General features: G+C 43.7%; 21 protein-coding genes across 21 annotated transcripts in view; 10 read left to right on the top strand and 11 right to left on the bottom strand.

Moving 5' to 3' along the window:
* Positions 1-503, bottom strand: part of EAE97_003187 (uncharacterized protein) — a gene marked incomplete at both ends in the record, with an annotated part of 2,907 nt that extends 2,404 nt beyond the window's left edge. Inside the window, 2 exons of the mRNA XM_038873699.1 lie at positions 1-182; positions 271-503. The exon at positions 1-182 is cut by the window's left edge and continues 293 nt beyond it. Coding sequence (XP_038735562.1) covers positions 1-182; positions 271-503 — 415 coding nt within the window. The remainder of the gene's footprint in view (positions 183-270) is intronic.
* Positions 504-4,241: 3,738 nt separating this feature from the next.
* Positions 4,242-4,695, bottom strand: EAE97_003186 (uncharacterized protein; the record flags this gene model as incomplete). The annotated part of the gene is made up of 2 exons (XM_038873698.1): positions 4,242-4,602; positions 4,670-4,695. The coding sequence occupies 2 exons, from the start codon at positions 4,693-4,695 to the stop codon at positions 4,242-4,244; spliced, it is 387 nt and encodes a 128-aa protein (XP_038735561.1).
* Positions 4,696-4,949: 254 nt separating this feature from the next.
* EAE97_003185 (uncharacterized protein) lies at positions 4,950-5,293 on the bottom strand (the record flags this gene model as incomplete). Its single annotated transcript, XM_038873697.1, has 2 exons — positions 4,950-5,147; positions 5,204-5,293. The coding sequence occupies 2 exons, from the start codon at positions 5,291-5,293 to the stop codon at positions 4,950-4,952; spliced, it is 288 nt and encodes a 95-aa protein (XP_038735560.1).
* Positions 5,294-6,219: 926 nt separating this feature from the next.
* Positions 6,220-8,093, bottom strand: EAE97_003184 (uncharacterized protein; the record flags this gene model as incomplete). The annotated part of the gene is made up of 4 exons (XM_038873696.1): positions 6,220-6,620; positions 6,674-6,921; positions 7,013-7,606; positions 7,684-8,093. The coding sequence occupies 4 exons, from the start codon at positions 8,091-8,093 to the stop codon at positions 6,220-6,222; spliced, it is 1,653 nt and encodes a 550-aa protein (XP_038735559.1).
* A 1,866-nt stretch (positions 8,094-9,959) lies between these two features.
* Positions 9,960-13,560, top strand: EAE97_003183 (uncharacterized protein). The gene is made up of 3 exons (XM_038873695.1): positions 9,960-10,216; positions 10,445-12,209; positions 12,260-13,560. The coding sequence occupies exons 2-3, from the start codon at positions 11,024-11,026 to the stop codon at positions 13,222-13,224; spliced, it is 2,151 nt and encodes a 716-aa protein (XP_038735558.1). The 5' UTR covers positions 9,960-10,216; positions 10,445-11,023; the 3' UTR covers positions 13,225-13,560.
* A 194-nt stretch (positions 13,561-13,754) lies between these two features.
* Positions 13,755-15,820, bottom strand: EAE97_003182 (uncharacterized protein). The gene is made up of 3 exons (XM_038873694.1): positions 14,886-15,820; positions 14,605-14,828; positions 13,755-14,532 (listed from the first exon to the last, which is right to left on the bottom strand). The coding sequence occupies exons 1-3, from the start codon at positions 15,051-15,053 to the stop codon at positions 13,872-13,874; spliced, it is 1,053 nt and encodes a 350-aa protein (XP_038735557.1). The 5' UTR covers positions 15,054-15,820; the 3' UTR covers positions 13,755-13,871.
* A 90-nt stretch (positions 15,821-15,910) lies between these two features.
* On the bottom strand, positions 15,911-16,315 carry EAE97_003181 (uncharacterized protein; the record flags this gene model as incomplete). The annotated part of the gene is made up of 2 exons (XM_038873693.1): positions 15,911-15,965; positions 16,083-16,315. 2 exons carry the CDS (start codon positions 16,313-16,315, stop codon positions 15,911-15,913), a joined length of 288 nt encoding a protein of 95 aa, XP_038735556.1.
* Positions 16,316-18,115: 1,800 nt separating this feature from the next.
* On the top strand, positions 18,116-22,169 carry EAE97_003180 (uncharacterized protein; the record flags this gene model as incomplete). Its single annotated transcript, XM_038873692.1, has 3 exons — positions 18,116-18,280; positions 18,554-22,072; positions 22,131-22,169. The coding sequence occupies 3 exons, from the start codon at positions 18,116-18,118 to the stop codon at positions 22,167-22,169; spliced, it is 3,723 nt and encodes a 1,240-aa protein (XP_038735555.1).
* A 278-nt stretch (positions 22,170-22,447) lies between these two features.
* Positions 22,448-25,317, top strand: EAE97_003179 (uncharacterized protein; the record flags this gene model as incomplete). The annotated part of the gene is made up of 2 exons (XM_038873691.1): positions 22,448-23,924; positions 23,981-25,317. 2 exons carry the CDS (start codon positions 22,448-22,450, stop codon positions 25,315-25,317), a joined length of 2,814 nt encoding a protein of 937 aa, XP_038735554.1.
* A 1,562-nt stretch (positions 25,318-26,879) lies between these two features.
* Positions 26,880-28,469, top strand: EAE97_003178 (uncharacterized protein; the record flags this gene model as incomplete). Its single annotated transcript, XM_038873690.1, has 2 exons — positions 26,880-27,456; positions 27,505-28,469. 2 exons carry the CDS (start codon positions 26,880-26,882, stop codon positions 28,467-28,469), a joined length of 1,542 nt encoding a protein of 513 aa, XP_038735553.1.
* Positions 28,470-29,576: 1,107 nt separating this feature from the next.
* Positions 29,577-31,048, bottom strand: EAE97_003177 (uncharacterized protein; the record flags this gene model as incomplete). The annotated part of the gene is made up of 2 exons (XM_038873689.1): positions 29,577-30,650; positions 30,719-31,048. 2 exons carry the CDS (start codon positions 31,046-31,048, stop codon positions 29,577-29,579), a joined length of 1,404 nt encoding a protein of 467 aa, XP_038735552.1.
* A 3,433-nt stretch (positions 31,049-34,481) lies between these two features.
* EAE97_003176 (uncharacterized protein) lies at positions 34,482-35,348 on the top strand (the record flags this gene model as incomplete). The annotated part of the gene is made up of 1 exon (XM_038873688.1): positions 34,482-35,348. The coding sequence occupies one exon, from the start codon at positions 34,482-34,484 to the stop codon at positions 35,346-35,348; it is 867 nt and encodes a 288-aa protein (XP_038735551.1).
* A 732-nt stretch (positions 35,349-36,080) lies between these two features.
* Positions 36,081-37,364, bottom strand: EAE97_003175 (uncharacterized protein; the record flags this gene model as incomplete). Its single annotated transcript, XM_038873687.1, has 5 exons — positions 36,081-36,194; positions 36,275-36,636; positions 36,693-36,723; positions 36,833-36,898; positions 36,963-37,364. The coding sequence occupies 5 exons, from the start codon at positions 37,362-37,364 to the stop codon at positions 36,081-36,083; spliced, it is 975 nt and encodes a 324-aa protein (XP_038735550.1).
* Positions 37,365-38,161: 797 nt separating this feature from the next.
* Positions 38,162-38,395, top strand: EAE97_003174 (uncharacterized protein; the record flags this gene model as incomplete). The annotated part of the gene is made up of 1 exon (XM_038873686.1): positions 38,162-38,395. The coding sequence occupies one exon, from the start codon at positions 38,162-38,164 to the stop codon at positions 38,393-38,395; it is 234 nt and encodes a 77-aa protein (XP_038735549.1).
* A 263-nt stretch (positions 38,396-38,658) lies between these two features.
* EAE97_003173 (uncharacterized protein) lies at positions 38,659-39,927 on the bottom strand (the record flags this gene model as incomplete). Its single annotated transcript, XM_038873685.1, has 1 exon — positions 38,659-39,927. The coding sequence occupies one exon, from the start codon at positions 39,925-39,927 to the stop codon at positions 38,659-38,661; it is 1,269 nt and encodes a 422-aa protein (XP_038735548.1).
* Positions 39,928-47,393: 7,466 nt separating this feature from the next.
* EAE97_003172 (uncharacterized protein) lies at positions 47,394-48,380 on the bottom strand (the record flags this gene model as incomplete). The annotated part of the gene is made up of 1 exon (XM_038873684.1): positions 47,394-48,380. The coding sequence occupies one exon, from the start codon at positions 48,378-48,380 to the stop codon at positions 47,394-47,396; it is 987 nt and encodes a 328-aa protein (XP_038735547.1).
* A 2,775-nt stretch (positions 48,381-51,155) lies between these two features.
* EAE97_003171 (uncharacterized protein) lies at positions 51,156-52,822 on the top strand (the record flags this gene model as incomplete). Its single annotated transcript, XM_038873683.1, has 2 exons — positions 51,156-51,258; positions 51,312-52,822. 2 exons carry the CDS (start codon positions 51,156-51,158, stop codon positions 52,820-52,822), a joined length of 1,614 nt encoding a protein of 537 aa, XP_038735546.1.
* A 504-nt stretch (positions 52,823-53,326) lies between these two features.
* Positions 53,327-54,292, top strand: EAE97_003170 (uncharacterized protein; the record flags this gene model as incomplete). Its single annotated transcript, XM_038873682.1, has 2 exons — positions 53,327-54,091; positions 54,167-54,292. 2 exons carry the CDS (start codon positions 53,327-53,329, stop codon positions 54,290-54,292), a joined length of 891 nt encoding a protein of 296 aa, XP_038735545.1.
* Positions 54,293-54,877: 585 nt separating this feature from the next.
* On the top strand, positions 54,878-55,432 carry EAE97_003169 (uncharacterized protein; the record flags this gene model as incomplete). The annotated part of the gene is made up of 2 exons (XM_038873681.1): positions 54,878-55,163; positions 55,215-55,432. The coding sequence occupies 2 exons, from the start codon at positions 54,878-54,880 to the stop codon at positions 55,430-55,432; spliced, it is 504 nt and encodes a 167-aa protein (XP_038735544.1).
* Positions 55,433-59,832: 4,400 nt separating this feature from the next.
* On the bottom strand, positions 59,833-60,257 carry EAE97_003168 (uncharacterized protein; the record flags this gene model as incomplete). The annotated part of the gene is made up of 3 exons (XM_038873680.1): positions 59,833-59,920; positions 59,968-60,096; positions 60,163-60,257. 3 exons carry the CDS (start codon positions 60,255-60,257, stop codon positions 59,833-59,835), a joined length of 312 nt encoding a protein of 103 aa, XP_038735543.1.
* Positions 60,258-67,213: 6,956 nt separating this feature from the next.
* EAE97_003167 (uncharacterized protein) lies at positions 67,214-68,146 on the top strand (the record flags this gene model as incomplete). The annotated part of the gene is made up of 2 exons (XM_038873679.1): positions 67,214-67,385; positions 67,443-68,146. 2 exons carry the CDS (start codon positions 67,214-67,216, stop codon positions 68,144-68,146), a joined length of 876 nt encoding a protein of 291 aa, XP_038735542.1.
* Positions 68,147-68,445: the final 299 nt, after the last annotated feature.

Below are 68,445 nucleotides of genomic sequence, written 5' to 3'. Positions count from 1 at the left end.
GCGAAAATCCAGACGATGTCTTTGGTAGCGGCGGAAGGGGAACGTCGCTATGTCTATCGTGTGGTGTTCTCCAGTCTTCGTGGCCAGGTGTCTCCATCGATGAAGGGGCAGTAGAGGCTGCACTTAACCTTGAAGAATTATCTGTGGTCGATGCGGTGTTCGTATTTGACGCTCCACTACCACTGGAAATTTATCAGCTTATTATGCCAAGGGTGTACCCTAGTTGTAGGTCCCCTGAACCTCCCACCCAGGTGGAAATTCAGTACTAACCGATTGACAGTATTAACTTTCATGCCCTCGAAAAGATTGTCCTCCTTGTGCGAATCAGCTGTACCGCTTGCTCGAGCAAATTTTACTCCACCGTCGAAAGATGGACCGGACTTATGACCCCCAGCTTGAGGACGCTCGAAAACCTTAAAGGACGATTCGACGGGAGGTTCGGGAATATCCAATGCATTTGCTGTCGACTTGCGTCGCCCAAAACTCTTTGGAATTAAAGGCATATAGTTTGTATTTATTGCTTGGAAGACGAGATTGCCGGTCTCGAGCTTCTCAGTAGTAATGAGTGGAAAAAGGTATCCAAATAGGGGATACTAGGCTCGATGCCGTTGGTATGTTTGATCTGCAAAGGATTGAAGTGTTGGAAGGAAAAATTCACGAATCAATGTTGAAGAAGATAAGTCATGAACATTGAGCTGAATACGCAAGTTTTCGTTGGCAAAGACGTGTGCGAGAAAATGTGAGGAAACGGGTCTGTTGCAATGGCCACAGGCGAGGTTAGCAAGATCCTTTTAGAACAGATGAAAATGCAAGTCTCCAGTATTTCGATAGATCGACAGATTCATCAAAGGTCCATGCTGTTGGAGAGAGAGACCGGTGTAGTGTAGGTTGGAATGGAAGCAAGCCAATGTGGTGTTATTCGCCGAGTATATCCTCGGAAGGCAAGGATGGGTGAGAAGGTTGGTGATGGAAAGATGCTGAGCAAGTCTTTTCAAGCCACGGCCAGGCAAAGATTGGTTATGGACCAAAGGTAGTGAATGAACCTTGTCCTAGATAAACATATTTTCTTCTGGCTGCCAAATGGATTTTTTCTGCAGTTGACGTATTGTATTGTGTTTTGGGGGGGGGGTAAAAGGTATGTGGTATGTAGTAGAGCTGAAATTTTTGGGGATTGTTGATGTTTATAGGCGCAATTTAATAAATATAGAAATAGAAATTGAAACCAAAGTGATGTTTACTTACTACAATAACGAGAGAATGAGAGCCAAACTACAACGAACGATAGACCAGAGAAGAGGAAAAAGAAAGCAAAAAAAGATTGAAGATGAAACAGAAAATTCAATAGTGATTGATGGAAAGAGAGCGATGGACTTGATTAGACAAAATGCAATGTCTTTAAATTATTAGCAAGATGCAAAAGGGCAATCGATTATTGAAGAATTCAATATGGATGATATGATATGATGATGTGATGTGATGTTTTGAAATGGTAGAGAGAGAGTGGATGAGAGAGAGTGGATGAGTGGATGAGTGGATGAGTGGATGAGTGGATGAGTGGATGAGTGAGTGAGTTTAGTGAGAATAAAGTAGGTAGGTAAGTGGTAAGTGGTAAGTGGTAAGTGGTAAGTAGTAGGTAGGAAGTAGGCAGACAAGGTAGGAGGTGGTGCTAAGAGAATTCTCTTCTTCTTCCTTTCTTGTTATTGATGAATGGGAAGTTGGATCATGGAGATGGTTGTGAATGAATGAATGTTAATAGTAAGGTTAGAGAGAACAGGTACTAGGTCTCTACTAGGTAGGTATCTACTAGGCTGTAGGTAATCGACGAGTGCTATGTAGGTGGAATGTTTGGAGAGATGAGAAATTCATGGGTTGCTTGGGTGAATGGATGAATGATTGGGTGATGGTTGTGCTTTGCTTTGCTTTACTTTGCTTTACTTTGCTTTGCTTTGCTTTGCTACCAAAGGAGATGTTGAGATGCTGAGATGCTGGGGATTAATACATACTACTACTAATAATACTGCTATTAATGCTACTACTAATACTACCACTAATACTACCACTAAAGAATAAGAACTTTTTTTCTCTTCTTTCTCTTCTTTCTTTTCTTTCTTTTCTGTCTCTCCTCCCTCTTCTCCCTCTTTTCACTAGGGACCGTGGGACCCAAGGAACCTAAGTTTATTAATATTTTGCACGGAGGGCTGGGTCCCGACTCCCTAGCGACGGAAAATACTGTCGCTAGGTACCGGTAGCTATTCTGTACCTGATCTCCTGATATCTCCTGAGCTATAAATGATCATAGTATTCCCCTTCCAGGTTACCGTAACGCATCGCATCGCATCGCATCTCATCTTTCCTCTCATTCTCACGTCTTGGGATGTGCACAGAGGGTGTGATTACTTGATTGATGGACTGCTCGACTGTTTGGGTCTAAGTATCGGTCCTGAGGTCGAAGTATAATAAGGAGGAGGTTGTTCTCACACACTAGGTAAATACTAGGTAAGTGCAGGAACAGATCAATCAATCCTGTTGATTGCTGGAGGTTATATGTTTCGTGATATATCTTTAAAAGTATCCCCTACCACTACTCCTCATTATGCCTAGAGTGATGGAGTCAGGTAAACGCTGGGTTGTCATTAATTGTTAGTTCAGGCACGAGAAAACGACCTAATCATTTTATTACTTGATCGGGTAGGATTAAAGTATGACTTTGTACTTTGACATCAATGCCATCACCAAGGTTGGATGGATATTCTTAACAAAAAAGAAACTTTTATCATTACCTTCATCATCTTCATCGTCTTTATCTTAAGGTCTTCTGTCATTGACTCCCTAGTGTATATATAAGGTAATCCGAGCACATGCACATTTGAAGATATGTACAATCATTCTAACATCTACTATCTACTATCTACCATCTACCATCTACCAATCTACCATCTACCAATCTACTATCTACCATCTACCATCTATATACCATCTATATCTACCATCTACAGCCACCTTCATCCCTCCAACCCATTCCTCTATCAATCACATCACATGAATGTTTTCAACCCCATCGAGTATCCCACATCACATCTTCCCCTCTTCCCTTTTCTTCTCTTCTCTACATCCATCATTATGTATACCCTCATGTATCATTCTTCTTTTGTTCGCTACTGTGACACCAATGATAAACAAAAAAAAATGCACCATTTCTCCATCCTTGAGCATGTGTAGAGTATGCTGGACTCGATAGGTCAAGGGAAACAGAACGTCTACTCCTTTTCCATCCTCGTGCATGACGCTTTTCCCAAAGATCTCTGACCCCTGGTTCCTTTCGGCTGTTGCCCCAAGAGAATTCTTCACCAATCCCAATCCTAATCTCAATCTCAATCTCAATCCCATTTCCAATAATCGAGTACAGAACCTTGAATTCTTTATGATCAATGCCGTGCCGCCAGGAAACATTCAGCCACCCATCCAATCTCCTCGTTTTATTACCTCCAGGGCTACTCCAGCTATTCAGTATGCATTCACCTCACTCACCTCACTCACCTCACTCACCTCACTCCTCCTTCACTTCTTCGTCAAACCCTCACTCTTCTCCCAAGCCAGATTAATTTAACAACTCTACCTCGAACTACCTACTAGACATTAATATCTTTAACATCTCTAACATCTCTCAAATCTCCAATCTCAGACCTCAAACTTAAAAATAACATTTCGCTATCCACAAGACTCTAGAATGCATACTGTACCTAGGTGCTCTGTACATATTTTTAAGGGGCTCGAACTCCACCACCTCGCATTTCTGAAAATCCATCAAATCGGAACCCACAAATACGAATCTTCACCGGACCCGAAATCTTCTCGAATCCCTTTCGACATGACGTCTTTTCCGCATTCCACTAATTTTGGACCATGCGATGGCTGTAATACGAGTTGATACACTTTCTGACTTTTTATTTTGGAACCTTCAACCCACCAGACCTTCACCCAACACCAACCAAACATTAATTCCTCCATTCCAATATCAAAAACACGTGAATTGATCGGCACAGCCTCAAACAATATTTGAATGGGGTGGGATAATGTTTAACTACCTAGTACCCACAAGAAGTCCCTACCACAACCCGTACATACATGCCCATCCAAAATTTCGGGAAACGCGCAAATAAGCCAACGAAATCTCACATCACATTCGTACGATTCCGACAATAGGATCATTCAAATTTCAGACCTCCCATTGCCGTTTTTTTTCATTTTAACCATTTGCTGCTGCTACCTAGACGACCATCCCCAACCCCAGCGTCTAAACAAAACCCTTTTATCCCAAATTTGATACCCGAACCCAAAGCCATCCAGGAGCCTCCAATCTCCTTTTCATATATCTCCTCCTTCACATGTATTAACTTTTCCTGCAGCACTATTGCAACATCGCCATCATTCGCCCGATCAATGGTCCTCGATTGATTATTGTGGATGACATGGACAGCTGTGGATCGGATCAACATCCATAAATCTATTTCGAAGAAACTACCCTTCAACCTTACGACGACTGGCCGGCCCCTTCTCCTTGCACTGTATCGATCGTGGTGTCCATCAAAATTCTCCAGGACCCTGCTTGTACCTATTATTATTCCCTATCCCTACGAAGTAGATACTCACCCGCCGAAGATCCACTTACATTGGAGACTGACTCCATCGCAACATCGAAACTTCTCAACTCCAAACGTACTCTGCAATCCATCCTCGATATTTCGAAGCCAACTCGATATTTTTTGGGTTTGAGGAAACTTGAGAAATTCCTGCTTTTACTTCCAAACATCACATACATGTGTGCACATCATCCCAATTCCATGATCCAACTTGATCCATCTTCATCATCTATTATCAAATCCATGGATCATCTAATCATCCCCTCTCCTATGGTACGAGTCGAATTCGAGATAAAAACTCACCCACTGCTAAACATTAAATGAATATCCTTGATGTCCCCAAAACCACATTCGTTCACTTCCGCCGTCGTCTTCTTCAGCCCTAACCCTAAGTCCTCCACCAAGTCGATGAATAGATGGGATGGATAGATAGATAGATAGATAAATACCATGACGTCGATCCCACTCTCTCATCCTTTCATTGGTACCCAATTTCCCCATGCTACACTATATCATACCATACCATACCTTACCATACTAAACCAAACCAAACCAAGTCACACCAAACCACCACCACCACAGCCTCCTCCCCAAAGCGAATCTGCACCTCTTTCACCTCTTTCCCCTTTCCCTTCATCAAGCGCCCATCCCATCACTTGAGATTCAGATTCGATTCAGATTGAGATTGAGATTAAGATTAAGATACAGAAATATGATGTTGGGAATCCATATATATTTACATACCTAACCGGAGGGAGGCTATACGTAGGAGAAAAAACAGGCCGCAATTGACCACTTCTGAATACTTTAAATAACCCAATTCTTTTTTTTTTTTTTTTCGAATTTGATATAAAATATATATATTAATAATTATTATAATAATTAAGAGGTGAGAATTAATTTTGTCTTTTCAAATTCAAATTTTTAGTTTCTAATTGTTTTTCTGATTCATTTAATTGAGTGGCTCTAGTGAAGATTTAAATGGTCAATTGCGGCCTGTTTTTTCTCCTACGTATAGGGAGGTATATACATATACACATACTTTTGGATGTGTGTATGTTGAAGAGTAGATAGATAGGTAGGTAGGTAGGTAGGTAGATGCTATGATTCTGGATTTGATTCTGGATCTGGATCTGGATATGGGTCTGGGTCTGGTTCTACTGCTATTGCTATTGCTACTCCTATATTATTAGAATATAGAGACTATATAGATACCTACTTATCTATCTATATACATACATACATACATACCATCAAATACAAAAAGGGGGATTGGAAATCATTCGCTTGAATCGTTTCCATAGTGAATTTACAAGCTGGACTTAATGTTCAACACTTATATAATTCATTTTGGATAGGGATGATGATGATTATTGTATTATATTGTATTTGCTTTATCGAATTGAGAATGATTTGTACAAAAGAATGATCTATAATACAGGTTGCTATGCCGCAGGTAAACTCCCTGATGTCATCCAGGAATCAGAAAAGTCTATCGCATTATATCCACGGCCATCTCATGAACAATGCCGAAAGAGTAGCAACCGCCCAATGATGCTTTACTCATTTATTCATTCATTCATTGCCCCTGCTGCTGCATATGCGTTGGTAGATTCCAGCCCGCGTAATCTTGATGAACAAATGCTCTATCAACCGTGGGCACCGACTCCAACACATACTGTAGCGATTCACCCAAATCGTGACTATCACGGAGACTCATACTTTCATCTAGCACAATGTCGACTTCGACGTTGAGTTTATCGCCGGCGTGATATGCTTGCAAACCTTGGATTTGCTTGATGGTACGTGCAAAACGCATGGTGAGGTAGAGAAGAACATTGCGTTCGTCGGCAGTGGCAGCAGCACCAGTGAGATTACGTATGTGACCGGCGGATGTACCAGCCCAGTTTATGATGACGAAAAGGGAAAGGAGAAGACCTCCGAGAGCGTCGAGCCACCATAGTTTAGCGTAGAAGCCGACTAGATGCTTGTTAGATTATTAAGGAGTAGTGAAGATATATGAATAGGCTTACCGAGGGGGAAAATGATACTGAAAATGTTAAAGATAACGTCGGTCATGGCATCTTGGGCAAGTGCTTGGACACTAGAGTTTTTGATAAGACGACACCATAGCCAACAAAGGGCCTTGATGAAGACTGTTGAAGACATGATAACAATGGCTGGTAGGGTGAGCTCGATGATCACACGATCATCTGAAGAGAGTCGATTGAAACACTCTAATGCCACCTGAATGAAAGATGTAACCATGATAACACTGAAGCTATATCGCCATTAAGTTAGCATTTGATCGAAATGAAACCATATCAACTGGAGCGCAATCGAAAGCTATGGGTAGAAGAGGACTTTCTTACACAAGGACACCAATTGGCTCAAGGCGCCGACGGCCAACAGGATACGAATATTGATCTTGACGTTCGATCATTTTGGTAGTGGTAAAAACGATGGCTGTGCTGAGGAAATCCAATGCTGCATCAACAAGACTAGCAAGAACCGAAAGAGAGCTCGTCAAAACAATGACGGCGATTTTACCAGCCAGAAGAACTGTATTGGCTACTAGATTGATGTAAATCGCAATCTGCACAATCCTATCACCACTCTCCACACTGTCGTCCTCCATGCCGGGAATTTCGGGCTTTGGTCCATCGTATTCGCTGTCTTCCTCGGAGAGAAGAAGAGGCGTCTCCTCCGTGACCTTATAGATCTCTCGGGGTGTCCGCTTGATTCTCTTCGGGACAGATCCAGTGCCATTGTCATTACTGGTGGGAGTTTCTGATTCTGGGGGTGTACGCGGTTCTTCTGATATCGTCGTGGGCACTTCAAATCGTCCACTGCATGCATTGTGTTCGTATTCATTGAGGAGATCATGAGGAATTGAAGAATCGAGTAACCGATCAATGTAAATATATTGTTGAATGAGAGAATTGGTTCGTTCGTAGTACTGGCGTCTGTGAGACTTATCAGTTTTTGGTCATAAGGCATAAGGCTGGATGTTTGTGTTTAAGTAACACTTGGAGTGACGTACATCGGCTTCTTCATGCCTTTCAGTTCTTCCTCAGTTTTCCAATATCTCTCCCATTTGTATCGAGGATTGCTATTGCCAATGAGGCGTTGACTGCGCATCTGTGGCCCATTGAGCACAGCACTCAAACGTCTTTCACTGAAATCATCGCGGTCGTCGAATACACTGCGCGGGCGCTCTTCATCATCCAACGAGTCTCGACCTAAGATTGATCCAGACTGCCGGCGCATGGTTACCAACGATCCGTTCGATTGATTCTTGATAAGTTTGGTCAGGGTGCCTTGCCCATGTGTTGCCATAGGGCTTGTGCTTTCTGTACTGAGTGATAACCAGCCGGAGGGTCCTTGGTACCGTCCAATCTTGCCAATTTGTTTTGGCGCGCTCGAAGAGGATGGGGTGTTATCGTCCGTCATTATGTTGATGATAAGTATAAAGGGTCATGAGTTTATATTCATACCGAAGAGTTAAGTTTGTTTGTAAGATATGGTGATCAAACATGCTCGGATCAATGAATCGCAAAGAATCTACAAAAGAACCTACATGGCAAAGAAACTGCCAAAACTGCCAAGCGACGGGGCCATCTTCTTGATGCTGCAGAAACGCGGTTGCCGAAAGCCTCATCCCAACATTCTGAGCAAAGAAATAAGGATGTGCAGTATCTAGCTATAAAACTTGATAACTTGGCTCATGGTCTTGCATTACCTACTCTTTGAGAAAAGTGTTTTGAGGATATATATTCTTACCAAATTATCATGGTGTTTACGATTTTCATTCTACGCATACAGAGTAGAGTTAAGTCCTCGGAAATATCCACTTTTCTACTGCAAGACCAATTCTCACTAAGAGCATTTGTTGCAGAAGTGATGACACCATCAAAAGTTTCATGGTGATTCAGAAACAGAACAGAGAGTAGATGTTAGCAAGTGCGTTTTCAGATACTCTGTTCAAACAGCTCATCATGAGTCAATTGATGAAAAGAGGGTTGGTTCATGAGAAGCAAGCTGCATGTTGGTGGAGCACTTTTTTTCAGCTATATTTTGAAGAGTTGCCTGTCACTCCCGTCTAGCAGTTTGGTTTGTTCATATTTAGGTTTCTTGTTGCAGATACATATAAATACACCTGCCATAGCCTCATACCATACCTGAGCCAGACTAATCAATATTGATTATCTTCGAAAGGGCCAGTAGATTTCATTTCGACCTCGAATGACACAAAAGACGGGTTTGATTGTATCCACATTTCCATATGAGAATGATAGAATGTATTGATGTAGCTATTGATATCTTGGCAAAAAGGGATGTTGAGGTAATGGTAATGGAATGGTAATGGAAATACGAGCGAGTACGCAGTAGGAAGTTCATCAACGATATAATTACGGCCCAACAGTTGGATGTGATGGATGCTATGGATGCGGGCGTACCAATTAGATTCGACAGGTAGGTAGCAATTGTTCCTTGTACCTTACATTCATTCACGAGAGAAAAGGTACCTACCTGTTGAAGCAATCCAAACAAAAGTTACTTGTGTACAATGAATCACTATCATGCACTCATGCACTTATGCACCGACTCTTGAAGGGAGAATTCCTGCACCAACCAACAACTGAACAGATAACCAAACTATCAATACGATTCCAAACAAAATTCTGAAGCAAGTGATTTCTAGTGCTTTACTGATTATCTACATCTCCTCCTCTTCACAAGTGACATGTTTGACAAAAAGCGTGTTTCTGTACTCTGTAGAGGACTAAAGCTTTGGCCATGATGATTTGCGTCCTCTGTAACTATAAGGCAAATCACAAGCATCATCAACGAGCGGGAGGGGGGGGGAGCCGTTGGTTGGGTTTGGGATAAATGAAAATGAAAATGGAAATGGAAATGGACATGGACATGGACATGGAAATGTAAAGTATTTTCAATTTTTACTTTAAGGTTTCACTCTTTTTCAAAGAGCGAAGCTCATAGGGGATACCTTGGTAAGATGTCAGATCTTAATTTTGGATATAATCATCTGAATGTATACTCGTGGTATTTGAAATAATAATCTTATCTTACCTACTGCCACTAGGTATACCAAGCTCTATGAATGAATCCAGATACTGGCTGACCCTGTGAATGTAAAGTTACATAGCTTTCTGTTCCTTTACATCTTACTCATTCACAATTTTACACAGTGGTAAGATTTACAATAATAGAAAATGGTGTGTTGTGTCTCTTAGATGTAAGTAAGTACCTACTCAATAAGTAAAGTAGTACATATGTGAAGCAACATCAAACCAAAATCACTTCATTAATTAGTTTTGTCCTTCCAGTAGAACTGCCTACACTCGTACTGTACAGACACGGAGGTTTGCGGTAAGGCTCTAAGCGATTGTAGAACTGGACTGTCTCCCGAAACGATAAGCATTTCAATGTCATCAAATGTATGAAACAAAATCAACAACCTGCGACCCTCATACAGACACGCTCAGGGTGAATAAGGTTATCTCACCCAACTTTAGAGAGGCACGATATTTTTGATATCTTACCATTCTCATGTAAGTCGATATTATCTTTTTTTGCTTGTTGTTGGTTGGCATAGTGTCTTATTAGGTCTATCTTTGGGCCGTGAAGTCGAAATAGACTCGATCCAGCAGGCAAACTCATTTGGTTTCCAGCCATGCGCTCAACGATATTCACCAATACTTGAACCGACCATTTTTATCGCGGATTTCTAGCCTTAAATACGATTGAACAAGTTTGCTAATACATATCTGTGGTCCCAGATGAAGGAGCGCTTCACAAACGCAGATTCAATAACCCCCCACTCCATCGCGAACGACTCGACTTTAGGCGTGAAAAGATCTACTGCCTCGACCAAGTTTGGAAACAACATCCAACATCCTGTTGGCGCTTATTCTTGAATTACAATACTCGATTCGAAAGGAAATTCTACATCAGGGGCCTGCATCTTCGAAAGCATTTCTTTCGGCTTGTACCAATACTCTCAAGAGCAGTCTGCGGCACAGGTGGAAAGCGCAATCGCAATCCCATTATCGAGATTACCTCATTTCGCCTTTGATTTCGGTGGAATTTCCCCTCCAAAACTCTCAAAACAACGACCATAAGCTCGAACAAAGAACTGCATGTTCGCATAGCTCCCTTACCTACACAGGAATTCAACAAAGTTTCATAGTTATTTTGGAAGTTCAATTAATTCAGCCAATAACTGCTTGCGATCTGGTTGGATATCCGCTGCTAAGCCCCATTGACTTGCACTGCCACCGTGCCTGTAAGGCTCACTGCTATCCTCGACAACCTCGCAGCATTTTGATATTTTTAGAAGGAGCAAACAAACTTTCAACATGGATTTACAACGTGGAAGATCTCCATCTGGAGGTCACCAACATATAAGAAATCATTCTCCTTCTCCACATGCCTTCCAAGATGGTATGAACGGATTAGGCATTGCTTTGGATCCTTCGCGTATCAACAACCACCAACAGTTTCAGAATAACTTTAATCCCCAAAACACAACACTCCCTACTTATGTTGATAACAACGAATTTTTGAATCCAACTCAACAATTTAGTCAAAGTGGACTCGGTGATGCCAATTTTGCACCAAGCCAAACACAGGACTATTCTCAATTTAAACAAGAAGATCAATCATCATTTGCTCCCCCGCAGCGAAGTTTTACCCAAGAGCTTTTAAGTGCCAATTTTGACGGAGACTTCTCATTGTATCCCAATAGTGGACAAAACGAGCAATTTGACCAGTCCTATTTCATGAATGAGCTTGCGCCTCAATCCGGAAATCCATCCATAAATCCTGCAGAGTTGAACATGTCACCCCCCGCGCATACACCAACACCACCAAACTTGTTGCAACCTGATAGCCGATCACCAGCTTCCGCCCACCAATCTCCTTCTTTTAATCAAGGTCCCTTTCAACCACCACCCGGCCATTCACGAAACGCATCACTTGGCCCAGAGAGTGCAGCTTTTCCTTTAGTACATAATCCTGGTGACTGGAGTATGATGCCCCCGCAATTCACTGGCCATCGCAGAACTCCATCCGAATACTCTGATATCTCTTCCGCCGCCCACTCCCCTAATCTAGGTCACCACGATAGCTTTGAAGGAATAGATCAACAGCACTCACCGATGCAACATCCTCAAGACGCAATTTATCAGGACGTTCTTGCAATCGGCTCTTTCTCTTTGACGGATCCAAGTCCTCACGCCGGAATTAGCCCTGCTCATAGTCCTGCAATCTCACCTAGACTCGGACCTCAGCAAATACCAAACATGGATCAACAAAATGCATTCATGCTAAACGCGAACAATGGTTTTCCCTCTCAAAACATTTACACTCAAGGCCAAGAATCATTTCCACAAATGCAACATAACAGTTCTCTAGACATGGGCCAGGCGCAACAGATGGTGCCCCCCGAGATCAATGTCGAGTTCGCCCCAGCATCAAGACAGAACAGTTTCGATCCTCCCAAATCAGCTCTTGACCAAGACGCATTAACTCCACCTGACCGAGGTAAGTTGCATATGTATACTATCTAACGTGATTATAGCTAATTCTTTCAGGTCGTCGTAGGAGAGCTGTCTCGGACCCATATAATAGCCCGCGTCCTCATAGCCCTTCAAACGCCTCTCCTTTGATGAGAAATTCTCTGTCTCCCTTAGGTCATGACTCATCAGCATCGCGCTCATTATCGCCAAATGATCGATCGGGGGCAACTTCGCCTGGTCGGCGTCGACAGTCTACGTCGTCATTACCAAACCGAGATTATATTCTTGGTCTTGCAGATCCTGATTACCAAGCAGTATCATCCGACAATGGCAGTGCAAAGCGAGTGCAAAAACACCCGGCAACATTCCAATGTACCCTTTGTCCAAAGCGTTTTACAAGAGCCTACAATCTCCGCTCCCATTTGCGTACACATACTGACGAGCGACCTTTCGTTTGCACGGTTTGTGGCAAAGCTTTTGCGCGTCAACATGACCGGAAACGTCACGAGGGTCTTCACTCTGGAGAGAAAAAATTCGTTTGTAAAGGCGAGCTGAAGCAACACGGCCAATGGGGATGTGGTCGCCGCTTTGCTAGAGCTGATGCGTTGGGCCGGCATTTCAGATCCGAGGCTGGCAGAATCTGTATAAAACCTCTGTTGGATGAAGAGGCTCTGGAGAGACAAAGATTGTGGCAAGAGCAACGGATGCAAAACATGCATATGCAACAACAGCCTATGGGTCAAGATGCTAATGGTTTTGCCGTTGATTCGAGTGGAAATTACGGCTTACCTGCTGCGCTTCTCGCACAATACCCTGCGCTTGCAAACTTAAGCTGGTCAGAGATTCCTCATGGTGACAATAATATCGATGATGATCATAGTGGTAGAAGCAGTTTCGATGCCAGCGGCTCTGAGTATTATGACGAGGGTGACGATGGAGGATACCTTTCTAGTGGCCCCGGTCCACAACATGGTTACCCTCAACCTCAAATGGCGGACGCATATAATACTGGCTATTCGAGTGATATGAGTGGTCGATAGTCTGTTTGTAATGGTAGTCAGCGCCATGCATACATGCATTGACTTTCTTTTGTTTCTTCACGGCTGTCAAATTCTAGAGGGGACGGGGACTTTTAGGTATTGATGAGAAATTTTCTTTTGGCGCTTTAGATACCACGAATTCTGTTTCTGTTGGGTTTCATGTCATGGCTTCTGCGGTGAGCGGCAGTCGCTTCGTAAGTTACCTTGGTGGAGTTTTCTTTTGATTTTTGAGGTGATTCAAATAGTTGATGCGATCCTGTGAACGTTCCAGGGGACGAATCTAGAAATGATACACTGTTGACATTATTATGCATGATGATTAAGGCGTGTTATATGAGTTTGTGTAATGCATTTGACAGGAATGAAAATGAAAGTGTTGTAGGGATTCCCATGACGAAACAGCATCGATTGGGCGAATACGAGGCAAAAGAGCCGTTTTTAAGTCATGATAATACTCTTATATAGTTGCACAGCCCCATGTGAAGGGATTGAGTCAATAGAGGGAAAATTCGTACTAAAGGATAAGGTGTTCATTAAGCATATCCAACATTCTATAATATAAATATGCTCAGCTTTCTATAAGCGAGCAAACAACTATACTACTCCATTCTTTTATTTACAGTGTTGTACATCCGGATTCGCTGATTTTACAAAGTATAGACCAACTTCTCACCACTAACCTTACCCTCCTTCATAGCTTGCATTCCGCTCAAGATACCCTCGAAGCCCTCTCCAAACTTGTTCAGGGTGACCTTGTGAACCTTGATCTTTCCATCGGCCAAGAGACCGCGGGACATCTCCCAGAAAGTCTTTGCGAACTCGAAGTCCTCGGGCTTGGCGGGGATTTCGTTGGCGCCAAAGGTGAATCTCTCGCCCAGGCAGGTGTAGCCGAGGGTGGATTTGTTCTCGACCTTGGGGTTGTACTTGTGGACTTCTTCGGTGGCGACGGGGAGGAGAGTGCTGTAGACGCCGCCGGCGGAGGACATGGCGGAGACGGTGATCTGGGTGCTGGATCCTTCGGACATGCAGTCGAAGGCGTGCTTGATGTTGTCGTTGGTGAAGTCTTTGATGTCTTGGGAGCAGGTGGGGGAGTTGTAGTCGAAGACTTTGTCGGCACCGAGGCTTTCGAGGTACGCGAAGTTGCGAGGGGAGGCGGTGGTGACGACGGTGAGGCCGGAGAGCTTAGCGTATTGGATAGCGAGGGCGCCGGTGGCGGTGGAGCCGCCGTAGATGAGGACGGGGAATTTGCTCGAGGCGGGGGAGGTGGGGAGGGGGAGTTGGAGGGATTGGTAGAGACCTTGGCCGACGCTGGGAAGGAGTATGTTAGATGGATGGATGGAGGGGTGAATTGGGAAGATTTGAATTGTCTGGAAAACTTACGTTGTGATTCCGACACCGAGGGTAGCGGCTTCTTCGAAGCTGAGGTTGTCTGGGATCTTGATTTGGTTATCACCCTTTGCAGTGATGATGTTTGCGAAAGCTCCGTCATCGTGATTGACCTCGTTTCCTCCGTGGCAGAAACCGCATACGCGATCGCCCTTCTTGAAGTCCTTGGTAACTGCACTTCCGACCTCCTCGACGACACCTGCGTAGTCACATCCGACCTGTAGAGAGAGTCATTAGCATGGTTTGGTAAAGATACAAGAGGTGCATAGACTTACTCTAGCTCCGTTGCTGGTAAGCCACTCAACGTGTTTCCAGTCAGTTGGGTTTAAAGCAACAGCCTTGGTCTTGATCAAGATGTAATCATCTCTAAGTTTTGGGATTGAGGCCTCAACTGCCTTGGCCTCTCCAGGCTTCTGAACGACGATTGCGGTGTTTGATGGCATTTTGGATATGGTATGTTGATGGAAAATACGGTTTTATACTGTAAACGGGGTATATTTGATGTGGAAATGTTCAATTGATATTGTTAAAAGGAATTGAGCGGGGATCAGGACTTCTTTTGAAGTATCCACGACCGGTAGTCTTCAAAGCATGATTGATAATAATCATAATCTAGGAACGGAGCTTGAGCTCATCGAGTGGAGACCGAAAACTTAATTCGATCCTTATTATGGACAAGTTGAGGATGGGAATCGGTGCGGGGGGAAGTTTGTTTGGCTGGAAATTTTTACTCTGATATCACTATGCCCCTCTCTAGCATGGGTTGTCTACGACGTACATGACTACGTAGTCAATGAACAGGTAAAAGGTTAGTAAACAACGTGGTTACCGTCGTTGAACCTCGGCAATGGGGAGTATCTAGCAATTTTACTTTGCGTAAAAATCGTATTTGCAAGGCCTGAGGTGAAACGCATTAGAGACATCTAGCATCTTCTGCGGATAAAAACATCCTCCGCAATGCCTGGTCTTGAAGGACTTGAAATTATCAATCACTGGACTTGAAGTCCGAAAGACTCCACTCTTGTACGGCGATATGATTTCTGTAGATTTGTGTGGTAGTTCTCTGTAGTTTTTGAAAAAAAAAAGAATGTCAAAGTGCTTCTAGAAGGTCGGAGGGATTGTTGACCCGAAAATCTGTGGACTGTTTTAAACTTTGGTTCATTATCAAGCAAAAGAGAAAGGAAAAGTACTCGAATAGTATAAAATAGTATGAACTTTCCATTTACAAAAACATGAAATATACGAAGATAAACGCGGTATATATCAAAATAAAAGTTGAACACGATGACTTCATGTTACTTCAGGCTGAAAATAAAAACCATGAAATTGGGACGAATGGTTGCGAGCTAAGCGACCTAAAGTAGACTTACTTAAGTGATGGTGTGGATGGTGATTTATCTCATTACTTACCTACCTACCTATCTACCTGGGTAGATTCATCATGTGTTCAAGAGAACTTTTGAACATCATACCCTCGATACCCGATACCCAATTTCTTGTGGGTGCGACTGACACGGTGACGGCTCTCAATATGGCCGGATGGATATGAGGACTCGTGAACTCTGCGTTGAATTTGGGGTTGCCTTGATTGCCTCGTTTGTCTCTTTCTGCTTCTCTCCCCATATATCTCGAGTTCAAACTTGACTCGGGAATGGACCTTTCTCAATGCATTGGGTGGAATCGTTTGCAGTTTTGTGGTTTGCATGATAAACATAAATGAATCAAAAGATTTTGGCCCTTCTGATTACTAGATACTGGTAGATGTCCTCTCTATACACAAATCCAGCCTCGATAGCGTACCGATTTCTGATGACTCGGACCAAAGAAGAAAAAGCAGATATTAAAGATACGTCGGTACCCGCGGTTTGTTATACTTTGCACATCCCTCAAACGAATCAGAGTGTTGTTTTCCCACGATACATCACATTTCTAGTTGCCACCTCGTCCCAATTTCGAAAATATGCAGTGTCACCAGCCAACCAAACCCATGGCTAGGAAAGCAAAATACCTAGTAACATCCTCTTATGCATGAAGCCAATTGTAGAATGTAATTTGATGGAAATATTCATATCCTTTCTACTTTCAACCAGCGCTTCCTTTGTGTGGCTTTTCATCTATGCTTTCTTCTCTTCACCCTCCCTCAGCCTCTCGATGCGAAGGAGGACGGACTGCGCAGGAAAGATACCGCGTATGTGCCCTTGTGTGGTCGCACTTCCATTCATTCTCTTGATCCCAGTTCTTCATACTTGATGTCAAGAAGCGGTGTAGCCAAGTACGCCTACTTACTGTAGGTATTATTCGTAAATACGTCGAAGAGTCTCAAACAGTGGAGAAGAATGAGATGGCGATGGCGAAAAGGTGTCCAGGGCCAGAACTAATGAAGAGCGAGCCTGGCCTGAGATGATGGTACGACAGACCAAACTGACAATTGACAATTGACAATTGACAACAACGATCGATACATACACAATTGACCCTCGACCACGCTCACTGGACAGTACGTGATTATGTGTACATTTTATTGTATTTTTATTATATTTTATGTAAATATGATCATTCGTTAAAACCAACGACAAGAGTCAATGCTGGCTGTACAACCAACTACTACTTACTACCTTTACCTCACAGATGAATTATCCCAAGTCATACCAATCATTATCCATTACCCACACCACAGCACGCTTGCCACAGATCTACCTGCCCTACCGATTTAACTTGGGCCTATTAGTTACCTGTCCGCTCCTGCTTGTACCCGCAACCTCTACGAAGCACAAGTAAAAAGTGGAAACTTTACCAGTCATCGTGTGTTCTTCTTGTCCCATTCGACAACTGCAGGTGTGTGAAGGCGTACTTGCACAATGCATAACCATAACTGTACATGGCTCTATTAGTGTCATCCAATGCGAGAATCTTGTTCCCTGAAGTATCGTTGGTCAATGTAAACATCCCTTTTGTCGGTCTAAATCCATCTTTTGGTCTATTCTTTGGAAACTCTTTCACCTCGAGAATGATTTACTTTTTCAGATGAACATATATATATATATATAAACGTCGAATGTTTTACATCTAGGTACATTGAAGTGGCACGGATAGGGGTCTTGATAAGGCTTTCTTTGGGGAGGGGATCATCACTCTCAGCGCAGATACCTGATTGAATGTCTCAGAATTAACGCAGGATACAAACGACCAGGGCAATATTCAACGTGTGACCACGTCCGAAGTTCTCCTCGTACCCTACATACCATACCATATCATACCCTCTTTGAACTGATCTACTAACTACATATTAACTCTCACCTGGCAATACTGTTGAATTGTACTTGTATCCTCTCAGCCTTATTCAATTTGCTTTTCTTTCCTTCCGAAATCTCTCTTGCCCTTCTGCCACGCATTCGAAGCGGATCCCACTTTGCCAGCCCCCCTTCAGATTGCGCTCACGCCGAGTACCACACAGTTTCGATGAATTTGACCTCTTCTTGCCATAACCAAATTTTGAACGCCCACAATGGCAGCGGTTGAGGTTTTGTTGTACGGAAGCGATTGTGGATTGAATACGACCTTTCCTTGGACGATTGGATGGGATGAGGGGGATATTCGCATAAGGCTGAGATTCATTGCAAAGGCTTGGGAGGCTTCGCAGACACAGACAGATATATGGCATTCGGGATTGGTATGCATACAAATAATTTCTATATGGTTTCAATTCTACGTCTGCGCCCAAATCAGGCTGGCGCAGTGCAACTGGTGAATTTATGCAATGGTCGCGAGCACCATGGACGAGATTAGAAATGACCCAAGCCCACTGCATATATTGAAGTTCAAGCAGCCCATGTGGGAACTATTTGATTTCCATTTATTTGCAAGACATCAAGTCGCAAAGTAGCGACTTTTGTGCTTGGGTTGTTTTAGTATTTTCGACATAGATTTCTAATATCGTTTGTAGGACGAGAACCTCCATCCGATACAAGCCAGTTCCCGCAGGCGAAGAAACGAAAGATTGAGAATCGCAACCTTGCTACCAAGGTGGCATTGTCATGGATCTGCACAAGGCGACGAAGAGAATACAGTAGACCTACATGGTACTACTTCACTCGCCAAATCACAGTCGCAAGACTATATCAAACACCCCGCTACCCCTATAACCTCGCGAGAAAGAATTCTTGAACCATTGCCATTCGACGATCCTAGATTAAACCCCTCTGTCGATTTCAACTTCCAAGATGGATTTAAGGTGGCTGCGAAGGGTAATAAGAAGAAGAATGCAAAGAACAATGCGCCAGTATACAAATCCAAGGACGACGATGGAGATGATGGTATGAAGAAGAATGATAATGATGGTAATAATGGCGATGCTGGAGCTAATGGGAGTGGTTCTGGCAATGGGAGAGATGACAGAAAGGAGGAGGAGAGAAGAGAAGAGGAAAGGCGAGAGGAAGAGAGAAAAGAGGAGGAACGAAAAGAGGAAGAGAGGAAAGAAGAGGAGAGGTTAGAGGCAGAGAGGATAGAAGAGGAGAAAAGAGAAGAAGAAGAGAGGAGAGAGCAGGAGAGAGAGGAAGCAAAGAAGGTTGCTGAGCGGGCCACCAAAAACATACCGGACAGCTACACTATAACGGCTAAGAAAGAGAAGAAGAAGAAAAAGGGAAGAAATGCCGAGCCGGAACCAGACCCTCTTCCACCTCCGCCCCCTCCCGCTCCCGAGATAAAGATTGCTGAAACGTTTGACGACATCAGATTGGATGATAAACCAAAGCCCGACCTGAATGTAGACTCTGGTGGAAGTACTGTAAGCCCAAAATTACCCGGCGTTCTAGGTGGCTGGGGCAGTAGTTGGATTACTGGTGTGTCTAAATGGGGTATTGGAAGCGCAACAAGCGCAAGGACACCATCTCCAGTGAACAAGGCCACCGCGGATGCCAACAATCCTTGGAGTAATGAACGTGGTAAGCCCGAAAATCAAGGCCTGGGATTTACATTCGGTGCCCTTGGCCAGGAGGAAACTAAACGCAGCTTAACAGATTCCCGAAAAATCGAAAAGAAGCCCGAGCCAAAGCCTGAACTAAAGCCAGACCCTATTCCAGAAGAAGATCTTGGGTTTAACATCGGTCTTTCCAAGAAAGAAGAGAAGAAGAAGAAAAGTAGAGGCACCGTAGCTTCTGCGATAAATAGGTTTGAAGTGGCCCCCAAAGAAGAACCCAAAGTGGAGCCCCCAAAACCCATCAATATTCCTGCCTCGGACGACGCTGCTTGGGATGCTTGGGGTGCTACAAGCAAAAAGATGAAAGGTAAAGCAGCCAATGAACCCCCAAAAATGGAAGCCGTAGTCGAGCCTGTTGTGAAGCCTCTCGTAGAACCTATTGTAGAGGAGAAATCACCTACTCCCCCTCCTGAGCCTGCCCTTGTGGAAGAAGCCTCAAAGTCTGGAACAATATCCAAGAAGACCAAAAAGATAAAGGAAAAACTTGCTGAAACATCAAAACCAGAAGACTCGCCTCCACCGGATCCTATACCCGAGCACGAAAAAGACCTAGAGCCTGATCCTGTTCGTGAATGGGCGGAAGAGGAAGAATCCATCTCTGCTTGGGGCAATACCAAATCGGGTAAGAAAAAAAAGGGGAAGAATGCAATTATTGACGAACTGCCAAAAGTAGAAGAACCACCGCCAGTCATTGAACCACCGGAGCCCGAACCTGTAATTGAGGACAACAAAGAAGAAGAAGAAGAAAAAGAAGAAGAGGGTGGCTGGGGATGGGGACTTAGTAAAAAGGAAAAGAAGAAGAAGAAGAAAACTACGGAAGAGTCGCTTCCTCCCTCAGAGCCCGCAAGAGAACCCACACCAGAACCCGAACCCGAACCTGTACCGGAACCGGTAATCGAACCACCACAACCCGAACCGAATTGGGGAGCCAAGGTGTCCAAGAAAGAAAAGAAGAGGAAAGGTAAGAACGCTGTTGTGGAACCTGAAGTTGTGAGGGCACCGACACCGCCGCCGCCTGAACCTGAACCAGAGTTAGAACAAGATGAACCTGCAGAGGAAACTCAAGCATGGGACTCATGGGGACCTGGTAGTTCTACAAAGGACAAGAAAAAGAAATCCAAGGAGGAGAATTTGCCAACTGCTCCAGCGAATGGTGGCTTTGATTGGGGGTTTGATAACAAAGAAAAAGATGAGGAGCCACTTGAAGAAGAATTCCAAGATCCAGAACCCGAACCGGCCCCGAAATCTGTTGAATCTGTAGGTATTTGGGGTGCTCTTACCTCGAGCAAAAAGAAAGATAAAACCTCGAGCAAAGAGAAGGACAGGATCTCTAGCAAGGACAAAGACAGGAAGAAGAGCAAGAAGAGCTCTGAGGAACCCAGAATCATTGATGACTATGACGAGCCTATACCCGCACCGGCTCCTGACCCACCTCCAGCTGTTATGGATGATTTCAGCTGGGGATTTGCTTCTACTTCCAAGAGAGACAAAAAGAAGGGGAGCAAAAATAAAGAGCCTTCGCCTGAGCCTGAGAATAAGCCGATATATGAAGCCATAGAACCTGCAAACCATGATGATGACTGGATGAATTGGGGACAAAATACCAAGAGTAAAGAAGAATCTCTACTCCCTGTCGACGAGTTTGATGAGCCCATGTCACCTCCACCGGTACCAGACGCCCCACCTGCTGTTGATGATTTCATGGGATGGGGCTCTTCTTCGAAAGACAAGAAGAAGAAAAAGAACCTTATTGAAGAACCTCCCAAAGCTGAATCATTCAAGGACTCTAAATTCGATGACTTTTTTAGTCCGGTTTCATCTAAACCAGCAGTTAAACTCACCAAAAAAGAACAGAAGGATGCGGATAAAGCTAGAAGGAAAGCTGAAAAAGAGGAAGCTGAACGAAAATTGATAGAAGAGAAAGAGGAAGCAGCTAGATTGAAAGCTGAGGAACAAGAGAGACTTGAAGCCGAGGAGCAAGAGAGACTTGAGCAAGAAAGACTCGAGGCCGAAGAGCGAGAAAGGGTCGAAGCGGAAGAGAAAGCGAAGGCCGAAAAATCCGAATCCGAATCCGAACCAGAGCCTCCCAAAAACGATTGGAGTTCAATATGGGGTCTTGCCTCAGGTAGTAAACCAGACAAAAAGAGTGAGAAGAAGAGCAAGAAAAAGAATATCCTTGAGATTGAAGCTCCTCCTCCAGCCCCAACACCCCCAGCAGAACCCGAAACAGATAACCTGTGGGGCTTTGGATCTTCATCAAAGAAATCCAAATCCAAGGAGAAAGAATCCCCACCTGTCAAACTCAGCAAGAAGGAACAGAAAGAAGCTGACAAGGCAGCCGAGAAAGCCAGAAAAAAGGCTGAAAAGGAAGAGGCTGAAAGGAAATTGAAAGAAGAGCAGGAAGAGGCAGATAGGTTGAAAGCTGAAGAGCAAGAGAGACTCGAAGCCGAGGAGCAAGAACGAATCGAAGCTGAAGAGCAAGCGAGAGTCGAGGCTGAGGCTTTGGAAGCCGAAGAGCAAGCTAGGATTGAAGCTATAAGATTAGCAGAAGAGGCTGAAGCAGCCAAACCGAAAGTCAAATTGACAAAGAGACAACAGAGAGAAGCCGATCGATCAGCAAAGCTGGAAGCTGAAAAAGAACAAGCCGCAAAAGAGGCCGAGGAAGATGCCGCTCGAGAAGCCGAGGAAGATGCCGCTCGAGAAGCCGAGGAAGATGCCGCTCGAGAAGCCGAGGAGGAAAGAGCAAGAGAGGAGGAAGAAAGAGCAAGAGAAGAGGAAGAAAGAGCAAGAGAGGAGGAAGAAAGAGCAAGAGAGGAGGAAGAACTAATCATCAAAGAGGAAGAGGAAGCCGCTAGAAAAGAAATGGAGCGTGTCAATAGAGAGGCGGAGAAGAAAGCTCTCAGAGAAGAGGCCGAAGCTTCTAGACGGCTTAGAAAAGAATCAAAATTAAGTAAGGGTAAGAAGTCTAAAAACAGCAAAGAACCAGTACCTCTTCCTCCAACACCACCGCCACCGCCATCGCCGCCAATCCCAACGAAAGCTCCAACACCAGAGCCAGATGAAGATCTAGAACCAACCCAGGAAGAAGTAGATGAAATTCTAGCATTAGGTAACCGCACAACAACCGCAAAGCCAGCATCTCAAGCTTTTAGTTTTTGGGGAGCTCCTAAAAAATCGCCAGTGATAGAGAAGCCATCACCGAGCAAGGATGATAGGGAATTTGGTAAAACTAATCTTGCCGAGGCATCCACTAAGAACCTTATGGCTTGGGGCACGGGATCAGACGAGATTGCGATTGCTGACAAAGCGATGCGCCCAGAAACCTCTTCTAAGAGCAAGGACACGACAACCAAATGGCCACCACCATCAATAAAATCAAGCTTATTGAAGAAACCAGTTGGAGGCACTATCGCTGATAGGTTAAGAGCATTTGAAGCAAATAAACCCCTTGAGGAGCCTCATGAATCTGAAGAAGAAATAGATGAATATTTCCCAGCACCTTCTCCACCCCCACCTGCTGCGCCGCCCGTGCCGACCAAGGAAGAAAGGAGAAAACTTAAATCTTCCAGAAGAGACAAGGAAAGGTTGGAAGATTCGGAAATTCTTCCTGGTGCATTCCCGGATTCTGCAAACGGTGACGAAATTATCGATATTGTCGAGATGCCAATTCAAAAGAAAAATAGGAGCAAATCTAGTAAGAGCAAGGAATTTTCTAGAGCACTTCCTGTACCCATTGAACCACCGACACCACCTCCTGAAGTAGATCTGGAACGAGAACAAGACTCGGATCATAAATATAAGAAAGAACGTCCTCGAGTTGTTCGCGATGGATCTTCTTGGGGAGCGTGGGGGGCAGAGCCTCGCAAGGAAGAAAGGGAGAAAAAGCCATCCAGGGACCGTGAGCGTAGATCCGATGAGCCTCAAATCACTAGAGAGGAGAGAAGGTCTACCAGGGAATCCGACCCTCGGCATTCTAAATCTAGAAGATCATCTACTAGAGAGGAGAAGACTTCTTCATCAAAAGACTCATCTTCGGACAAAGCAGACAAAGCCTCCAAGGGAGATAACAGGCCACCAGTTTCTAGGGGAATTTCAAATATGTTTGGACCCGCTACTCCACTATCGAGGTCTAATTCAAAATCTGAAAAGCGACCAAGTATGAGTAGGACAAGCTCGCGCCGACAATCTGTCAACATGGATAGCTCAAACTACGCAACTCCAATACCCGATGATTCTCGTGAGCCCCCTCCAATGTCCGCAAAGGCTGCAAAAATGTTTGGTATCGGTGTCCCTGGCAAGCTTTCAAGAAGCAAGTCCGAAAAGACCAGGCCATCACGTGGTACGTAGACCCGTCAGTGTATCATAACTATTACTTATGCTAACTTAATTATGAAGATGATGACGTGGTAGGTGATGACGTGGCAGATCCTATTCGTCAGAGATCTAGTCGCGATAGAAAAGGAAAATCAAAGGTAACTGATGACTCAATGTTTGATGGGCAAGCGCTACCACCTGTACCTATGCCTCCGCCACCCATGGATATACCAATTCGAAGGAAGACCAGGCCTACCACAGACTGGACTGCTAGCGCTAGAGCGTATCAACAAAGAAGACAAGACGACGTCGACATGGAGGAGCAAGGAGGTCCATCTGAAATCCCAGGTACACCGGGACTTAAACGAACTGATTCGAGTGCTCGCAAATCTGGATTGGGTGGCATGTTTGGCGTCTTTGGAAAAAAAGATAAAGAAAAGGATAGACCAGACCTTAAACGTCGTAGTACGGCCCCAGCTGAAGATGAGAACCGTGCATACAGAAGGGATGAACGAAAGACTAGACGATCTTCTAGAGATGTAGATCCCGAGGTCACCATGACAGGTGCCATTTCCGAGGAAGAGAAGGCGGCAGCAGAAGCAGCTCGTCGCGACAGGAAGGATAAGAGGAAGGCTGCTGCTGCTGAGCGCGACGCAAATCAAAGAGGTACGAAGGATGTACAAACGGCAAAGGAAGAGCCAAGGAAAGAGCGCCACAGAAGGGAAGAGAAAGATGAACGTCACCGTGAGGCACGACACACTGCTAAACGAGACAGGCGACCTGCTGCTGAAGCTGACGAACCTCGAGTCGAAGAGGAGCGAGAGGCCGAACGAAGAGCCAGGAAACGGAGAAAGGCTGCCCAAGTAGATGGCGAGCAACGAGGTGAAGATCCATATCGGTCCAAACATCGACGCAGTCACAAAGATCCCGACGATGATGAAGCACATCGGAGACCGCGGACAGAACGGGTAAAATCATCGGATCCTCGAAAATCGAGTCGCAAGTCTGCACCTGCTCCAGAGCCGGAATTTCTTCCTGCAGATGGCCAAGTCCACAGTCGTTCAAAGCCCAGGTCTCCAGCTTGGCCTCATAGTGGTACAGGTTCTTGGGTGAAAGAAAATGCAGATGCACCCCCTCCACCCAACTCCCCCACGCGTGAAGCATCCCCTGTTGATGAAACATATGCCGGAGAGGCTGTCAGAAGAGAATTGAGAAGAACAAGGCTAGGGGGAACTGAACGACGAAGGAAAGATGAAAGATACGAAAAGGAGAAGGAGAAAGAGAGGCCTACAAGAAGCCCAGAAGGCAGTCAAGAAGATCCTCCACGAGAAAGTCAAAGGGACTCCGGTTTCGAGACGTCCCGCGCGCCGAGTGCTTCTGCTGGCTTCTTTGGTCTCCGGAGGAAATTTGGGTTTTAATGAAATGAAATGGAATGAATTTATAACGAAATGAGATATGAATATACGATCTACTGTGTTATTCTGGTTATGGGAACTGGGTAGTATGAGCGTATGTATTTTAATGTTGTTCTCATTTTTTGTTTTCTTGTTATTGTAGCAAGTGAGCGAAGAGGCTTTGGAAAGATTTGAATATCAGGGGGCTTATCAGGTGTTGGACTACAAAACACTGATGGTTGCAGAGATAGTCTCGTCGTTCTCTTATATTGTATACCCTTACTATGTTTTTTTAATATGCTATACTGTACGCAGCAAAGTGTTGTACACGTCAAGTTCAAGAAATCACCACCAATAAGATACCTTTAAGTGCTCTACCAATCCGAGGCATTACCCCTTTCAAAGCTTTCTATTCAATACTCACAGAACAAGAGCTAATAGTCAACCTCCAAATTACAAACCTCCAACACCGATGTATACTAGTTCGAGCATCATGATTTTGATTGAAGGGTAGAAAGTATGTCTCGTTCTGATTATCATTGTATCTGAAGTCTCTGCTGTCATGTCAATACATCACCTGATGTGATGCGATTGATAGGTACGATTGATACGATACGGGACTTCTTCCTTTTGTATCCCGAGTACTGTACTTCGTACAAGCAAAGCACCTTCCAAAATCAAGTTAAAAGGGAACAATTCGCTGAATATAGTAATCGGGAATCCATGGTGGGGCCAATTCGCACGGGGTGTCGGAGTTGCCAATGTAAGCTTAACCTAGCTAGGCTATTTTATCCTGTTAAACTGCTGGAATACAGAGTTTCTGAGTGGTTATGGACGATTAATGTCGGTTACTCGTGGCTGTTGTATGGATAAATGTAGAGCCAGTAGATAAGGAGTCTTATCGTTTGAGGGGGTCACTGGGACATTTCCTTGAGCCATATCATAGTCGGGTGCTTGGGTATCAGATACCATGATATGACGTTTCCTTGTATAGTACGTCTGTACGTAGTTCGTGTATTGTATTGAGGGGAACAGAAGTGAGTGGAGAAAGCTGCACACTACTTCTTCTTTTTATCTCGTCCACTTGGATCGAGGATTATAATCTGATCTTGATGCTTCCTTCATCTATCACGATTTCCTTTCCCTAATCGAGATGGCTCTGTCCATGGTCGAAGCTTATATGTTTTGGGGGTATCAAAGGTATTTCAAGAAAATAGTTGTGTTTATATTTGACGCAGATTCTCACCCTCAGCGCTCGGTGTAGCTTTGATATTAGATTTCAAAGTATACTTCTTTCCAGAGTCACTATCTCGTTTTCTGTTCATAGAAAGCTTTCTTGCGATATGATATAGCCTGATTTTATCGCATTTATTATCCGTTTACAGCTGCATACCTGATGTGTCGACAACCTATCTATCAAGTATCCTCTTATACCATCTCCATCCTACTCAAATACTAAGTTTCTACACTTGTATCCATCACATATTCCAAACACATAACGAGATTCATCGACGTTGTTCCCCTCATAGAATATCACACAAAAGTAAGGAAAGCTTAGCACTGATCGATGGTGCGCAAGTGACACGATGATCGCGATCGATACCACTCTAATATACAGCCAATGGCCCCTTGGCCTTGGTGTAATAGGTTTGTTACTCACAGTAACTATACTTATGTATACCCAAAATTGTCACAAGTCTCTATTCAACAAACTTCATATTAAACATCGACGTGCGTCTACGTCGGCGACACCTCCTCGTTCGTTGTCTCCAAGCAAAAAGGTTACCGACAGATCGTTGAACTCCACCAGCAAAGCTCCAAATTACTACGATGCATTGCCCCCTTCCAGACGTTCCACGCTCCCAGATGTTGCGAATTATATTCCTCCACGATTCGGCACCATCTTGACCTCGAATAACCCATCAGTTGAACACATGGCAGAGAACAAACTACCTATGACTCAATCTTATACGCTCGGCTTCGAAACTCCAAAATACACACCCATGGGATTCTCTACCCAAGAGATTAATGCTATGGGCGATTTCCCACCTTATGATATCATAACCGGAGTCCCGTTGCCGCAACCCTACGAAGGGTTCAACCCTGAGAAAGCGCTCCCTAGACCATACAGACCTATACGATGGCAATATCATCAGACTATGTGTAATTATAACCCTGGATTTCACTCAACATATACTAATAATGATGTAGCTTTTCAAAAAATGGAACCTGACTGGTGGCTCGAGATCGAAAATACATATTGCTCCCGTATCGCCGAACGTCAAGGACTATTCAAACAATACGGCAAAATGGTTCTTGATTACCTCCCAGGAAGCGAACTTGTCACTAAGGAACTTGTGGAAATGTGTCTGCAATTCTATTGCGCACGCTACCCGGCATATTTCTCCCTTTCGGACGATAAAAGAACATTCCACAACGCTCTCCTCAAAACTACAACTGAGATTAAATCCATGCATCCTCTCCACGTCCTACTTAACAATGTCCCTGAAGATTTCGCAATTGTGATGAGAAACGATGAAGATGGAATGTACTATTTCCGGGCCGGCGTCATCTGCAGTTCGCTGGGCTGGAATGTTTCCACTAAGATTGGATTGAAGCTCGATGCCATTCATAAGCCCATCCCAGATTACAAAGAGAAAATGTCATTTAGCATGGATCGCTTCTTTACAAAAATGGCCTCCGATGCTCCGATTCAACGTGGTAGCTGGGGTCTGGAAATTGATTCTCCTTTGTTTATGCCACCCGGTCACCCGCATGAGAAATTGAGAGAGATCCAGAAGGAAGATTTGACTATCGAGGAATGTCATTTGAGAGTGGATTGGCAGACTTTAAGACGATTGCCACTGAGCGGAGGCGTGGTGTTTAATTTCAAGGCGCTCTTCACGCCAGTGACGGAATTCAGGGATGAACCATATGTTCCAGCATTGCTGTGCAAGATTCTGAAAGAGGGAAAGAAGAGTTTGATGGAGTATAAGGGGACTTGGCATTTAGAGCATGTGGTCATACCGGCGATTGAGATGTGGGCAAAGGAACAGGTGGAGAAGGGATTGGTGGTGCCGCAGGAGGGAGAGGAAGTCTGGAAAGAGGAGACGTTGGCTGAGAGTCCGTATTTTCCGGGATGGGAGGAAAAGTGGCATAGACAGCAAGGGTTTTAGTTGGGGTGTGTACGCGGGTTCAAGGAGCTAGCTTTTATGAAGAGAGGGTGCGGATTTTGAAGAACACGGAACTGGAAGTTTTTTGTGAGTCTCTATTATTAGCTATGCATTCAAGCTTTACTATCTACTCTACTGTCATTTCTTTTTCAAAAACAACTTTTGCGCGTGAGCTTATGACTATCACAATGAATGAGAGAGGTTCTACACCTCCCCACGAGAGAAACCCATACAGATGAATACCTCCACCACAGAAGTTGCCATGACCACTTATCAGTAAATTGCGGGATATATAGCTAGAATACCTCTGCGATTGGCGTGAGATTTTTCCCAGCATCAAAGATATAACATAGAGTCCACAATCACAAGCGAAGCCAGTAGTGACGGGTCTCGATGTCGTCGTTATATTGAGAACCTATCCCTCCCCCAATCTTAGTCAGGCGGACAGAGTGAGAGCCAAATTCGAAATCCAATCTTGGTTTCTGGTAATTCATGATCTATTAATGAGTAACTAAAATTCAATTCAAAAGTACATGAGAGTTTTCATCTGTGAGAACTGAGAAGTGGTGGTGTTGGGTAGTTTTGGATAGGTAGTGCCGAGATGGAAAAGATCTTACTTATTCTACTTTCAGCATATCTGTGCATTTATTAGAGACTGAAAAGTTGAATGTGAACATGATGTGAAAATTGATGGGCCTTTGGGAGAATTGATGCGTCGCTGGTATGTAGAGGGATGAAGGAATGTAGATAGATATCTTGGAGCGCAGTACAAAACGAACATGTGGGTTGAGAGGGCGTTTGTGGATTGCGCTTTTTGTGAGCGATGAATCGCTAAGAAAAGAATTGTGAGGATGTTACTTCTAGATGCTGCGTATTTGAATGTAAAGTGCTGAGGGGCTTGAATCTCTCCAGGGTGGTGAGAGATTGGTGAACTTTATAGCTTTGAGATTTAGGAATCTGTGCTGTCTAAATATCTTCTAGCAGATTATTCTAAACTTATACTTGCTCGTTCCTGGTAGTATAACATATCCGTCATGACTCACACGTGATATGAAAGACGTGTGGTTAACAATGACATGTGCGAAAAACTCTGTCGTTTCCCGCGCACCTTCATATACGTAGAAATTCCCCAATGCAGCTCGCGATCTCCTCTCCCCTCGTGATTGGGAATTCATGACCCGCACACTCGATGACTTTCCAGGTAATTTTCTCATCAAAAATATCACTCCCATCATCTCTCATTCCGAATCTTTCCATCACCGCTGTCTTTAAGTCTGCTTTTAACTCTTCCGCTAAAATAACATCGTCATGTTCTCCTACTATGATCAAAATCTTCTCTCGCTTGTTATGTTCGCTCTTCTCCTCGCCAGCGCTGCTAGCCCGGGGACCCCAGAGTCCCTTGTATGTTTCCATGCGTCCGGAAACTGACGCATACATGATTGAACTCGCAAATGCATTTGCATATCCCCGATGCTGCTGTGTTTGCCACCGCATCACTTGTCCTACAGTTATATATGGTAGCAGGGATGATATAGGTGTATCATCAAATGACAACCTAGTATCTGTGTTCGTTGCAGCAGAAGAAGCGGGAACAGCAGTTGTGAGTTCCGAGTCTACTTGTCCTTGGCTCTCATATTGTTTATCATCAGCTTGCGGATCGGAGATTTGGAGAGGAGTAGGAGGAGAAGATGAAGGACTTGGCTCGGTATCGTAGGACCCGCTAACTCTTCTCCTAAGAATCCACCCCCATAGCCCATCAGGAAACCACCACTTCCTCATCATCTTCCCTTTCCAACCAAAATGTTCCTCTCTAATCAAACCCGCTGGCGCCAACAAAATCACATCTTTCACCATTTTTGGAAACGCGACTGCGAAATCCGCCGCAATACCCCCACCCATTGAAAATCCAATAATGTGAAACCCATCCCCAACCCAACATAGCGAGGAAGAAGTAAGCACAAGCAAAACCTGCGTCGTATAAAGTCTCTCATCATGCGGCAAATCGCTCACACCATCCGAGTATCCTCTCCCAAAAAGATCGAAAAGGAGGACTCTGCATCCGTGCGTGGTAGCGAGAGTAGTAGCGAGAGAGTGGAGAGCAATACACGGAGTGGAAATCCCATGGACGAGGAGCACCTTGGGGCCGGTCACGGGACCAAATTCATATGCTCGTGTGCTGCCATACTGTTCTACTCGTTAGACTGTGTGATGCTATAGGGGAGGGAAAATTTTCAGATTGGGAGTTCACGAACGGGACTGGGAACGTCACGGGCGCCGGGAAATATATCCGGCGGGTAAGGTAGCGTGGATTTTTCTTCGTGGGACAATGTAGGAATTTGAGTCTTCATAGGACTGGAAATTATGTGAGAATTCGTTTTTGCGTCTAATTGTGATTCTGACGAAGAAATCCTGGTGATGTGTGTAGGTGTACAAGTATCGCGAAGTGTCAAGAAAATCAACGAAGTGGCTGCCAAGCCGGCAAAGAGAGATATAGGAATGCCGAGGGATTGGTTTGGTACTATGCTTGCGAAGGTGTTGTGTATGGATTTGAGACACTGGGGAATGGTACCCGTGGAAAGCATCGTTTTACAGACAGACACAAGAATGGATAATCTTGGGAATTGGTGTCAATATCAATTTTCATACTTGGACGCTTGCCTTTTCATCGGGGGTTATGGGTCGGATGGCTGGATTGCCGAAGCAGTTCCGAGGGGTGGACATATCACGTGGGAACGATTGGTGATTCTGTTGGAGACTGGTCGTCTCTTGGTATGGTATGTTCAATAGTAGAGAGAGATGGAAAAGGGACAATTTGAACTTTGACACAAGGGGTTGACGTTTGGGAAAGTTGATGGTTAGAATGCGTAGTAATGGCTGCAAGGAAACAGAAAAATTGGCTCGGAATACTGCATCCTGCTAGTTCTAGGACAGTATCCATCTACTTCAAGGAACATAGCTAGATGCATCTTTGAAATCAGAACGTTGACTAGGACAGCGAGGATTCGCTCATATTTAGGTTACATAGGACTCCCGATTTACTCACCGGTTATTCACATCTTGGGTAGGTTATTATTAGTTTCCCATTATCTGATGTTTTCCCAATTTGTTGGATGTGTTATTATCTCACGCCCGATGTTGATCTAGTGATATATAACAGACGTGGCTAGCAAAATCATGTGACGATGGTCAAACCGTTCTAGACTTGCCCCTTGGTGTTTGCTATGTAACACCAACTTTTCAATCGTCTCATCAGAAGCGCGCAAGAAGTTTCTTGTAAAAAATGAACACAGCAAATCGGATTCAGATACAAAAAACAAGGGAATCCGTTCAGGATCTCATTCTCAAATACCGTGCAAGATTTGAAATATGCCGGTACTTCTATTGAACATCTTGTCTAGCCAATGGATATACGTGCGTAAACAACTGATCTTCATGATATGCATGAATACTTCTATACCCGTCCCATGATCTGATTCCCTGGGGCCTAGGTATAGATAATTGTACCTAGGTTCTCATCTCTTGCGGCAACGGACCGCAAATGCAACATGTACGTGATGCTAGACATTGTCTCTTTTGGCTACCTGATTTGATAAAAAAGAAATCATTCATGAGAAGGATGGAGGCTAAGAATGGGGTCACGCAGGCTGCGGCAGGATAGGTGGATATGCAGAGCGAGACGCTACTGCGAAATTGGAAGCGGGCGGCAGGATCTGGAAATGGAGAGAAGGAAGGATACATGTGACAAGGGAGGATAATGTTTTTAAGGTGGATTAGATATGGTATCAGATAGGATGAGATAGGATGGGATAGGCGTGAAATTTGAAGATTAGATTCTAGTGAAATCATGAAGATGTGAGGAAGAAGTCAGCAGATTCAACTCGAGTGTGAGGCGAGGAATAAAGTACAAGACATCTGATTGTATCGTTGAATGGATAAGACATCAAGACATGTATCGGAGAGATCGGACTAAGCTGACTCATACGCGTAAAAGGTAACGCGAAACCGTGTCTACACGCGTCTTATCTTCCTTGTGTGCCCCTCTATTTGGGAAATTATAAGACTTTAGGATGACAGCGGATATGAAAACGATACTTCAAATTCACGATTTTTCAGGGATTCCAAAAAGTCTGTGGAATCGATTATGTTGAAAACCGTTTTACATACGAGGATGCTTGAGGTTGTGTGCAGGAGCTACATACAGAGTAGATAAGAAGGAACTTTGTAAGGAGGGGCTTTACTTCAATTATACCCTCACAACGGTAATGATATTTGATAAATGTTTTCTTCAAAAGAGAAATCGGTTAAGAATGATGAGCTGTAGCAAGAAAGATTTGACAGGCATAATGTAGCCATACTATTTACTAACTGGCAAGTGGCATTGAGTAGACGGAAACCCCTCAATTGACAGCAGAGGAGAGGCTAACGCTGCAGGAAGGGTACAAACTATTTCCCTTAGCATACAATGTGTTCGTACGATGCCTCAATTGACTAAAGGGAGACTAGCAAAAGAGGTATTTCAAAAGCCATCTGGATTTCAGATGCACAGAATGGGATACGATGAAGTGAATTGTAAAGGGCGAAGGGCGTGTCTAGGTAATCATAACCTAACTATCTAACCGAATAAAACTTCAATTCTTAGCAAGACACTGGACGTTACCACAAACGACTCTTGGAGCAAAGGGGGGAAAAGAGGGGGAGAAGCTTCTTCCCGAAGTTTGGTGGACGGCTTGATAAAATATAGATTAAATAGAAACGAGAAAGGAGTTGGTCGATTCAATTCCCGTGTTAGCTGAGTTTGCATGAGTTGTAGGAAGTTTGCGCTCCAAGCTTTTCAGTTCCATCCAGTAAGAGCAATAACGAGATATGCTGGAAAGGTTGTGGAACGGTGTGGTGTTTATACGGTACAGTGGTACAGTGGTACAACGTGCAAGAGTAGTTGGAGTCTTGAGTCTCAAGCCGACTCGGGATGAATGGCAAGGGGTGTGGTATAGAGGAAAAGAGGGTAGTATCTAATGGTGATGGTGAGTACTATGAAAGGGAGGAGGCATTGAGAGATTAGTTAACAGAGGGGGAAAGATAGGATCTAGTCATCCCTTCTACCGGAGGACTAGATTGAGGGATCTTTCGAAATGGGAGAGAAATTGATATCTATAGAAGTACTAGTAGTAGGTAGGTAGGTAGTAACAGTACTTTTGCTAGTTTTCGTCATGCTCTAGTAGTCTTCTTTTCTATTCTTCCCTTTCTTCCCTTATTCTTTCACTTCACTTCATTTCACTTCCCTTCCCTTCACTTAATTCCTACCTTGGTTGTTTCCATGCTTCTCTCCATCCACCCAATCTCCGCCAAAGCAGAAAGACAAACTTCCAACTTATTGTTCATTATCAAGAACCTGGAACTGGAACTGGAACTGGAAACTGGAAGGGATTGAGTTTCGCCATTTTATTTTATCCCTGTCTCATTTATTAATTTATTTAGCGTCTCCATACTCTCCGTAATCCATAATCCACAACCCGTAAATGTCTAATGCAGCACTGATCACACCTTCACAACTTCACACATCCCTGTCATAATTGTGCAGTTCGTGATCATTAGGGATTAACATAACCAAACATAACCCAGCTATCCGCCCCGTTTGTTCACTTTGGCCCTCTTGTTCGTCCTTTCTCGTCAAATAGCAACGGAAACGATCTTTCAAAACGCTCAGAAAAGAACAACCTAATTGGACATATCACAACACCTTCTTTGTCGCATATCAATCTTGAAGCTTTCAACGATAGAAGAAAACTGTGCAAATCTTTTGATATTATTTTCAAGGGAGAAAGAAAAGATTACAAGGCTTCGACGCTTTCCGGCGCATTATTGTTAGGCGTCGGTCGCAACCCATCACTTTTGCTTTTTTGATCTGGAAAATAAACAAATAGCACTCATTGTTGCCTACAACATTCAACTCTCAAAATAACATCAACATCTCAAGAAGGTTCAAGCTTATATTGTGAAATCGCAATATAGTAAAAGATGTTATTACCGTCCGCATTCGCCTGTGGCGATTCATCCCAAACACTCTCTCAACCATCTCGAAATCACAATCTTCTATTCGCATCACCACCTCTTTCTCCTACTCTCTCACTATCTCCCACACCTACTATCAGCAATTTATTTCAATCATGTCGGGCTCTGCAATCTATGCTCACCACCCCGACACAATTACCTTCACCACCCACACTTCATGCAGAAATTCCTTCATCACCTCCCACTAGGACTTCCCATCCGAGACTTAGATTGCGCATACCATCTCCTGCAAAGAGAGTCGTGCCAGAAACTGGCGACAGGAAACGCATCTCGAAACGAACACCAAGAGAAGTCTCAAGAGGAATCAACAAGAGGAGGAGAGACGCGGATGATGATATGATTCATGAGAGGATGGATGATGTCTCGGAACAAGAGCGCGGAGACTCAACACTTCTAGCTCCTAGAACACCGAAACGCAGACGGAGAATTGCACCAGAAATTTTACCGTTAGGGCTAGAAAGAAGCGATTTCCATACGCTACGCTTAGCCGAGATGGAGAATACTGCTACTGATGATGGCGCATTCGTCTTCAGCGCTGGAGGTGACTCACAGAGTCGTAACAGGGAAGCACAAAGAAACGAGGAGGAGGAAGAAGATGGTGAGAATTGGTCAAGGGAGGAAGATAGAATGTTAGTGGAGTTAGTGTTGAAAAAGCTCAAGTTGAGTAAAAGTGATTGGCAAGATTGCGCGAGGAGTTTAGGGAAGGATAGGGGGAATTTGGGAAGGAGGTGGAAGACTCTCATAGGTGCTGGGGAAGTGGGTTTGAAGGGAAGGAGAAAGACCAGGACAAAGTTAAACTCTACTTGGAGTTAGCTTCGTTCTGGCTGTGGGATATTTGGGGTAATGCGGGGCCGGAAATGGTCTACTTACTCACTCGCAGCATGCATTCGAACTGTTTTGGAGAACATAATTCATATCATAATACAGGTGTATTGGGATCCTGGAAGGATATTAGCGAATTGGGATCACATGTATATCTACCAGCTCTCGATTCTTTGGTCGGAAAGGGCGGAGGTACCTTGAAAATTGGCGTTCAAGCACAGTATTAGGACTTCGAATAGGAGTTACCCTAGGGAGGAATTGCATTGGAGTTAGGGTTATATGGTCTGCTGGTCTACTGATTATTAGCTAAAGTGCATAGCACTTTGTATAATATGTACCACCTTCCTGAGAGTTTTGAGCATGACAAGATCCACGTTAGATCATATTGATAATGTGAGATGTCATACTGTCTTATGCCCTCTTCATATTTGATGATGTAAGATGAGATATTCCAAAGTTCAAATGTAAGCTGATGCATACAAAAATTACATCTGACCCAATTCTTCGTTAATCACTGACGTATTATAAATTGGGACGTCAGATATATGTTAGTTTATCTACTCCAGTAATTATCGAATCTTGTGTTTCTTCTATATTTTCACATTCATTTATGCCATCCTCTATTTCTATCCACTTGACTTCTAATCCCCTACCACAAATGGAAAGGTAGTATGTCGCATTACCAGTACAACTGATAGCAACAACTAGACACCTAATTGAGAGTTAAGTTTGCAAAGCCTTCTTGACAAGAATGATCGTAGTGCTACTTCCAGTCCTCATACTTTCATTCTCGCCCATCGCTTTTCTCAATTCTTCCATATGCATTCTCAAAACATCCTTCAGAGGGAGAAATTAGCATGATAGCCTCAATCATAGAAAGGCGAGGTGTATATCTCATCAAAACGTAATCAACTAACCTTCTCCGTTCCCACAGCTTCCGGATGTGCTTCCCTCCATCTCGTAACCATACTAGCCGTCTCCAACGACTTCTCCGCCTGCTTCAGCGTGACTTCTCTCCCGCCAAAAAAGAAATCGTCGGATTCCGGATTCGACAGGATCCCATCGCGGTCGTAGTCGAGTTTCAGAAATTGAGATGGAGGTAAGATGGAAGAGGGAATGGGATGTGGAATATCCCACGGCAGAGGAAGATTGTCGTACATATCACGAGAGAGCCGGTTCGGGAGTAGCTCGTAGGGAGCTAGGATGTGGCGCTCGAAATTTAGGAAGATTCGGAGGAGTTCGGAGCGGTTGGGGACAGAGGGATGCGGGTAGTAGGATGCTTGGATGAGGTTAGTGGGTGGATTCTCGAGGGAGTGAGGGGGCGGGGGAAAGAACATAGTGTACTACCGCGTGTCCATAATGCGACCTGTGTTTTGTGTTAGCAACCCTCTCGTCTCGGTTTATGGTATGAATTTCTAAAGTAAAACGTGATTTCACTAGCAGTGCAGGAGCAAAGGAGCAAAGGAGAAACTCACCGTTCCTCCAGGCTTCAACGCCTTCGCAACCTGCGCCCAAAACTTATCCATATCAAACCAATGTACCTGACCCCCCCTAAAATCAATCAAAGCCCCCAACAATATGAATCACAGGACCAGCAACACATACCGCCATAGCAACAGTAATCAAATCCACCGTCCCCTCTTTCACCTCCTCCAACCCCAAAAACTCCTCTCCACTCCCAACCACCAAAACAATATCCTTCCCGCTCTTCGTCTTCCCCCCCAACTTCCTAGCCGCCCCTATCATCGCCTCCCCCGCATCACATCCTATCGCTTCTTCAAAATATGCCGCGATATCTCGCGTTGCGTTTCCAGGTCCGCACCCCAGATCAAGCACGAGATTGAATTGTCCTCCCGTTTTCTCATGGTGCTGTATCACCGTCTCATATAACTGCGCAGGATAAGAGAGACGGTGCGCCGCATACTTCGCGGCTTGCTGGCTGGTGTAGTTGCGAAATGTGGGGTCGGAGTTGGGGGGGTCGGTGGGGTCGAGATTAGCAGCCGACATATTGAGGGATTGAGCGATGGTCTTGTCTAGTTGGTTGGGGAAAAGCTTGTTTGTCTATCTTAACGTCTGTGTAACCAGCGTACACGCAAGGAAAGGGGAATTTAGGGATAATGATGGAATTCCACTCGAGCGATAGATTCAACGTATTTGTATTTTTTAGTATGCTGACTAAACAACCCGTGGGTTTACATGTAGGCTTGACACCGTTTTCCGAACGGGAACGGGATCACGCCTAGAAACCGCGTCTTCTAGGGATTGAAAGTAGCGATTCTTGAGCTTGTGGAGTTTAGAAGCTGATGCGGTAGCTGGATTTTGTGCATTGCGTGGAATCCGCACCTCCCTTTTTTGTAACCTCATGCATGTCGAGGAGTTGGCGATCCACTCTTTTCGTTAGCTGCTTCCATTCTTGTCTGTTATGACTCAGAATGGGAATTTTTGCTCGAGGAGAATATCTTTCGACTACACAAGCTATTCACGATCCGGAAATCTATCTAGTTTTCTAATGTTTGATCTCTTTGCTTCGTCTCTTTCAATAATCTTCACAGCTAGTTGATTAAGGATTGAGGGAAAACTTTGAGAGTAAGTGAGTCATTGGAAGGGAATGCTTGATGAATGGGTTATGAGGAAGTTCTGTCAAAGCCGGAATGGTGGAAAACCAAGATACGATTGTACACAAAGATCTTTTGCTCAGATTCCAGCTATTTCTACAGGTATCTATTACAACAGTCACATAAAAGGCAGATCTAAATTTTGTCAAATGACTTTTGTATTTTCTGAAAATTATCTAAAGAGAATCTATGGAGAGACTATGCTCATTGAGCAGCACTAGTAGTACTCAGGCACTACGTATCCTATCCTCTGGCCTCATTAAAACCACGATCCTCCCAGTTGTATTTATGCTGCAACTATCTTTGATGATGTACAGTGCCCTTGAGGGCGACGCTGGTGGTCATATCCAGGTCAAAACAGAGCAGAATAGGAAACGTGAAGGGTATTTTGAAGAACGAGGAAAACAAAGGAGAAAATTATGATTCGTCGTTTCTGCCACGCTACGTGAGCTTTCTTGGAAAAAGATAGCATGAATTGGGTGAACGGAAAGACTAAATCGGAGACAGGTCGGCAGTGTAGGACAGCTCAAGAGGCTGATGGGGTTGTAGCAGCCTTTCGGTTGCAGAAACTTCTTGAGTGACTGAGATCTGCTAATGTGAAGAGAAACCAATTAATCCTGGTCATTTTCGAAGGAGCGGACCGGAAAAGCTAGTCGGAAGGTAAGGAAATGTGTCTAAAATCAAGCTCAGTTGTCGTCAGGCTCATAGTCGTCCTCCTCGGCATCATTAGCTTCAACTCGGATACAATCTTCGTTGTCGAAGTCATCATGACTGGGTGTTACGCCACGCTCATCTTCATCAGATCGCTCGCTTATATCCTGACGGTTCTCTCTGGTAACTGGAACGGCCTGAGATAGGCTATCAAGATTGTTGCGTGGTGGTTGGGTGCGGGGAGTTTCGACATCACTAGTGGGGGCGGCTGTGGTGGTGGATTTGCCGTTGCGACGGCGAGTTGCAACCTTACGACGCTTTGGTACATTCGGGAGTGGAGTTCGGGTTTTTTGAGGTGGATCAATCTCAGCTTCGTCAGTGCCAGGATCCTCCATTGTCTCGAGAGTTGGTTTCCTCAAAAGATTGCGCTGAGCGGCTTCCTTTCTCTCCTTACGCTGTTCCTCAATGGGAAGCTTCTGGATCCAATCCCAGTCCAACTCATAGTGAGTATCACCTTCCTCTTCAGCGTAACCGGGAGGAAGTTGACGCTTCTTGGTCTTCTTTCCAGCAGCCTTGGTTGTCTTGGCTCGCGATGGACGTAAGGGGGTCGGGGTGTTAACAACCATGTTGCTGAATTTGCCTGAAGCGATAGCCCTCGAGATAGCCAGTCTCTCTGAGGCTGTCATGGGTCTGACTGGCTTTGGCTCAGATCGTGGCTTGTGAAACATGTGATCACGGAAACCATTTGCGCCCCGAGTTGTGGCATTAACCTTTGTCTTTGCCTCCCATTCCAACTCTGCAAGGACAGGAAAGTGTATCTTATCGTCGGACACCCTAAGCACACAATCCTGGCAAAATTGAATGTTGCAACAACGGCATCGTTGCATAACTTTACCGTCTCCTTCTTTGTCATGTGCTTCTACCTTTTGATTGCAGATATCGCACTTTGTGGTGCGAACAACGACCTGTTTAAATTCAGTATGGCTGCTAGGAGCAGGAGAGATCCAAACGCCGGTGTTTGGGAGACTGTCAAAGTCAGGGATATATCGACGTTGTGATACAATGGAGCGTTTGAACTTGGTAGTGGCGGTGGTATCTGATTTGGAGTGCACTTCCGACGAAGAAGAGGAGCCTGAGAAGCTTTCTCCGTCATCATCATCATCGCCAGAATGATTGCTCTCATCAAAACTCTCCTCGCCGACACTGTCCTCCCGAGTTGGAAGACTAGTACGACGATGGTTGACCGGAGTCTTCTGAGCCTTTGGCTCGAGTTTTTTATCTCCTTTGGGCTTGGCGGGCGGCATATTGGCAATGTTTGATAGTCTGTTAAGTCTGATAACGGTTGAGATAAGACGTGTGAGATGTTATAGATCGAAGTGTAAAGCTCTGGAAGAAAATGGAGATAATACTCGCTGGATAGTGGTAGGTGGTGGTAGGCGTTGATTGACTTGGGTCTGAAGAATATCCCGATTCGGACGGTACACCCGAGATGGAAGACCGCAAAGGTATCAACCTTCGATGGATAATATGGTGCCTAATTTGAGATAGTAGTATGCAGAGGATAACTGCAGAAGTATATCGCCGCTAGTCTACCAGCGAATAGTACAGGATAGCCGACGACAACTATCAAGTTGATGAGGGTGTTAAATTTTTGAGTAGTGTCTAATCGATGGTAGGTAGTCAATAAGGTGGGGAATCTGGCAACAAATGGTGTGTTAGTTTCTTACTTCAAGTAAAATGTGGTGGTAACGAAGATGAGGAAGAGTCAAGGAAAGATATGAGGTTATAGTTTGGTGCTAACTGCGAATTATGTGATGCAGTGGAAGGGTTGCTTACTTACTTCAAACTTAGATTTGATGGCAGAGTGACGCGAGTATGATCCCTTGGTTCTACAAAGCTGCTTGAGGTATTAGATTGGTAATAAGAACAGACCGATCTTGATTCAAATGGAATGAACAGGAGAAGACTGGTTGTGCCATGTTCCAAAGCCGTGCTATGATGGAAAGTTGAGGCTGCTACTTACAAGTGATCTGACGTTGATGGCAGAGCAAGAACCGTGCAATACTTGAGTTCTAGACGGCGCCTTCGGTGATTAGACAATTGGTATTGAAAGGTAATTGAAGAGATGGAAGAAGAGAAGGAATGAAGAGTGAAGTTCTATGGACTAAAAGGGTGTGCTGTAAACGTGGTGAGGATGAATACTTACAAGAAATTCGACTCTGCTGACAGAGCAACAACTTGCTATCTTCTAGATCTGAACCACCTTATGGATTGTTAGCTTTCTATTAGTAAGAAGAGGTAGTCGGTAAGCTTGGGGTTGAATGGGCAGCGATGGGACCACTACTGTTGACCAAGGTGACTCGAGGAGAAAGGAGGATTGTAATACTTACAAGGAACTAATTCTCCTAGCAGTAACGCGATGGTATTGTCGGATGTAGGACTAAGCTTTCTAGGAACGATCTCGATCCCTGAAAGAAATCTTTGTTCTTTAGAAGGTCGATGCAAGCTGCAGGGTGCTCAGTTCGAGAAAAAAGATCTGCTTGTAACTCCACGCAAGTTCAAAGGATATCGCAACTTCCTGCTAACCACAACTTCAAAATAGAAGAGTGCTTGATCGCTGAGTTGTTATGAGTCTTTTGTATTGAGCTTAGTATAGGTAGAAGAAAGATGAAGTTATGTTGAATGGAAGAAGGGAGAAGAGAGGTTGAGGTTGTGTTGGATAAGAGTAGGAGGGCTTTGGAGAAAAGTCTTCGTCCCTTTTGAAGAAGACAGGAGAACAAAAGCGGCTTAGCTTCAAGCGCGGGATATTCCAATACCTTGTTGTATCTTTTCGATGTGAAATCCTGTCAGTACGGGTGACTAGGCGGGTAAAGCCGTTGAAAAAAAGTGGTACCGTCCTGTCTCCGAGGAATATTCTGTTGCTGTAGCGTACTGCAGCCTTGTTATGTGGAAGTTGGCGAAAACTTTTGTTTAGTTAACGCGGGACCAAGACGCTTTTTGATTGGAGAACGAGGAGGAAATTTGTAGATGGAAGGGTATGGAAGGAAGAAGTGGTCAGATGCGAGCCGTGAAATTGCCTTTATATCAAGCTAAGTGCAAGGACTACAGTAAAATTTCGCGCATATGGGGCGGTGCTTGGTCATTCACAGCTCATAGTATTCATTTAAAGTCATTGACTAGTTCATCCCAGCTTCTGTTGACGTTTCGAATCGTACGATTCGCACGATACTGCTAAGATTACTACCTAAAGCGGCTTGGGGGGGGGTTAGATGAGCCGTCAATAGTGAGCCGAGTGCGAATGATATTGTCTGGAGATGGCGAACAATAATATGAATTCACCACTTGTAATACTCACAAGATCCCTATTCCATTCTACTTGAGAGGTGTTAGAAGATTCATGAAAACCGGGCGGACTACCGGCGATAACATCAGAACATGGCGGATACTAATGCAGATTAACCATCTCCATACACTGTATTATGTCTCCACTTACTAGATATCACCGCTCAATAAGAATAGAAGCTTGACTGGGCATGGTTGAGTGTAGTTGTCATTAAAATATACCCAACCTTGGCTCATATTTACATTCAAGACAGATTAGACGCGCGTATGTCACTTCAATAATGTGATAGGATCAAGGGTTCAATGATGTAATGCCTTGATCATAATAGATAGTGTAATTCAAACTAAGTAGCCGTTTAGTTTTTGTAGATCTCCCGATATAGTTGAGCTATAAACGCTGAAGTGTCGTTGCTGCCAATAGTTCCGGTACTATGGGACGGGGAACGCAATACCGGGCTGCTGAAGTAAACTCAATGAGAATCGTGGGCACATAACCTATAAGAATTCTAACCTCTTCATTTAATTTTCCAATTAAGCCACTCATGAGCTGCAAAGAAACTTATGTTCTATCGCCGCACTACCCTTCCCCCCCCCTCCATTCGTTGTCAATCGCAAAGTTGTAAGGCCTCGACGCCTTCTGTTATTGAATTTCGGTGCTAATAATAGCTAGCAGTATTGGAACTAGGGAGTTGAAGATCTCTTTTATACTCGCAGCATTGTAAAAGGTCTGTATCAAGAGTTGAACGGGTGTGGGAGGTAGGGTTCGAAGCTCCTTCAGGACTCGGTAGAGTCGATCACTTCACCGCTATCAATTTATCAGCCATAATAGGTATTATTTGTCGACATGGATGAAGGGGGTACTCACATAACTAACTCTGATACATCTGTTCCCGTGTTTCGCAGAGAATCTCCGACTGATCGATCATCGCACAGCCGTTGATAGAAGTGCCAATCTGTGTGAGCACGCTGAAATTGCCATATTCACACCAAACTACCCCCATTAAAGCAATTAGTTGGGACTGTGACTATAGACGACCGATACGCATACCCTTGCGCACTTTCTAAGCACAGAGGAGTTTGAGGGTGTTCCGTCGGTTAAGAACGTGCTGGTGGTTCAATGGATAGTTTCAACGTTGTGACATGCCGGCAGGCTTTAGGCGACCGGACGGATTCGAATGTAAGAATTGACCTAGTATATTCGCTGCTTCTAACCTTGCTTGTAAAGCTGCTAGAGCCTTTACCCCTCAAGAGGGCGTTGATCTCTAACCAACATGTTTACTTCTAGCTTGATATCTTCTTCTGCATTGATCCTACCAGTAACAGCCGTCTCTTAGCTCCCGAATCTTATACAATACTTGCTTCGTTGAAGTTGAAAGGTATTAGAAAGCAGCTACTCAATAGTATACACAGTTAGTCTCTTAATATATTGTACCCCTGACTCGTTAGCATGGTATGATCGCATCGTGTTTCCACCCTACTTCCGAAAGAGCCTACCGAACTTGCCAATTTTTCGTAATCCTCGAGTCCTTGCTACCCTAGTTGTGAATTTTATGTAAAGAAAGAGCTGCTTCCCATATTACTTCTCCTTTTCACCCTGTATAATCTCAACCGGAATAGATTTGACACCAATAGTCCAAGGGAGGGCAGTGCCATGCTCTAAGCCTACGTAACCCACTCTGCGCTGGTCTAGCTGCATGATGAATCCATAGGCAGTGTGCGGCTAGTGAGAGTAGGTTTGTCTAATGCGAGAATCGGGACATAGGAGAGGAAGGCCTCGTAAGTGGCCAATAGTTGATAGAAGCTTCGGGTAAAGCTGACGCTGATAAAGGTATTGCTGAAAGATTATAGAGTGTCCGGAAAACCTCATAGCCACTTCGCAGATCTATGATAGCATTCAAGTTGCACCGAGACCTAAATGATCTTCCTACCATGTTTCTGAAGATATTGAGTTCCATTGTGACATTGTTCCCAAATAATACCGTATCTGCGTTCTAGGCAAGTCGGCTTGGAAGTTTGAATTGTAGGCAAATTAGTAATTGTGCGTTGATTCGTATGTAACCTTGGAGTAAATGGCATATCGAAAGTTCGAGGTACTGTTGGAGGAGAGTGTTTGCAAAGTCAATTTTTTGAATTGTTGAAGTGGAAAAGCTGGAGAAAGTATGCCACAGAAGGAAAATGAAAGTGCGCGGCTATTTTCTATACAAGTAATGGGAGGGATTTCGCCTTCGTTGGAAATAGTCGTTGCAGAGACAACACCCGAAACGCATATCTATCCCGAATACCCAAAGCCCTATCAAAACATAATGGGGTCTGGATAGAGTTTATGGAAAGGTTCTTCGTTGCAAGTTGGGATCATGATGTCTTCGTTCTGTATTGACAAAAATCATTTAAGTTCATCAATGATGCATTTTCCCTTGGCAATCTACAAGGTATCAAGCTTCTGATTTACTTCTAAGCTCATAATGTAGATTTACATTCAAATGCTGCAAGTTTTAACCACAGTATTCAAGAGCATACAAAATTCTTAGAGAGAAGACTGAAACCTCACTCTGGCTTATTATGATTACGATTGTCCTGCTCAGCATCTTTTCTCACATTTAAGATACTGATAATACGAGTCGCAGGCTTACATTTATATAGCGGAGCGCAGTCATAGGGCATTGGAGACATCGTGAGCGTCACTTTCTTGTTAGAAGCCTCGCCTATTTTATTACAGCCGATCGAAGCCCACCAATCTGGATAATTAGCACATATTTATATCACCTTAAGTGAAGTTTCCAAGCATTCCCAAGACAGAAAGATGAAGGAGTTAGTGACTTCATTTTGTTACCTACGTACTACGACTACCGAGTCTCGACCTGTATTTAACACCTTGTAGATGTTCAGAAACAGTTTCCCAAGCTCTGTGATTGGAAATAAATCTTTGAATATATATGAGAAAGGGGAAAATCCTATTAATCTCCATTCCGTGCAGTGTAGCTCTCCAAAGCTATCCATCTAAGCACAAACTTCAATACGTTCCTTGTTATCTCCGAAAGATTTCTTAGAGCAGTTATGCTAATAGAGATTCCCTTCTCTCTTCCAACTTTTGTTCTATTTGATCTTCCAGGACTTGCAAGTAGGAAAGTAGACCAAGACTAGCTAGCTTTGTTGTTGGCATTTTGTAATATCAGCTCACATGATGCATATGCGAGGGTTCCATAATGTTCTGCTTCATAATAATTTTACCTTCATAGATCTACGTCTGAATTCATTCATGGCCATTCTTTAGCGGAACGTGTCTGTGAAAGGGGTCAACTTCGGGTTTCATTTGTTACTCTATTCTCCATGGTGAATGATACTTATTAACATGTGTGGAACCAGAAAATTTAACTGACTACAATATATTACCCACCATTTTATGCAAACTGTCAAATCTTTCTTCCCGTTTCAATGACAAAGCATCCAAAGTTGGCATTATTTCAAAATACGTCTGTTTTTCACTTACCCAATCTCAGCCCTCATATTTGTTGATGCTGAGAGATCGCATGCAACAGAGAATACAGCTTCCAAAGTTGTGTCAGTGCTGCAAGCAGCGTGCAATACCCAGAAATTATATATACCCATCCACATATCAACAATATCATGTTCAAGCCCTTGCGAATTTTCGGTTCGCAACATGGCATCCAAAAAACCAGCGGACTTTGCGGTGCTAATAACTAAGAAAGAAATGGAACTCTTCTAAAAAACGACCCTGACATTGGAGAAAGCTCAAGCTACTCCGAGGAGCCTAGGACTCGCGAGGAAAGGATAAAAGAGTACTGGCGTGTACCCATGACTTCGCAGAACTACTCAGAAATAGTTTTATCAAAGGCAGACCAGCAGATACAGTCAATGAACTCAATTTACAGGTGCAAGGCGAACAGTTTGAACTATTCTACACAAACAGGTATGTAATAAATCCTAAAAGGGTATCATCATGACACAGCTGAACCGGATACAGGAAGACACATCCCAACTTAGTCTGCAAGATTTGCTGTACACAGTCTAGAAAGGGACTTCAATATACACAACGAATCGATCAAACTTTCAAGACAAACACTCGTATTTCGTGAATCCTCAGCTCCAAATACACTTTCTACTTCGGATTATTTAGTTCATACAAAGGGGCATTCAGCCGAAGTGCTCGACTTATTCGACCTCTCCCTCCAAGCGGGAAAAAAAACTTCAACTTATATACAATCGAATCTACAAGTGTCAGAAGAGCCTTCTACAACAGGTCTGAGAATTGAAAGAAGTCAACTTACTCGTGCATCCAAGACAACTATCGCTTGAAAGGAGCTGTTACTGATGTTCCAACCCAGCAGCTCCACATGCAGATCTCCTTTCCCAGGAGCAGCGATATAGAATTGTCTGTACTAGCAGTCCTCCAGTTCAATGAACAAATTGAGAGATAAGGAGTAGCAAGAGGAACAAGGAGATTGAGTTGGCTTAGACAGGCATACACTTGAAGTTGTTGAGCAATTTACTTTCTTATCTATTTAAATTTCATCACTCAAAGAAATATTGATGAACAATGAAGTTATTTCCTTTCCAGTGTACTGGGGATTTTAATTCATTCATTAGCTTACTTATTGTTCGGTCCTAAACAACTCTTTTTTGACTTCTACACGATGCAAGGTCATTATTTTTGCGAACATCTCTTTCTGCACCAGATAATTATCATAATCATCTTCATCGAATCCACGAAATAACTCCCTGCATATTCGAATCAGAAACAGAGAATTTTCAGAGGCTAAGGATGTTATATGACTATAGGAGGTTAAATATCGGGCCGGTGGTATCAGATGGATATTCAAGACGGTTTTTCATGGGGAAGTAAGAAGCCAAGATCAAAAGAGGAATACGAAAGGGAAACTGCAGAAAAATTGCGAGGCAAGGCTGGATCTAGTTGTGTTGTATATGCTCGCGGATATTGAGGTGAGATGAATATCTGTTTCACTTCCTACATTGTTTGGGCGTTCAATTCACAAATTGATGCCATCCGCTAACTTTGACTGTGAAAAATGAAATCAGTAGTGATGGAGATTTAGAATATACTTCCACTTCTCCTATCTTAAGGGACTGATATGGATGTCACAGTTTTGGAGTAGTGTAACATCGTTTATGGGGAGAGACAGGACTTTCGGACCCAGGTAATTGCTACTCATCTGTACACTTGATTTACAATGACATAATATTTTTGAACTGAATGAGTAAAACTACCGTTTTATGTTATTTGAGGGCAATTTAGTGTGTTTCTTAAATGTTGATAAGATTAATTAGATATCTGAATAGATAGAATGTATGTACGTAGAAGTGCTTGAAGACGCAAAGTATTCTGTAATGACTGTCTGCAAGTATTATCAAGAGTCAGCGGTTCATTTGATAATATAAGTTGCACAATTCTTCAATATTCATCATCATCTTCATTTTCATCGTCGTCGTCGTCTCCATCGTCTTCATCATCGTCGTCGTCGTCATCATCATCATCACCATCATCGCACTCGTCATCGCCACCATAGCCTCCGTCCCCTCCATGTCCACCGTTGTTTCCTCCACCTCCGTGCCCCCCATGTCCCCCATTGTTCACCCCTCCCCCTCCTCCGCCATGGCCCCCATTGCCACCACCTCCATTGCCCCCTCCGCCACCACCGCCACCACCTCCGGTCCCATTACCAAGATTCAAAGTGTTTACTTCGGAGGAGAACGAAGACCATAAGCTTGACCACTCCGTGTACCCAGGTTGTGTAGTTATGAGCATCCCTGCTAGGTTCGCAGACGCAAGCTGATTCACGAGAGCAGTTTGTTCCGTTATAGTTCCGGTGAAATCATGAATTGCATATGTTGACTTAGCTAGTAAGGAATTATCCAAACTACTCAATGAAGTTTTGTTGAAGTTCGCATGAGACTCTTCGAATATGTTGATGCTATCAGCCAGTGTATAGAAGGATGCATCGACCGCAACACCGGGATTAAGATATATGTAATCTTTGCCAGCTCCTAATGATGTTTTCGCGTATGTGGTAAGTGTACTCATATACGGGAATGTTGAGTTGTTCGATGGCGTCTCATCGAAGAAAATCCCGCCTATTGGAAGCTCGGTTGGTAAGTTCCATGCGACATATTTATCGATTTCTGCTTCGATTTCCAAAACATCTCGGTTTCCGTAAGAGGTATAGACATAGCCAAGAGTCAGGACATTTGCATAGCTACTTAGATTTGTAACGCTTGCAACATAGTTGATATCTGGGTCCGTAAACGCTAAATTGGGGGCAACAATTACATGAAACTTGAGTTCTGGATTGGCGACGACTGAGGTGGTAAGTGTACTCCATGAAGTCGAGTTGTATGGGTACATATAAAGTGGAAGAAATACGAAAGCTGGCAGAACCATGATGACGACGGTGATGTATCCGTTACACGGATTTCTCGAAACCAAATGAGCGAAAACGAACGAAAACCAGTAACACCAAAGTTGCAAACTATAGAACGTGCATCATAGCAGAGAAATATAGAAACGTTACGAGAGGAGACTTCTCCTTCACCAAAATTCGCTTTCCCCATCTGGCCATACAGTCGAAAAATACAATACTTGGCAATTGTACCATTGAAGAGCTAGCTCGCATGTACATGGTATACATTACTGAATTTCTCAGGCTGAATTTCTTCATTGCAATATATATGCAAGCCTATTATGATACCTTCCAAATGTGTATGAATTGGCTTCGATTACGCGGCTGGACTGAGCGAACAGAGGTGGGAAGCTTAACATGGTCAATATCTTAGGTAGGAGTGTGCAATGTTGAGGAAATGAGATGGATGTAGTGGCTGGATAAAATTGAGGTTAAAGGGGAAAAAGAAGTTTCCTTAGCCCTTCGCTTGCAGTGGTTGAAAATCCATAGCCCTATACCCCTACATTTCCCCCATTCCTCTTCGGCCTCGACGGGAAGATATTGTATTGTTCCTTCCGACTCGTCTGCTAGTGATTCCTTCTTTCATCTAAATGTCGGCCAAGATTCTAATGCAGAAATTCTTACGACCTGAATTATTGCTTCCTTTTCTGTCCCCGTCCCGGAGACAAATTTGTTCCCCGCGACGCTCATCTCGATTCCGGGCTCAGAAATGAGTTCCTTCATATTTTCTGCTCGGGGAATCACAATTGCGACGTCTCATTGTTGTCGCAATATTGTTACAGTAGGCAAAGATTGCAAGATTGAATTCTCCGAGACTACCATGTTAGAAAATTCCACGACGTTACACCCCGAGTCTGCCATTACCTCTGCAGCAATTATTTGTTGCGAGACTCTATCACCCCAGCAAATATGGCTTATTTTTGGCATTTTTGAGCATTTTTGGCAGTCAAAACCGTTTTGGTGTTATGACAGCGTCACAGCACGGCGAAAGAGCTCCTTATGAGGCTGCTTCTCTGTCAACAGGATCAGCTAGGTAATATTCTGACATAAAAATATTGGTTGCTACTAACCATCAGACTACTTGGGATACCAGACTAGTTATATCCAGATCTTGGCATGGCGTGATGACTTTCGTCTTAGTTTAGGGTACGATGCACCAAGTATCGCGTTTACAGCCCAGGAAAGCTGATCTGCTGGAAATACTCAACCGCTGAGATTTCTTAATACCCTTGCCGATTTTCAACCTATTTTCGTTCAAATTTTCATTCCTCAATTTTTTCCTTTGCTCCTCCCTCTTTCCTGACAAGCAACCGTTGTTTTCTCATTTTTGCTGCACCAAACTGGCTAAATTTTAGTGGCCGTTCGTGTAAAGCTGTCATCCACCTCTGTCCTTCAAGCAAGATCCTTTTATTGACGCCACTCTCATTTGTTGTCTAGATTTTGGTATCTTAATTCTAATGTTCTGTACTTGCCGTCATCTTTATGTTTTCGAAATTTGCAACAGCTCCTACGCTCTGATCAGATTTTCGAACTTACTACACCAAGGGGCATATTTCTGTGTTGTGCTGATCACCCCGACAACAACAAGTTAAGTTACATGTGTCTTCGTGACTGTCATTGGGATAGGAAGTTTCCCACGGCTCACCATCTGGGTATTCGCTACCTTCCTCAAAGCTACTACTGATTACCCGGTAATCATTTCATATTCCATTCCAAGCTCTACACTTTCAATGATCTCTGCTATGAACTGGAAGCCTTCAAGCGTGAACAAAAACTGTCTATGAAAAGAACAACTTTGAACGGCATAATGGATGGTCCTATTCGTAATACTCATCACTAAACTATTGAGATAATGCTTCTCTGGACTGAAGGAAAGATGGTCATCGATGTATCACATCTATCAAGGGAGTATCACCTTTTCATCTGCATACAGTTTGAGTTACTTAGTCGATGCTCTTCTGTTTTCTTGTTCTGAGTGGAGATGCACTAATACTCAAGGTAGATTGGTGCAATCGGCTCAATCAGACACAAGATTTCTTGTGATTCAACTCAACTTCGCCACTGGAATTCACGAAGTATAAAAGTTTTGACTTCTCCTGTCCATAGGAATAGCCAGATACTCACACGCAGTTCTCTTCGATGGTGACTTGAATGATTTTGAGAGTCGATAATTTCACTCAATCAAATGTGCAACTCACAGGTGCGAAATATTGCAACCAAAAAGATTGATTGTCCCATGCTTGCGGCATTTTGATAATTTTGGTTTGTTCCTGCATTTTGACAATAGTTGGGAGGCATGAATTCTCTTGCTACATACTAGGATCAGTTTTTGATCACACCAAAGAATGGTTGACATAGATACTTGAATTTTATCTTACTGCAGGTGCAGAGCAACGTTCCAATTGTCTATTTATGCCCACATAAACCATCATCCCACTCATGTGCGCATCGTTGTTCACATTGGGACCTAAAAAAAGTTTTAAACATACAATTGCGGGGAAGCTGAAGATTCCGGATAATCTCTCGGACCTGCAGTGCTACAACGAGTCCCGTAAAACCACTTGCTGATTCGCTCAATCCGTTGTTGTTTGCATGTTGTATTCTTATCGTGAGCTCCCGACCTTTCGAAATAGGCATACAAGATGTCGATCAATACCTGACTATATCTATTTGAACAACATAACCTGAAAGAAAGCTCGGCCACAAATACTCAAAGCCATTTTTATTTCGAAATTGAGCATTCTCGATCTTAGGCAATGTCAATGTTTACCTCAACTTTGAAACACCTACTCCTCGCTGGAGTGGCGTTATATGATGTCTCTGTCATTGCTTCAGTACTTCAGCCTACTCCTCCAATGGGTATGCAAATTCCTAATGCAGCATTTCTTACGGTAATAGCTAACTGGCTTAAGGCTTCAATAATTGGTCAGCATTTATGTGTGGGCTTAACGAATCGCTATTCGTTGAGACAGCCCAGGCAATGGTAGAGAAAGGCCTACTTGCAGCAGGTTACAATCGACTTAATCTAGATGACTGTTGGAGTCAAGGCAGTCGGGAAACAAACGGTAGTCTCTTATGGAACACCGAGAAGTTTCCACGCGGCCTTCCATGGTTGACCGGCTATTTGAAAAGCCTGGGGTTCAATTCTGGAATCTACACCGATGCTGGAATCAATTCTTGTGGTGGATTTCCAGGTTCGTATGGGTATGAGGAAATTGATGCTCGAGCTTTTGCCTCATGGGGTTTTGATTACCTCAAGGTTGACGGCTGCAACATGCCTTCAGCAACCGAGCAAGAGTATGAGCGTGTTTACGGACATTGGCATGGCGTCTTAAGTGCATTGAAGAGCCCTCTCATCTTTTCAGAGTCTGCTCCGGCATACTTTGCAGCGCAGGACAATCTAACTGATTGGTATACTGTGATGGACTGGGTCCCAAAATACGGGCAGCTTGCTCGTCACTCGCGTGATACACTCGTCTGGAACTCAACTTCATACTGGCCCGACATCACTGGATGGGACTCTATCTTATTCAACTATGGACAGGAAGTAAGATTGGCGAGATACCAGAAGCCTGGGTACTTTAACGATCCAGATTTCTTGATTGTTGATCACTTCGATCTATCGCTCAACGAAAAGAGGTCACATTTCGCTATTTGGGCCTCACTATCAGCTCCTCTTATTATCAGTGCTTATATTCCGGCATTCAGCGCAGATGAGGTGGCTTATCTCACGAATAAAGATCTTATTACTGTAAACCAAGATCCATTGGCATTACAGGCTACACTTGTCAGCCAAGATGGTACATGGGATGTTTTGACTAAAGATCTAGCAAATGGGGACCGACTTCTCACTGTTATCAATCGAGGCAATTCCACGGCTAGCTACAAGGTATCATTCCAAAGAATTGGTATCTCTGCATCAGCAGTCAAGGTTAAAGACCTCTGGACCGGAAAAGTCTCATCCTCATCCAAGGTAGTCACGGCTGTCAATGTTCCTTCGCACGGTACTGCGGTATATCGTATTTCTGCTGGATATGGAAATCTGAACGTTACACCGACTGGTATGATCTTCAATACAGCATCGCTGAATGTTCTTACCTCTTCTCGTCAAGGCCTAGCGTGGGCAGCCTCTCTCGGATCGGACGAGCAAGTATGGCAAACTGACGAGGATGGTACTATCAAGGGAATTTTCGATACTTCTAAGTGTCTAACGGATCTTGGAGTAGGAAAGGTATCACTGATGGCATGTTCTGGCAAAAAGAATCAGAGATGGGAGTACTATGTTACTGGGAATCTTGTAAGCCTCAGTACTGGGTCGTGTTTGGCTGAAGCTAGTGGAGACGTTGTGACGGCGAAATGTCAATTTGAAGCCAACGGGCAAGTCTTTGGATTGCCTAGTGGAATTGATGTTATCGGGCAATAAAGGCATTGGCACTGCTTGGGGAAAGTTTTATCCCCTAAGATCATTGATGTATTCTAGTTTACTAAGAGCATGTCCATATGACCCGTATTGGGGAAAACAACACTTGATACATATATAGCTATAATATCTTATGCAAGTAAGCTGCCAAAATAGCTTCTCTTATCTTTTCTGATTGCACGATTATTTTCTCTGCATTTATCAATCATAAAATAACACATTCGGCTTCTTTTCAGCTCGAGAAATACGAGAATGTGCATGCGCAAAATTAGCAACTTGTATTCGTACTTCTGCTACGTTACAACACGATACCCCGCCAGGAACAGCCCCGCATCAAAATGTTAGACCGACGGATGTTCAACTCCGATATTATCCCGTCATATCCCAACTTTCAGTATCATCACCTGATATGGCATATTCATCACTTAAAACATGGCACTTGATCATATAACACTTTGCTTGTCCCTGAACTTACGTACCTCTTTCTGAACAATAATATCAAGCAAAATGCCGGAACAAAAGTCAAAACTCCTTGAATCTCTCGAACAAGATGGCTTCGTGCTCATCCCCTCTCTTCTGAGTCAAGCAGAGATTGATTCTCTCCGTATCGAAGCGAAAAACACTGTCGACCTTGCTCGGTCTGGCTCGTGGCCATATGTTCGAACGCTTCCCAAGCAATTTCCACCTTGGAACATAGGAGAAGGGGAGTCACCTGCAAAAGATGGTATTTGGGGTGTTCAATCACTCATGAATCCCAAACTTGCAACTTCATCTTCGTTTATCAAGATCTACTTCTCGGACAAGATGTTGGGTGTAGTGAAAGAGCTTCTGCAATGTGAGGACGAAGATTTGGTCATGGAACTATTTAATTTGTTGATTCGTCCTGATCGCGACTTCGAGCTTCGTTGGCACCGAGATGACATCCCATCTTCTGCTACGGCTGAAGAGGAACTTGCAAGACTAGCAGAGCCTGCATGGCATGCGCAATGGAATATGGCATTGTATGATGATTCTTCTTTGATTGTGGTTCCCAAGTCTCATAAGAGGGCGAGGACAGCTGCAGAGAGAGAGATGGGTGAATATGAGACGGGAGTACAGGGCGAGATCAGGGTAGAGATGAAAGCGGGTGATGTTGTGTTTTATGACAACAATATCTTGCATAGAGGAAAGTATGAAAGTGGTAAGGAAAGGGCAACACTACACGGGAGCGTAGGTCATCGGAATGGCAAGGGAGTGAGAGCCAGGAACGTACTGCAGCATGGATTGAGGGAGGTGAGTTGAAAATATTCTACCCTTTGGAGTGAATAGCTACTAAGCGATAACGCTGACATTGTTGATGAATTCCAGTGGGTTAGTGATATTGATCTTACTGTACTGAACGAAGAAGAGAAAAAGAGAGCGGAAGGAATGAGGAAGAGATTATTGGGTATGGCTGAAGAGAGTGGTGAAGTGGGCTATTCATTGGATGGATGAGATTGAACAATGAATTAGGAATTATGACAGGCAATAGGCATTATGTAAATATGCATTGGAAGCATAGCTAACTTGGAAAAGTGTAATCTCAACTACTGGGGGAATTCTCATGCTCTCAGAGCTTTGGTGAATTTTTTATTGGCAGTTTTCCTTCACCATGAAATACGGTTGAATTACAGAAGTTGGTAGTGAAATATAGCTATAGAAACTTGCAAGAAATCACATTACCAATATTCTGTCGTTAGCAGCTTCGTAAAGTAACCAGTCTCTTGTTTTTAGCATATCAACATCTTAACATCGATCCCTTTCTCCGTAAAAAGCATCCGTGTCCATCAATATTTACAAGTTGCCAGATTTCAACAAAATAATTCTCCACATTCAAACACTTTGCGAGATTGGAGAAGGAATAGATTGCGACCTCAGTCTTCTTTCATACAAATCATAAAACAGGAATCGAACCGAAGTTCACAAAAGCGGTAAGCTATCATCTGCATCACTTGGTAAAAGTTATCACCGTTGACAAAAAACAGTAAATTGCATGAAGTTTACCATTCGTTCCTATCTCGTATATTCGCTACGGAAATCATGGATCGGCAAGTAAGAATCAATAAAGCCAAGCAGGAAATCGAGGCCATGTTCGAAGGCTTAAATGACAGCGATGCAGCTGACATAGTTGTGATCTGCCAGAATGCAATCGAAACTATCGAGATGAGACGTGCAAAGAAACTCAGAGTCTTCAAAGAATTCTACAAGCCTCTCCCTGTCAGCGATACCGATGAAAACAGCTCTGCTGAAACCACACAGAAAATCACCAACAAGTATTTTCACCTCTACCAGGCACTCCCCGTGTTGGAGGAATTGCGAGATTTGGGTAAGAATTCTTCGTCACTCTGTTCAAAAACGTCTTACTAACATGGAGCAGATCAGAGAAGAAAAAACACAAAGAACGAGTTGAACTTTCAAGTATTGATTGCTGAACAAAAGGAACATATCGAAGACTTGAAGAACGAAAAGCAGATACAATATACCGACTTATTTGGAGCAGAATTGGGAATTGTCGACAAGTATATTGGGGTCTGTTTTTCTCGACAGGTTGATGGGGACTGCACTGGCTCTGGAAATGTTGTGAACAAGAAATAGGAGATCTGGTATAGGATATATGGTCATGGTTAGATGTTGTCAAGGTGATGGCCTAGGCACAAGGAGGAACACTGATCAGGCATTATACTCAAATAAGGCATTGATTGTTCTCAATAGGCGTCGGAATAAGGATAAATCAGAGGGCTAGTTCTGAATAAGAACAAGGAAAGATTTCTTACCACCAACATCTCACATCGCTATGCGTATAACGCTGAATTTGATTAAAGTGAAGTGAAGTGAAGTGAAGTGATCCCATGAACGCTGTAGATGATTTGGGCTGATGATCAAAGAGCACTTCAAGGGTAAGGTACCATTACCTATTCATGATCTGCGTTGTTATATTATGAATCCTGTAAACACCAAAATTTGCCTTGATCGTCCTAAAGGAATGTGCCTGGCTTTGGTAACATAGCAATGTCAATTCTGCGAAGGCTACCTAGTTAAACAAGAAATGATGAGTATCTCCCAAATAGTCAAGATGTGGTAGAAACAGCAGAAGTAGCCCACTATGGAGTTCACTTATTCACGTTCACTGAGAAAACAGGTTACTTTGCTCTTCTCATTGAAATGTACCTACTTTAAGATACTACTTTTAGAGTCTCAATCCAGATCTAGTATCATCAATTCATGCACGAGGAGGGCTGATCTATATCAGGTAAGGAAGATTCACGATACAGAACATGATTGACTCTGAATTTTATTTTCTATTTCTGGAGGGACAGGTTTGTCCTAGAGACATTGGTAAAGCGACAGAGGTGTTGACACCTGAGATGAGAAGTTCTTCATCCTATTTTCCGTGTGAGCAGTCAAGTGTCTGGCTAGAGCCCATAACATGGCATTGTTGATCAGTATGAGCAACTTGGGGTTCGATAGAGGTAGAGACTCTGTCCATTGTTTCTAGACTTTCACTTAAGATTTCCAGAACATCGATGCAGAGTGAAGATGCTAACTGGATATATTGCCAATACTCTAGAGCCAAGACTGTTCGCCTTCTCATTACAAAAGAGTCAAGACAAGAGAGAAGAGTGTTGAAAGGCCCTCTGCATTACATTAAACACAAAACAACGAATGTCTATCTCACTTCAGGAAACAACTTCGACCATTTGGTGCACATGATTGTTTGCAAGTCACAAGTCGTCTCATTACTGTTGCAACATCAGGAAAGGGGGAACTGAAAGCCTTTGAAAATGAAAGAAGCGGAGAACAACATCGGCTAATGCTAGGCGGAGGGGCATTGCATCAATGAGGAAAAGAAGAGCAATTCTGCTGTCTAGCGGGTTCTAGTTTCGTACATGATCCATATCAATCTCAAGAGACAACTTTTTTATTTCTCCACTGTACAAGCAGGAACTGGAAGCGCAGAAGAACTATTTTCCTTATCTTTTGTGCTCAGCATACCATTCCGAAAGGAGAAACACTTCGTTGTCCAGATCTTCATCACTCTTATCTTCTCTACCATTTCAGGCAATGATATAACCATTAAAGGGACTGACTGAGCCTTATGACAAAAAAGCACACCGCAGATATTTAATATCCGTTAAAGCTAGTTTTCAAAGGAGCCTCTTGATCCGCAGAGGGGAAAAAGAATCTTCCAGACGCCAAATCCGTGGTCGATGATACCTTCCTATCCTATGATTTTTAGCTCGTTTTCTATTCTCAACTCAGGACATCGTTCCTCCTATTTTGATTCCCTGTCTAGCTATATTGCTGTGCCTCTGACCTGGCTCAATATCCAACCAAAATAAGCCAAAAGTGAAGGATGAAAGTTGCTGACTCGAGTTTACAGATCCTGTAATTTCCCATGGGGGCCAGTGCCTTCGTATGTTGTAGCCAGAAATTGTCTACATTATGGAATCGGCACCGAACAAAGCAGTTGCTTTTAAAGATACGGACCAAATCTCTAGAAGAGTACACCGAGTTAGCCCGAAATCGGTTCCGAGATCCCACTTTACTTGCACCGGTACCTTTATCAAACTGTCAAAATTGTGACATATCGGCAGTTCAAACACAGTCAGCTTAATTCGGGACTTTCATGGTCGATGCCGGATATGCAGAATAATCTATCCGCATGTACTAATACTCATGTAAAAGACAACAGTTGGAATCTGTAGATTTGACATCTATAGATCCTGATAACAGTTGGTGGTCTGCGATCATTAATCGAAGGTTGACGCGTCAAAAAGAAATGCATAATTCAGGGAGTAACGAAGATCTCTGCATCAACATATCAATTGAGCCTCAGACGTTAAATACATGTAAGATAAATCATTTACTACACACCTATAACTATACCAAGTACGGCGAATGCCATGGCAGGCTACGTGTGAATTACGCACCCTCATCACAGCACAGCACACCACACCACACCAATATCTTAAACATTTTGCCGCTTAGAGAAGCAGAGCCTCATTTGCGAAGTTGAATGATTTGGAATGCGACAAGGAACGAATCCCAACCAAATACTTAGCTGCTATACCGTGGAATGCACATGCAACCTAAGCTGGCTCGAGGCTGGACACCCCGCACGCCCGCGATTGCAAATTGAGCAAGCAAGCAAGTATGGAAATTATGGGAACTCAATACTTCGCATGCACGATGAATCACTACTCAGGCCGAGAAGCACGGAGCCGTCTGTCAAAATCTTTTGGGTCCGCCAGTATGAAGATCTTTACTTCAATGGTGTCTCGTTAAAAGACACCAAATGTCTGCACGTATGCACTGCGCCCTTCCAATCCAAACCATGCCTTGACTTACCTGAATGCTGGGTAGATTTCAATCATTTGACCAACGGGGCATATGAACATGCCATACGTATGTGCCTCAAATCGGATACGGAAAAAGCTCCTTAAAGCCGGGGAAAGGAGAAAAGGTATAGTATTAAACCGAGCCCCGACCGATCGCGAGCTAGATGTGTGATGTTATCTCTCTCATTTGATTGGCACCTAGAAGGCGCATTTGGCGAGTTTGAAGATTGATGGGAGCCTAGTATGATTCACAAACAAGGTGTTTCACTCGTACGAATAATTATCCACTAGCCTTTTACATATATACATCCACATGGCAATTTTGGGCTTGCCGAAACATCGGGTCGAATTGATCATTGGTAGAATTGTCTCAATAAAACTTTTCCCACTCGGATATAGATTAACTTGCTTGTTCATGGGAAATAAATTGACAATCCAAGTTTGTGAAGAGAAATGTCATTTGATGTGCTTTAGATATTGGTAGGCTTGGTAAAATGGGTAAATATGCTGCAGGGATTAAACATTGGTGCTTGGCATTGGTGGAGATATCCAGGAAAGGAGATATCTCGAATCTCGATGTCAATGGATATCTGGATGATTTGCCGCGGAAACTTATACTATTTTCTAATTGTCTTGACTCGAGCTTGTGCTTCGGATCCGAGTTTTAATCGGGAACCCGCAAAGAGATAAAGGTAGAAATGGAGGGGAGCTCGGCTACAACCTGAGCTCCCTGAGTCCCTTCATTCCAATGTGGTTTTTCGTGCGTCTAAATCAGACGAAAACCCATTAAAGAGAGAGTATCCATTACACCTATTTTAACTGCTTTTCCCACTTCCCTCTATTTCACATGTACGTGAAAGGTCACAGACTCACAGGTAGCGAATGCGCAGCCGTTTTGCTATGGTGTATGGTCCAGAATCTAATTGACTTCATAGTGTGTAAAAGAGACCCTTCCCCTCGTTTATTAAAGCCTCATTTGCAAAATACGACTTACCGAATTGGGAGCGTATTGAAGCTATCTATCCATCTATCCATCCATTCCAGCTATCTATCTATGCTATGCAGGGCTCTGGCAAGGATGTTGGGAATCTGGCCCCAAGTGAAATTCTGCAACCACATGGCTTGCCTGTCTTTCACATGGTATTTCTAGCGATGGAGATAAGATGTTATGTACGTCGGAACCCTCGTAGTTGACGGAGAAATACCCTCAGTATTCAGCCTACGGAGTTTGAAGCATACCGTAAGTAGGCTGTCGGGGGGGAATAAATGCGAAATTCGGTGAAGAAGAATTGAATAATTGGAGAACCAGTTCCTCAATCGTTGATTTCGAACGAGCGACCAAGACGGGCCATTCAATGTCCCGTCGATATCATTCATGCCGCAAGACCCCTCCGCACAAGGAAAAGGGAACTCCGTTGCTTAAATTCCCGTACATGTTCAAAAGGAATAAACACTAATACATCCGTCAGTTCCATAATCCACAATATGGACGGATCGACCGTAAATTGTCAATTCCTTCGTCTGTTTCATTGCGGCGCATAAAGTCGCTATGTAACCTACATGTGTAAACCATCACGAGTTAATATCGCAATATCATGTGGAAACAGAGGAAGGACTCTGAATCGGTGATTAATAAGTTCCGTTCGAGCCCTGGAACTAGCCAAATGATCCACCCTCCCCACTGTGACTCCTATCATTGTCTGCTGCCGCAACGGATATTCCCCTGATGATATGAAGACTCGAACTGACAATGAATGAATCTCGGAATACATAGGGTCCTATAGTACGTACTTTGGACTATGAAGTGGAGTTTTACCGAATTTTATCGTAGGTGGAATTCCATGCCTAACTTCCCCGGCTGGTAGCAGTGGATCGTTCACAGAGGGTCTCCATAGGTGAGCGCTTGTAAGTAGGTTTTGACTTTCATCGATCGAAGATCAGTATGTGTTCAAATGCCTAAAAATAAATGTAGAGTAAAGCACTTACCTACTGTGATCGCTAGTAGTCGGATGCAGTTCGTTAGACAATGATCGCGATGACGACCCGCGAAAACTATTGCGGAGACACAACTTCCTGGACATCAAGTTTGGAAGTATTCGAGTATCGATGAAGAAAGGAATCAGAACCCATATTCAAGGAGTAGATCTTCTCCTCGTTACAATAAGTATATCGCTTTTCATTGGCCCCATATACGATGTTCTCCATTGTGATCTTTTCAAGGATTCAATTTCGGAAATCTTGCTGAAATGCAACCAAATAGAGTATATGATTTTTTAACCACGACGTATCTGGGCAATCAGAACGAAAATGGGCCCCTGTTGCTTTCAAAACCAGCCCCCAAAAATGTGGCACGGGTGTCCTCTTCTACCTACGCCTTGTGGGATTTATAATAAATTTCTTCTCCATTGTATCATCTTTCCACTAATCCGCTAGTAACCAGGAATAGAACACTACCACAAGTAAATACCTCGAGATTCAGTTTTTGATTGGCAGATACTTGTTGGGTATAACAGGAGAAAAAGAAACAACAGGCAGGCTGTGACCCAGCCCTAGGCTTGAGTCCTGATCTGTATGGAACATTCGATCTAATGTCTGCTAAATGCCTCAAACAGGAAGGTGGGCAGTGCACCTAGTATTTTTCGACGTGAAAACCTCATTTTGAGCAGAGCCCTGGACGCTTTTACAGTGAAATCGAAGATACATGATCGACGGGCGGTGAACTGAAAGTATGGGGGTTTGAAATATTGCATGAAAGGTAGTAGATGTGTGGGTGGTAACAGAGGGTTGATATCAAATGATCAAACGAGTATACCAATCTCGTCAGGGCATTCTACTCGGTGTCTGTGTAGGGGATCTAAAGGTGGCTTCACAAACAAATGCCAAATTTTGTTCAGCCTTACGCGGCGAGCATTACTTTAGCTGCCAGGAATCGGTCGGTGCTTCTTTGCTGCGGAGGCTCCGTCAAATAGTACGATGCGGAATACGCAACCAACAATGTACTGGGTGCAACAAGCCTCAGGGACCAGAAGGCTTGAATCTATGTACGTAGGTTGGCATGTTTGTTAACGTTACTTTCTCATCCATGATCAATCGGGTTTGAACAATGCTGGTGATGCCATCCATCCATGCATCTATCTGGCTCAGAGAACAAATGAATATACGTATAATCTAATTCACGGCGGTGAGTCAGTATGCATACTATTACGACTTCTATTTCCGCACCCTCGTCATGGATGTTTCTCCCGAACTCGGTGGAACAAGTGTGGCATGTTAATCTTGATATTGATTATAGTATGAGCCGACTATACTACATCGATTTGAAGCCTTCATTTCTAGCCAGGATACTATTTCAAAGATTCACATGAATAATTTAATGACAAAGCAATGAGGGCGACACGATTAGATCCACTACCTAATATGACCCCTTCATTGTCGTCGTTGTCATCTACAGCATTAATCTAGATCTACCATCGATATCAATATATCAGCCTATAACCCCTCGTTCCCAGCCCAATCAAAACCCTTCATTTCTTCACAAGTTAATCGGAGCATGCGAAAATGGGTAGCGCGTCATAACCCCATATTTGGCATCTAATCCCCACTGCCCATTCTTAACGTTAAACGACATTTGGTGTACGTTGTGAGGCTATATTAGTGGAGAAAGGGAAAGGATAGGAAAACAAAGCTAACAACACAAGTAAAATAAAGGAAAGCGAAGGAGTCGAAAATTAAATTGAAGTCACGACATAACAGCTCCGTAATCAAGAACGTTCTTTTTCTCAGTAACAAATGGCATTGCTTTACTCGGATTTACCCAAGCCGCACCAGCAAGAGAATAGAATCCTGACGGACGAAAGCTCGAACGTAAAGTCTCAAACTAGCCTTAAGATTCCCGAATCGTGAAATGAAGGATTATCCTAGACGTTAAAATAGCCTTAATTGGACGCTCCCAATGCGACTTCATGTCATTGTGCCTTACTCCTGCCTACGCGAATATCAAATGACAATATTAGCATTTCGGATCTTCATATTAACAATCACCTTACCGCACAATCACGTTAATTTTGACGTACAGCAGTTGTACAATAGAATTTGGTGATTTCTAATTGCTCCGAGATCTTCTTCTCAAATTTCTTGATACTCCGCAAGGTTTGGGATGCTTTTAGGTATGGGGTGACCATGCAAAAGATCCGGATTGAACGGATTAGAGTGGTCAAAGACCCTAATCTCTGAAGCCCGTGTACATATCCCGTACATTTTCATGATTATATTATAAAATTATATAATATGAGATGATGTATTTTGTGCATAAACTTTGACGTCTGCGTGCAAGGTCCAAGGCACATTTAATGATGCGGTGGAGTCCCCCGGGTTCTTCAGCCTTCAATGGTGTGGAGTTGTCTCAATTGCTCGGACCAAGATCAAGGGCTCAACTTGATTCAACGGTCTCGTAAAAGTGTATGTTAGATTCTATCCTAGACCGTCTGTCAAGTTTAGTAAAGCTTGAATAAAAGTCAAATCGGCGACCTGCCCTTTGGACAATTCTCATCTGCCGCAATATAGATGTCAAAAGCACGATACAGATTATGAACTAAAATTCATACTTTTCCAAAATCGTCAGTAACATGCAGTGTGTCTACACGTATCTACACCCAATTACCAGAGGAACCAATGTTCACCATACCACACACAGCCGATGCAATCTAGTTGCCAAGCCACAGCACAATTAGCAGTTGCTCAGCCCTTTTAAATCCCGGCACTTTGTCACTGGGAATTCCCGCAGCATATCCATTCCAATGAAGCACAGCGGGGCATCATGTCAGCACCTTAAAAGATGATTACAGACCAGTGGTTGAGGACAAGATACTCGATAAGACTTGGTATTGCTTGGCTTGCTTGTGCTTACCCATAATCATATCAAGCATGCCACGCATGGAAGCGTGCTCGAATCATCTTCAGCGGTGACAAAGTCATTGTGTGGGTTCAAGATATCACATAAGACTTCAGAAAAAGAAGTTGACTGGATGTTGGAGCTCCGGGTACTGGCTTTACTCTAGAACAATGAGATGATGAAAGGAATGACATGAGATGTTTCGCATGTATCATGTAATCCGCAAAGATATCCCAGAACCCACGCGGGAAACGGAATAAGATACCCATGAACCATTATCACGGGGGTGGAGACTTGGGAGAATGGCATTTTCCCACTTTGTAAGAGGAGCCAAAAGTCTGGATCTCGGCGTGGCTGGGGTGGACTAATACTCTTTGCTCTCTTACAAGATTGAGGTCATCGAAAACCCACATTTGAAGACACTCAACGAATGATCATCATCCACAAACAATATCTGGGGTACAAAATCATCAGGTTTGATAACATTGAATGCAAGACTTTCTCTGGGAGTATGCATCTCGGACGAATGATCCCACTTCTGGAAGCTTGAGATGGTAGATTGGAGAGACAAGCCCAGTAGTACTATTGATTCAGGAAGCGTAATTCCCAGCCTCTACGATGAAACTAGTGAACCTCTAATCGTGTCTATGCGATAATCTCAGCTAAGCTCCTTGAACCTCTATTGAAGGTACAGTATGTGGCAGTCGACTAATTCTCCGAAGTGGCTTTTGGGTACCAAGCACGAGCAAGCTTTCGTCAGCTTTGATACGCTGATTGATCCAGGAACAGTCATCACTAGATTCGTAGTCTGGTATGGGTATCTCGCTCTCTCAGTCTACTCTCTTGGTACTAAAATGCAGTGGTTCAAAATACGAAGAAGCAAGTACTCTGCCGACGACTAGTGTGGTAATGGAATCAGACTAGAACAATGAGGGAATTAGAAATAGAAGCATATGTGAAAACTCCTCGTGAGAGTCACTCGGCATTAAGAAAGGAGAGTGTTAAGGAGAAAACGCGGCAGGTAGGGCTCGTAATTGTCAATTTTGATAACGGGTTTATCAGGTCGATAAATCCGGATCCAAGACTCGAATATTGCTCATGAGGGGGGTATTAATTTTGCCATGAAATCTGGAACATTTCGGTCGTAAATCCGATAATCCGTATGGTCTTCATTGTCGATCGTTCATGGCAAAGAACGAAATGGTCTTCACCGCAAAGCATTGTGTAACAGTCTCCTAAATCCGGTCTCGATCGCCCCCATTCTTCAGATACCCGGTTTGAAACCAACTCGTATAGTAGATCTCGACGCCTTTAAATGCCTAAGATAGTCATTTTATCGTTGTGCTGGAGGTCTAATGATTGCAGAAATCAATACCATTCGTCCTTGTTACGGTACATGATGTTGAAAGCCAACACAACATTATACTTTCGGGTTTTTTGGCATCTGTAAAGATGAGAGGGGAGATGGCGACCGGGTAGGGCTGAGCGGTCAATGGTGTCATGCGCAACAAGGCCACCTGGGCATCTAATGCGTTCTTCGGTGGTACCGGAATGAACGATGCGAGAATTTGTCCCTTTCGTGACTTGAGCATAAAATTGCGGTACTCCGCTACTGTTTGTCTTTCTCACCGTCGTTGAATTACGACTTCGCTCGCTTAAGCAGGAATCTGCAATGGCTATTGGTCAAAAGGTGTATGACAGGGTTTTATATGCTCCATGCAACCAATTTTCCTGCGGTGTGGACTTTAATTGATGGCGGAGAGGTTGGGGTGTCTGTGTGTTCAAGGGTTTGATGTGATAGTGGTGTGGAGTGGTTCCCAAGGAAAATTATGGTAACATTTGTATTTTACCTTGTTCATCATCGTTTTATCACCCAATCAATAAAGTATCTCGTCCCAGGCATCATAGTCATCGGCGGTCGAAATAAATAAACATATGACAAAGCACGTGTACTTCCAGGGCTAGACGTAACACGACATGGGTATGAGGGTTTTAGATGGGATCAAATCGCATTCAATTGCCTATTGATCAATTATGATAGACGGCGATGACAATTTCAAGATGCTGAAGATATTTCTTGGCTTGATTGGCTTGATGTTGACTTGTTTGTAGCGAATAAATCACCACTAGTTGAGACGGAGTAATGGAAGGAATTATGTTGAATAATAAAGGCCAGTTAGAATATTTAAAGAATATCGCGACATCCGCAATCATTATCCCGTGGAAATTGGCTAAGTGTTTTCCAAGATAAAAGATGCTTTATACTGCATGGCGATAGTGATTAAAGCCATCAAAGATACTCCAAAGATCAGGCCCATATGGGATCTTGCCCCCATTAGTTAACCTAAATTTACGTACAGATTGATCTAAAGCCCCCTTAAACTTGACTTCGTAAATAGTATTCGTTAACTATAGTAAATGCTCAGTATCATATACTATTAGTGCCATAATTAGATATTTCAGCCATGCTAATAATTCGGCGACCTCGAAGAATCTTGTGATTGTTCTTGGGGCAGACAAATGGTAAAAGGGGAGGGGAAGCAAGACAAGAGCGGGCTCCGAGCCTACTAGCTAGCTGTTAGGTGTGTGATAAAAATGTTTACTCATGGCTTCCGATGTACCAAAATGGAGCCTCCCAGTCCCAGAACAGAAAACTATGCTTCCATTAATACAGACCAAGACTGTTCTCGAGATTGTCAGAAAATGCTTCCGTAATTCGTAACTAATCCAGTGAATAGTGTCCATCGCATTCGGTTATCGTCTATCTGGCTCTAGGTCTTTACCTTGTACTGGGGTGCAATTTCCATTAAGTCTTCAGGCAACCATCATGAATATGCAACAAAGATACAATCTGGTAACTATCTCCAACCTGGTCATAACGTGCAAATACTTCCCCGAACCCCCAAAAACGCCAATTTACCATGATTAGATAGATGGGTCCGATTAGATTACCTTCGCCGTTGCTACTTACTAACCATTCGACCTTGCCCTGTTAGTAGACTGAATCATTTACAAATCAATCACAGTAGTACTCACTGCATCGTACTTTACTTCTATGAGATGGAGATGGATATTGTACCCAGTGTACAAGTGATTAGTTCTCCGTCTATTATTAACATTTACATCATGAGGGAAGGCAGGAGCGAAAAGCATACCTCAAGAGGAAAAGTGGAAAATCGTAAATGCAATTGGCTAGGAGCAGTTAGTAGACTGTGTGTTTCGTGCGTTCATTCAACGGCATGGTTCATGGTTTGATAAAGGCTTCAAAATAGGTTTTGGGTTTGTGCTTCATCAACGCCTAATGTGCACTCATAGGGCTGGCGAGTTGTTAATAGAGTTTGCTTTTTTCTTCTTCTGACTGCTTCATCTCTAGGTACATAATGGCTGATTCTATCTCTGGAATTAGTCAAAATTAATAAATTGTGAATTGTTTCTAAATTTACCTACATTTTTCATCACACACACACATACAACTCTCTGGATGAATTTCTCCGGTTGGTGGTTGGTGGGTTGTGGTTGGATGCTGCTTTACGAGACAGACAGTGACCATACTCATCGATATGGCGGAAATCTATTAATGGCCCCCTAATTAATCCACATTTCCAATTTAGGAAATCTTGACTACGAGATTGGATCTTTAGTACGCCTCATACATGCATGTGGATGAATGTACCCTTTTTAGGTTTGGACTCGGTGTCCATGGAAGGATGGTGTGTGTGTTTATGTGTTCTGTGGCAGAATCGACTGCCCCAGCTGCACGGCGCACCTCCCGGCCGTTTTTAACAGGGTGCGCAAAGTGACTTACAAGGGGGGCATGCTGTGCAGGGTATCCAAAGTAATTGCAGGGGATTTCCTCTTCTAGGGTCTTTCAACAGGGTTTTGGTCGTTTGTGTTGTAGAGTAGCTGAGCAAGAAGTGCGCCAGGATTCGGGGCCAAGTGGTTTGGAAATTCCGTATAGCTGCGTCAGTTTGGTTATCCCACATTCACATATATATGGAGGAAGCCTCCCCAGTGTAAGGCATCTCAAGACCTTGTTGTAACAGAACTTCAGATCCTCCAAGGCTCCTCAGACCAGATTATATCTTCAACTTTTCTGCTTTTGATACTGAATCGGTACACTTTCATCTTTTTAAACAAATTATCAGCATGTCTCGACACAGTTACACATACTCCACGGCTACTACCGCCAGACATATGACAACCCACGGCACCAGCAGTGCTTTCAGCAGCTCTGCCAATCCAGATGAGGATTGGACAAAGATCTCTGATCTTGCTGAGCGCAGAAGAATTCAGAATCGTATTGCTCAAAGAAACTACCGTAAGTTATCCACGCAAAGTTTCGGATCATAAACAGCCACTGATTCCTTTCCTCTAGGCAAGAAGCTCAAGAGACGTCTCGAAGACCTCGAGCGCAGAGCCGGTTCCTCTTCAGCATCTCCACCTCAGGCGCATGCGGAGCTTCATCAACAGCCAGAACGCATCAACGAGAATCAACAATACAGAAGAAGCCCAGAACATGTGCAACGACAAGTTTCCCCAAGACTTTTGCCTAGCCAGTACACACCTCCAATGCACAGCGATGACGAGATCATATTTTCTCAAAACTTCGATCGTGATGGATCTAGAACGCCACCTCTATTTACATATCATACATACCCTGCGCCAGAGGATATTTCCTACCCACCATACCCACATTCGCAGCCATACCGCGCAGTTTCCGATAGTGAACGATCAGAGGCATACCAGCATTACATGGCACCAGTACCAGTTACCTTACCTTCCATGATGCATTTCAACGATGCAATCAAGCGAGAACCTGAAGACACTATGAGCCCATACAATATGAGCTACCAAGGCTTGCCAGCGATCGATATTCATTCTCATCACGGTTATGATAATCCTCATGTAAGGCACCCTCAAGCTGCAAAGCCACTTGGACTGGGTCCTAACAGATATATGCAGACGCCACCTTTATCACACTCTTACGAGCACTCTACCACATGCTCCGAGTCCGGATATCAATATCCTACTACTCCTCTTTCTATGCCTCCCTCGCCCCGCATGATGTCGCATATATGAGAGAGGATATCAAAATAACAATTCGGGATATTTGGTTCTTTTGCTTGGGATATGTGAAACAGAGTTCGAAGTGCTCGACACTCGCTTTAGATGGATTGGGCATTGCTTGGAAACGATGGAAGATTTGAAGGAACAATCAATGGGAGTCAGGAGCGTACGGAGTTTGATTTACTGCCGGTAGAAATGAAGGAACGATCCTAATGTAAATACCCAGTACGATTAGTGTTTTTTCCCTTTCATTCTTTTGTATAGCAAAATTTGAAACGACTTCTCTACACAATTTCTTCCCACTATTCTCA

This window comes from Botrytis byssoidea, assembly GCF_014898295.1.
Source record: "Botrytis byssoidea strain MUCL 94 chromosome Unknown BBYS_005, whole genome shotgun sequence".
NCBI lineage: Eukaryota > Fungi > Ascomycota > Leotiomycetes > Helotiales > Sclerotiniaceae > Botrytis > Botrytis byssoidea.
Note: the sequence above shows the minus strand (reverse complement) of the source record. Positions and strands in the feature narration are given on the sequence as shown.

Excerpts from the sequence above, each read along its gene's own strand:
- EAE97_003183 (XM_038873695.1), top strand. The coding sequence starts at position 11,024 with ATGGATTTACAACGTGGAAGATCTCCATCTGGAGGTCACCAACATATA. Across the intron at positions 12,210-12,259 it reads ATTAACTCCACCTGACCGAG|GTCGTCGTAGGAGAGCTGTC; the intron begins GTAAGTTGCATA and ends TAATTCTTTCAG.
- EAE97_003182 (XM_038873694.1), bottom strand. The coding sequence starts at position 15,053 with ATGCCATCAAACACCGCAATCGTCGTTCAGAAGCCTGGAGAGGCCAAG. Across the intron at positions 14,829-14,885 it reads TTACCAGCAACGGAGCTAGA|GTCGGATGTGACTACGCAGG; the intron begins GTAAGTCTATGC and ends CTCTCTCTACAG. Across the intron at positions 14,533-14,604 it reads CTCGGTGTCGGAATCACAAC|CGTCGGCCAAGGTCTCTACC; the intron begins GTAAGTTTTCCA and ends ACTCCTTCCCAG.